The 69,022-nt window shown below is 40.1% G+C and overlaps 9 protein-coding genes across 10 annotated transcripts in view; 3 read left to right on the forward strand and 6 right to left on the reverse strand.

Moving 5' to 3' along the window:
• The first annotated feature begins 208 nt into the window (after positions 1–208).
• Positions 209–1,910, forward strand: LOC103454697 (phosphoserine aminotransferase 1, chloroplastic-like). Its single transcript, XM_008394296.4, has one exon. It carries the CDS (start codon positions 393–395, stop codon positions 1,686–1,688), a length of 1,296 nt encoding a protein of 431 aa, XP_008392518.2. The 5' UTR covers positions 209–392; the 3' UTR covers positions 1,689–1,910.
• An 846-nt stretch (positions 1,911–2,756) lies between these two features.
• On the reverse strand, positions 2,757–9,587 carry LOC114820067 (protein GRIP-like). Its single transcript, XM_070814928.1, has 22 exons — positions 9,340–9,587; positions 8,813–9,239; positions 8,576–8,691; positions 8,299–8,468; positions 8,084–8,177; positions 7,798–7,884; positions 7,602–7,682; positions 7,055–7,180; positions 6,717–6,825; positions 6,548–6,627; positions 5,988–6,116; positions 5,751–5,851; positions 5,223–5,356; positions 4,984–5,081; positions 4,782–4,901; positions 4,671–4,698; positions 4,467–4,525; positions 4,099–4,170; positions 3,978–4,025; positions 3,660–3,765; positions 3,455–3,513; positions 2,757–3,329 (listed from the first exon to the last, which is right to left on the reverse strand). Exons 2-22 carry the CDS (start codon positions 9,216–9,218, stop codon positions 3,219–3,221), a joined length of 2,334 nt encoding a protein of 777 aa, XP_070671029.1. The 5' UTR covers positions 9,219–9,239; positions 9,340–9,587; the 3' UTR covers positions 2,757–3,218.
• Positions 9,588–10,947: 1,360 nt separating this feature from the next.
• On the reverse strand, positions 10,948–12,762 carry LOC114823756 (uncharacterized). The gene is made up of 2 exons (XM_029099196.2): positions 12,378–12,762; positions 10,948–12,240 (listed from the first exon to the last, which is right to left on the reverse strand). Exon 2 carries the CDS (start codon positions 12,226–12,228, stop codon positions 11,269–11,271), a length of 960 nt encoding a protein of 319 aa, XP_028955029.1. The 5' UTR covers positions 12,229–12,240; positions 12,378–12,762; the 3' UTR covers positions 10,948–11,268.
• A 12,578-nt stretch (positions 12,763–25,340) lies between these two features.
• Positions 25,341–27,323, reverse strand: LOC139190952 (uncharacterized). Its single transcript, XM_070811446.1, has 2 exons — positions 26,911–27,323; positions 25,341–26,199 (listed from the first exon to the last, which is right to left on the reverse strand). Exons 1-2 carry the CDS (start codon positions 27,321–27,323, stop codon positions 25,341–25,343), a joined length of 1,272 nt encoding a protein of 423 aa, XP_070667547.1.
• Positions 27,324–42,524: 15,201 nt separating this feature from the next.
• On the forward strand, positions 42,525–44,280 carry LOC103455671 (uncharacterized). The gene is made up of 2 exons (XM_008395256.4): positions 42,525–42,782; positions 42,871–44,280. Exon 2 carries the CDS (start codon positions 42,924–42,926, stop codon positions 43,851–43,853), a length of 930 nt encoding a protein of 309 aa, XP_008393478.2. The 5' UTR covers positions 42,525–42,782; positions 42,871–42,923; the 3' UTR covers positions 43,854–44,280.
• Positions 44,281–45,167: 887 nt separating this feature from the next.
• Positions 45,168–46,274, reverse strand: LOC139190956 (serine acetyltransferase 4-like). Its single transcript, XM_070811449.1, has 5 exons — positions 46,216–46,274; positions 46,142–46,166; positions 45,604–45,770; positions 45,418–45,491; positions 45,168–45,268 (listed from the first exon to the last, which is right to left on the reverse strand). The coding sequence occupies exons 1-5, from the start codon at positions 46,272–46,274 to the stop codon at positions 45,168–45,170; spliced, it is 426 nt and encodes a 141-aa protein (XP_070667550.1).
• Positions 46,275–48,548: 2,274 nt separating this feature from the next.
• On the reverse strand, positions 48,549–51,991 carry LOC103455681 (serine acetyltransferase 2). The gene is made up of 10 exons (XM_008395263.4): positions 51,406–51,991; positions 50,626–50,823; positions 50,465–50,524; positions 50,257–50,352; positions 50,133–50,157; positions 49,851–49,945; positions 49,593–49,759; positions 49,405–49,478; positions 49,178–49,237; positions 48,549–49,083 (listed from the first exon to the last, which is right to left on the reverse strand). The coding sequence occupies exons 1-10, from the start codon at positions 51,985–51,987 to the stop codon at positions 49,046–49,048; spliced, it is 1,395 nt and encodes a 464-aa protein (XP_008393485.3). The 5' UTR covers positions 51,988–51,991; the 3' UTR covers positions 48,549–49,045.
• A 7,674-nt stretch (positions 51,992–59,665) lies between these two features.
• LOC103455697 (isocitrate dehydrogenase [NAD] regulatory subunit 1, mitochondrial) lies at positions 59,666–62,925 on the forward strand. Of its 2 annotated transcripts, none has more exons than XM_008395284.4 (4): positions 59,666–60,359; positions 61,442–61,681; positions 62,194–62,272; positions 62,419–62,925. In XM_008395284.4, the coding sequence occupies exons 1-4, from the start codon at positions 59,835–59,837 to the stop codon at positions 62,691–62,693; spliced, it is 1,119 nt and encodes a 372-aa protein (XP_008393506.2). In that variant the 5' UTR covers positions 59,666–59,834; the 3' UTR covers positions 62,694–62,925. The 2 variants fall into 2 exon arrangements, with proteins under 2 accessions (XP_008393506.2, XP_070671044.1); XM_070814943.1 differs by having other exon boundaries at positions 59,699–60,359; positions 61,454–61,681.
• A 1,150-nt stretch (positions 62,926–64,075) lies between these two features.
• LOC103455710 (protein STRICTOSIDINE SYNTHASE-LIKE 5-like) overlaps positions 64,076–69,022 on the reverse strand; it is a 5,155-nt gene continuing 208 nt past the window's right edge. Inside the window, exons 1-4 of the mRNA XM_008395303.4 lie at positions 68,555–69,022; positions 65,110–65,417; positions 64,775–64,907; positions 64,076–64,604 (exon numbers count right to left, since the gene is read on the reverse strand). The exon at positions 68,555–69,022 is cut by the window's right edge and continues 208 nt beyond it. Of these exons, the coding sequence (XP_008393525.1) occupies positions 64,323–64,604; positions 64,775–64,907; positions 65,110–65,417; positions 68,555–69,007 (1,176 nt within the window). The 5' untranslated portion in view covers positions 69,008–69,022 and the 3' untranslated portion in view covers positions 64,076–64,322. The remainder of the gene's footprint in view (positions 64,605–64,774; positions 64,908–65,109; positions 65,418–68,554) is intronic.

A 69,022-nucleotide genomic window follows, 5' to 3' on the forward strand; every position in this document is an offset into this window, starting at 1 on the left:
CTGATTTGGCAGTATCACCTCTCTGTTTCGAATATTCAATTTTACAAACTTCCCCTCATAGTTAAATTATATAAATGCTTAGTTGGAGTACTGGTCTTTTGAACTGTAGTTTTATTTAACTTTAATCCTTTAACTCTCGTATTAATTTCTTTAATTTTTAAATTTAAAAACTTGTACTATTGATCATTTTCATTACTTCCGTCTGTTTTTTCAATTTAACGAAAAAACAAACGAAGTTTGAGTGAAAAAGACCAACGGCACAACGCATTGTTAAATTTGAAAGGACCTAGAACTAAGCCTTGTATAAATACCCCCAGCAAGATTAAGATCTTTGCCACCACCACCACCCCCCTCTCTCTCTTAGCTTGGTCTGAAGCAGCAACACCGACACCATGGCAATGGCAACCACACCTCACTCGCTCCTCCTCCAAAACCCAAACACCAATTTCCTCAGAAGCTCCAAAACGACCTTCGCCACCATCCCCATGACCTCCACCCGCCTCACCACCACCACCCCCCTAAACCCCGCCAAACCCATCTCCGTCAAATGCTCAGCCACGGCCACCCACATCAAAGATCGCTCGCCGGTCCAGTCCGAATCTCAAGATCGGGTCTTCAACTTCGCCGCTGGACCCGCCATTCTCCCCGAACACGTTCTCCGCAAGGCTCAATCGGAGCTCTACATCTGGCGCGGATCTGGGATGAGCGTCATGGAAATGAGCCACCGAGGCAAAGAGTTCCTCTCCATAATCCAGAAGGCCGAGTCTGACCTCCGGACCCTCCTCAACATCCCGGACGAGTACTCCGTCCTCTTCCTCCAAGGTGGCGCCACCACCCAGTTCGCCGCCATCCCTCTCAACCTCTGCAAACCCGACGACCAAGTCGATTACTTGGTAACCGGGTCGTGGGGCGACAAGGCATTCAAGGAGGCGCAGAAGTATTCGAAGCCGAAAGTGATCTGGTCTGGGAAATCCGAAAAGTACACAAAGATTCCAGCTTTTGAGGAATTGGAGCAGAGCGAGAACGCCAAGTATTTGCATATATGCGCCAACGAAACAATCCACGGCGTCGAGTTCAAAACGTACCCGAATCCGAAAAACGGCCTCCTGATCGCCGACATGTCCTCCAATTTCTGCTCCAAGCCGGTGGACGTTTCCAAATTCGGGATCATCTACGCCGGGGCACAGAAGAATGTGGGCCCATCTGGGGTCACCATTGTGATCATCAGGAAGGATCTGATCGGAAATGCTCAGCCGGTGACGCCGGTGATGCTGGACTACAAGATTCACGACGAGAACAAGTCGTTGTACAACACGCCGCCGTGCTACGGCATTTACATGTGCGGATTGGTGTTCGAGGATTTGTTGGAGCAGGGCGGGTTGGTGGAGATTGAGAAGAAGAACAAGAGGAAGGCTGACACTCTGTACAATGCCATCGATGAGAGCAAGGGGTTTTACCGGTGCCCGGTGGAGAAGTCGGTGAGGTCGCTGATGAACGTGCCGTTTACGCTGGAGAAGGCGGAGTTGGAGGCGGAGTTCGTGAAGGAGGCGGCCAAGGAGAAGATGGTGCAGCTGAAGGGGCATAGGTCGGTGGGAGGGATGAGAGCTTCGATTTACAATGCAATGCCATTGGCTGGGGTGGAGAAGTTGGTTGCTTTCATGAAGGAGTTCCAGGCAAAGCATGCTTAAAACATTGATTTTGTTTTGAAACATAAATTTCTACTACATTTTTGTTTTTGTTTTTGTTTTTGTTTTTTCCCAAGTGTTTGTTGTTTGATGTTTATGAAATTGTTGTCGTCTGGGACCAAGTCAATGTGCTGCAAGTTTTGGGGATTTAGACCAATTTCTCATGTTTAATTTTTGTTGTCATAAGCTGAGAGTAATGAATAATACAATTCTTCAGTGAGTAAAGTTTGTCAATTGTTTTTACTTTTGGAGCGGCGTTTTAAATTAATCTAATACTAGTTACAAAGAGATGAGTTCGAATGGGGACATCTTTTTTGTATCTCACCGTCTAGAGCCTAAGAGCTAGATAATTCGGACCATTCAAATTGATTGGAATGCCTCTATTAATTTATTCTGCTGGCCTACCTCACACAAACAAAAAGCTTCGATCTATCTTTCACACAGAACAAGGGCCTAGATTTCCTGGTTTTTAGGCTCTGAACAATAAAAGTTGGAGACTATCCAAATTCCGAATTTAGAAGTAGACACATTACCCTAGCTAACTTATATGTTTATGGAGTCGGACCTACTTTTCAAGAGTGGTTGGTAGTCTTTCCCTTTGTAACCATTCTTTGGTTTTTTCTTGTTCTCACGTAGCTTTTAATCCTAGTTACATTGTTGACTTTTTATTTTTGCTATTTGAAGGAAAAAAAAATAAAAATCTAACACTGGAAAACTGGAAAATTGCAAAAATCTTTGGGCAAGTTACTCCGAAAGGCATAGATGTTAATGTCCTATCGGATATCGGATATTCTTCCAGAGGGAAAAATGATGCATGAACCACCCGTCGAGCACGGACGAAAGTCGGCCAGAGTGATCTGATGCTGATCTTAATGTCCTGGATGCTCTTCTAGCTCAATTATCAATTGTTTAAGAGCGTTTACTTTTGTACAGTGTCACGGATAGAGACTGCATATTTATTGACAAGTCCCATCCTCGCCTACCTGCCCCGAACCACCAGATGGTGAAATGGATGGTCACAACTCACAAATTGATTCGCAACCATGGAAACAAAAACAAAGAAATTATCACTTGGCTGCTTAAAAATCAATGACATGCAATTGCTGTGTACAAGAGTGCGAACAGAGGAAAAAGAAACAACGAGCTGAGCTGACTAATGACACTACTATCTCACTAGCAAAGATCACTCGTAATATCAGATGTCGCGAAAAACCGCACGTCTAAATTTCCGATATAATCTCCAAAATCATGCCTTTGCTTCTGTTACAATCTACAATAAATCAATGGGGAAGGGGGGCTTCCTTCCGGATGGAATAACCCGGCACGGCCAGAAACTGTTCACTCTCTCTCTCGCTATCTTTTCACAGTGTATATGGTTCTGTCGTACTTTACATTTTACGTTTGCTGTTATAAAAGAATACAAGATATACTACGGCCGCACCTGCACCGCCTCTGAATCTGGAGGCAAGCAGTTGTTTAGCTGTCGCAGCTAGTTTCCGTGCAAAGAATTCTCTACAATCTTCATGTCTACGGTTATGAAAATGAGAATCTTGAGAAAAGAGAGACACCGGATCCTGAAGTATCACTAGCAGGGCTAGGAGGAACGTCTGCCGATGTGCGGTATGCTTGCTGACACTTCTGCAACTGCATTAGTATATAAAATGGATAAAATTACAATGCAGTTGATAATCTAGTAAAATGACACAGGAACCCTAACAATGCCATAAACAAGTAACTATACGGCATCAAGTAGGAGATCAGAATTTTACCTCATCCGGACTAAATTGAAGAAGCATGGCAACTACAGGTAATAGAGCCTCCACCTCACCTATTTGAATAATAAAAACATTCAGACTATCCAACGCCACTCGTACGTTCACGTCTCATTAAATGATCGTTTGAATGTAGCAAAAACAAAATTACATAACAAAAAATATGGACTTCGGTTGTTATAGAAGCCTTTCATAAAAATACCTGTTTCAAGAAGCTTTAAGATTACATTTTTCAGGTAGGTCATATCTACTCCTTCCCTCTTCTGCGATCTTTCCATGTTCCGAAGCTCAGCCTTCAACATGGATTCCTACATATATGCATGGCATTCATCAGATCAATATATATTAAGAAAAGCAAACAAATATGTTCGGTGACACCAGCATTTTCCTTTTGGATATGCTAAATTCATGATAAATTTACTGACTGCCCGCATTCTATAAATTTACCAAAATTACAAAAACAATTCCCAAACAACTTGAAATCAACCAAGCCAAAAGAGTAGGGCCAAAAATCTGCAACCTGTTGGCTGTGCAGACGATTCTCACGCTCCAGCTCCTCAATTTCCTCCTGAGTTGAAACAATAAACATATATCAGAACTACACTATAGTGAAGTGGCAATCAAGACGGGGGATTACACACTTGAAGCGCTAAAATGTGCCGTTGGGACTGTGCTAACTCTTCCTCTCTTTGGGCTTGTTGCCTTGCCAAAATCTGAAATTCATATTATGCCAGCACATGATTATTTGGATGCACAGCATGAAAAAGGAGAAAAACAGTTTACAAGTCTTCAATAGTAATAACTCATATACCATCAAGTTCATCACAACAAAAAATGAATCACATGGACACTCTAATTTGATCGAACCCACTTGTCTTAGTTTGGAGAACAAATACAAATCGCTCGCATGGCAAGCCATGCTAACAAGGTTCAATGAAAAACCCAAGTTCTCCCTAAGAATGTCCCAATATTTTTTCGTGGTAAAAGAAATCAGAAACCATATAATTACCAGAATCTGCTGTTCTGCAGCAGCAGTGCTTATACTAGCTGCGTCCTGTTTATTCATGCCTGTGTACACCAATGTCAAAAAAGAAATTGTTACGTTAGAACTCCACTAACCCCAGAAGGTCAAAACTGCCATAATTCCAGTAATACAGAAACTCTTTATCTAATTGGAACAAATAATAAGAAATTGTACTCAGGATCCATCTACCTGTGTTATAGTTATCATTGCGATCAGCCTGAGGTCATATTGGAAAAATCACCATCAGAACAGTAAAGTGTAAAGATAAAGTTTGGATGATAGTCGAGAAAAAGAACCTACCCGTGGTCTTGACTCCAATGATTGATGAAGATTCTTATTATCATCCACAAGTCTAGAAATTTCATTGTCCTTCTCCTCAATCATTCTATCAGCAAGATCACGAAACGAACTGTGCTCCTCCTACAAATGGTGAACACAATTAAGAGAAAAAAAATACTCACAATGTATCAGGACAAAAATATGAAAGATTATCCCAACTTACCTTCAGCTTTTTATACCGTAATTTGAGCTCTTCCAATTCTTTTTTTATATCATCTCCAGAATATGATTCATTTTGAGCTCTCAGCGTGTCACATCTTACTGAAAAAATGATTATTCCATGAATAACTGCTCTCAAACTTTGGACAATAAGTATTTCCTAGACCAAGGAATAGGATAAGCATAGAAAGGGAAATAAAAGAGAAAAAAATATATGTAAGTAGATTAGCATAGAGATATTACCCCGCCAAGTTTCTTCCAAACTATTAAGGTTCGCTTCCCATGCTTCTTTCGCTGATCGGTAATGGGCATTAGTAGATTCAAGCTTTGATTCTAAGCTCTTGATCTGCTGCATGGCATTGTAAAGAGCAGCATCTCTGTAACAAGTAAGGAACTGAAAGATCAAGATCACTGCTTAAAACTTCACAGAAGTTTATTACCTAACTCTCTGCAGAATCAAACGATGCTCCATGAAAAGTGGAAGGCTTTAAAGCAACAAACAAGGTTCAGGGTTCAAACTACATTGAGGAGGAACAGCCACCATGATTAAAAGAATTCTGGTCATGAAAATGGTGAAAAATTGAGTACAAGTTAAAAACACCGCAATGTCGAAATTGATCTCGTCAGAGCAGTAGTATGTACTCCTGGTTAAGCACACGGTGCTTTATTTACTTACCTTATAATTATATTGCCTTTTGCATTGGTCTTATTAGGAAATTTTGAAAACAATCCCAAATTTGGCAAGCTCACTGTAGCAGATTATAACTTTACCTTTCTGCTATTTCTTTATCATGATTCTTTAAAGCCTCCTTAAGATCTTGAAGGGCCTTATTCCTTTCAGCACTCACAAATGATACTTCTTTTTCAGCATCCTACAGAACACAAAATATATATTAATATGTGTGTGTGTGTGTGTGTGCGCGTAATTAATAATAATTCTCAGTTGAGTGTGTCAGATCACAATTTTTCTTCATGCTACAAAAATAAAGATTAATTGCAGGCACACACTTTCAGTGCTTCTTCAAGAGCTTTGACTTGTTCTGAGTCTTTAGCTCCAGCTAACTCTGCATCCTTCTTTTGGAGAAGTGCATGAGCACGGCTTTTGTAAGAAGAAAACTCACGTTCAAGGCGGTTGATCTGAAGGAAATAATAGGTCAAACATATGAGGACAGAAGACAGATCAAGAGATATTTATATGTAAGCAACTTCATTTTCAACAACAGATTACAGCAAAATTTGCAGTAAAGTTACGCAACAACATAGCCCCTGAACCAGGGTTGCAAACTATATCCATGTCGGAACGGAAGATTCCAAGAATGCATGAGCATTTAAGTAACTGCTGTTAGCTCTAAACTAAATGTGCCCCAAACAAACAATGGTTATCCTGCTTCTGTAAATAAGTGTTATGTACTAAAACTGTTATTATTACCATCAAAATATTCACTAAGTTTAACCCCATTGAAAATAAAGGGAGATGGGAAAGGATAAAAACATATACTCTCTGCACACTTCGACAGTCATCAAATGTTAATGGAAGAGAGGCGGATTCCCAAAGTGTAAATTCAAACCTCTTCCTTGAGGGCTGCAAGTTCAGCATCCCTCGCATCAAGCTTTTGTGTTTGTGCAGACACCTCTGCCTCCAGCTGGCCTGCCCAATAAGAAAAGTATGTGACACTGATATACATACACAGATATCTTAACTAAACAGATGAAATTCAGCAAGGAATAGAGATATACTTCTCATTTTGGCTACTTCAATATCAGCACATATCCGGTTGCTCTCAGAAATTTCTAGCTTTGTTTTCAGAGCTCGGGTGGCAGCTTCCCAGCTCTCCTTTTCTTTCTCCTGAAATAATAATAAAAAATTTAGGATATAAAAATTAGAAGCAGCATATCCCAAAAGCCAGAAGCTATAAACTAACCGAAGGCAAGGCTGATAGTAAATAAGGAATACATCATGGTCTGCCAATACAATATTACTTTTCACAAAAAAAGAAACAAAATTCTTATCCTGGCAGCCATAATGCAATAATCCATTTGCATAAGTTTTTACTTATCCTAAGTCAGAGTTGTACATGTTCATGTTTCAGGTGAGCAAGCTCTCCTTTAACGGTTTCCAACGTGGCTCTAAGCCTTGCTGCCTCACCCGTCGATGCTGCTTCCATTTCTGCAATCTTAGATTCTTTCTCAGCAACTAGCATCTGGAGAATTACATTCTCTAATTAGTCTGATCCCTTTACAATTACAGAAACATTCAGTCAAACTATATAATGGTGTCAAACTATTATCCCATATTGATGCAAAGATAAAGGATAAAGAAGCCAGTAATCCACTTCTACTTTATTGTTTCTGAAGCCAACTTTCCAGCTCCTTGTATATCAAGTGGGGTTTTATAACATTCGATTATAAAGATAATAATAATAAACTGCAATTGAAAGGAGTGTTTGAGCTTGATTTAACATGTTTGTGGTTTTTTTCTAGACACAATCTAAGTTTCAGCATGCTACACTGTTCCTAGAAGACTTATGAACGAGAAATAGTTTTCAAAAAGAAATTTCAGCCCTATCTATATTCTACATAAGTTGTCAAAGATGGAGTGAACATTATGATTAAAGCTCTCACCTGCAGTGAAGAAATGGTTTCAGTTGCTTTATTTCTATCAGACGAAGCTTCAGCAAGCTGGGCTTCGTAACTCTCCAAATTCTGAAAGACACAGAGACAAAGGGTATTAAAACACAATTTATGGGTGAATGTAATGGCAGGGACTACAATTATAAACAAAGAGGACTGCTAATTAGGCATACAAATGCAAATACACCTTTTGATGTTTAGCAGAGAGTTCAGCTAATGAAGCTTGCCTTTTTTCTTCAGCAGCCTGCAGCATCCCTCTCATGTCTTCCAACATCTGAGACAAATGCAAGATAGCAATAATGTATATATTCTTTTCGGTTTCACATGGACGTTACCCTAAGGCCCAAGCACATACGCAAACATCCACGGACGGAAAACAAAAACAAGAGGATAATGGACTTCTTGATCCATCAACCGACTAGTTTTGCAGTCAGAAACTGAACATCCCAAAGGATAAGCACAAACAATCATACCTGCTCCTTATCTGAAACTGTTTGTTGCAATGTCTCAATAGCAATTTCCTTTGGTTGCAACTGGTTCCGCAATTCCTCAAGGTTGTCTCGTAGTCTGAATATCGGCAGCATAATCACAGTTAAGGTGAAAAAAAAAAAATTTAAAAAAGGAACAGTTACGATTTTCTTTAGATATACACAAATTGGTCACGGTTGGAAGTTAACCGGAGATTTACTTGTTGTTTGCACTTCTCAGTTGTTGCCTCTCTGCATCAATTGCTTTCAGCGCGTCATTCGCTTGTTGCCTGGTTCTGTCCAGCTCTTGCTGCAATGCCGTCTGCTGAGACAATGCACGCTCAGCCGCTTCATTTACTTCACGAAATCGAGCCTCGAGATCATCTTTTTCCTGAGGAAAAAAAGAAGAAGAAGACAATATCGAACCAACATAGCTTAATTCAAACGGCAGTTAAAACAACAAGAAAAAGTTCGATAGAAATAATCGAGATAATTTACCTTTTGAACATCTTGAATCCGCTGCTTAGCTCGTTTGTGAAGCCGGGTGAATTTTGAGTCGAGATCGGAGTACTTCTCTTCCCGCTCTTTTATTTCTTGATCCAACTTCTTTTGCGCTGCACAAAAACAACAGCAAACAGTTCTAACACATTCAGACTCCGAAGGATTGTGAATTTCGCAATTAGCTAAATTTTCCAACGAAACTAGAAATGTATGAATGAAGAAGCACAAACCGACCTTCAGCGAGCTTTACAGAGAGCTCTTGAGCTCTGGAATCTGCTTCAAAGTGCGATTCCTGAAGATGCTTCAGAGCCACTTCCGCCGCAGCTCGCGTTTGCTTCTCTTCCAAAAGCTCCACATTCAGCGATTCAATCGTTTGCCGCAGCTGCTTCACCTCCTCCGATTCGCCGCCTTCCGGCTCCGGCGGTTGAAGATTTCGAAACCCTTCGAACTGAGACTTGAGGAATTCGTTCTGCAATTTGAGCTCCATGACCGTCTGGACGAGCTGATCGTGTGTGTCGCCGGAGTCCGGGCCGCCATTCTCCTGCGCGAGATCTCCATTGCTGTTGCTTCCGCGCTTCAGCGGTTTCGAATCCGCATTCGAATTCTCTTCCATTTGGCCGTCGATCTCCGTCGTCGACATTGCTAAACGCTCCGTTGCAACCTGAGAGAGACAAACGCTTTAGATCCTAACCGAAACAAAGATCGAAGCCAATTCAGCGAAATCGGCCGTGCTTATATCCGAAGCGGTTACTACACGGTACCGTTTTGGTGGTCGGAGAATCGGAGATCTCCAGGCGCAGGGAGGAGAGCGGAAATGGAGATCGCCGGTGTTGCTCGGCTGGGGGTCTGACGCTAGCCAAGCCAGGCACACAAAGTAGCTAACAGACACAGCGCGGGACCGATAAACGGTGCCGTTTTTCGACGGACTTGCATCTGCTATAGCCTGTATATTTCACGGTGAACCGGGAGGACGTGACCGATGTCATCATTGCGTGAGACGTAATAATTTAAGCTGGTAAGGGTGTTTTAGTAACTAAAAAGATAGCCCAAATTATTTTGCACCCAAAATTTGGGTGGGAATCTTAACTGAATTCCAATTGGATTTTCACTATCAAGCCCAAAGCTCTCAAATTCACAGGCCCAAAGCCCAAATTTTTTGTTTGTTTGTTTATATTATAAGCATAGCCGTCGTATTCGTTCTAAATACGCGAATAATATGATTAACGATCTCCTCACAATTGGATTTTCTCCTTATCTGAAACTGTTTTTTACTATCTAATTTATGTACTTTAAAAAAAAACGATATTATCTATTCTAAATGATATATGCTAGGTTTCACCTCACAATATGTTAGCAATAATATGGTTCAAATTCGTATTTTGCGAGAATCGAACCTAAGACGTATCACTTACAAATGAAGAGAAATACTGCTAGACCGTACTACTAAGTGGCACCTAATTTATGTACTTTTATATGAACTAATAATCTACGATTTTTTCTTCTTCTTTTCTTGTTGAACACCAATTGATAGCTATGGTTTCTAAAGAAAAACACAATTTCAGTCACCAATTGGTATTAGCGGTATCGCTACTAGTGGAACTTAACTTCTTTCATTGAGTGAAAAAGACAATACAAGGCATTACTCGACATCTAAGTTAGTCTATTTATCTACACTCACCACACACCTTTAACACATATTCCTATGAACACCAATTATGTTGCACCAGAAGACATTACAAGGACGTGAAGAATGTCTCACGTCAGAAGGTTAGGGGTGTATTTAATTGAGAGTTAGAGAGATTTTAATGAATTTATAAATTAATAGATTTTTATGGAGTTTAATTGATTTGTAGAGATTTCATGTAAAATTTTGATTCAATTCCCTCGAAATCTCATGGGGAGATGAGAGATTTGTGGATACTTAAAATACACTACAAAATCTCTCTAATTCCCTCTAATTCCTCAATTTTTTTAAATTCTTTAAAATCAAATTCTAAATGAATACACCTGAAATATTATAAACTTCTTTAAAATCCTAATTGAATACACCCAGATTTCTAAGAATTTTAATAAACTATCTTAAAATCCTGATTGAATACATATTTAGAACAACTCCTCTTATGACTAATTGGGTACAACTTTACTTTCTTTATTGTATCAAAATTGCTACATGTGATCGATGCTCCCCGGTACTCAATATCTCTACTCTCTAATACAAGAAAGCTGAAACCCTATTTTGGGGTCTAAGGGCTTCATAAAAAAAATAAAAAGAATTGGACCAAAAAACCCTTAAAACAAAAAATAAAAAATAAAAATGAACCCATGCAATAAATTATGAAGAAATTTGATAAAGGATAGTACAGTCGAAATAAAACACAAAATGAAAATATGATAAATAGAAAATAAAAAATAAACACAGACGATTACAAACGGAAGAGTTCCATCCCACTACATCTCTCCAGTCTTCTCCGACGATAGATTCAAATGCATAAACGTCGATCGGTGGGATGAAATTGTAAAGCAATGGGTAACTTTTGCGATAAGGAACTCAAACTGTAGAGCATACTCAATCACATTCCTAACTAAACAAGGATCGCAACACTTGTGTCATTTTGGTGCTATGACCTGGTGGTACATGATCTCTTTACTGGGAATTTCTTTCTTAATTTAGAGGACAATTGCTCATTAATTTACTCGAAAAATTTACATAAGAAAACAATCCAGCAGATGATGAACAAGAAAATAGAATTGCAGCCAATCTGGAAAAGCAATCTGCAGACCTCTGAGCGGGAGAAACCTCGTTTATACTGATCACGAATTACCATAGTGAAGCTGATGAAGTATGACGCAGTGAGGAAGAAGAAGCATGACGCAGTGAGAAAATACGCATGCAGTAGCTTCGCATATGTCCAGACCAAAGATATACATAACCCCGCGCACTCCACAAGGGCCACAACCGATTTGCAGACTTTACAGCGGGGAAATATTATCCCGTCCAGTACTGCTGTTGCATTCCGCTTACTCTCTCCAAGCAGAATAAATGTGTGCAGCACTACCCAGAAAACAATAATTACGATCAGGCCTGATATACAATACCCTAGAAAATGATAGATCAGATTCATTATTTCCTTTACTGTATCGAATGTCTCGCTCCCATCCTTCGCCAATTCTACTAGTTGATCGCCGTGTTTCCTCGCCATTTCCAACCCCTTTCTCCCATCCCTCGCCAATTTAACAAGATCGTCGTGGTTTTTCCTCGTCAAAAGCAAGGCCTCTTTTGTATCGCTCGCTGCATGCGCTGTTAGCATATCTAACTCCCGTTCGAGAGCCTCGTCCAAAGCGGTGAGTTTGTCTGTATATTTAGCCTTCTTGTACCACTTGGGATTGTTGGAGCATTCGCCAACCAGCTCTACGCCATCGGTCAAGGCCTTCTTTAACCTTTCTGTCTCCTTGTTTGAGATTTTCAGTTTCTCATTTCGATCTTCTATCTGTGGGATCAGTGACTCCAAACCGCCAACCGTTAATTTGATCGCTTCGAGGAGGGGACTGAACTCGTTAGTCGTTTTTATCAGAGTAACAACAAGATTATACAGCTCCGAACACAATGTGCCTACAATCCCTCCTCCTATAAGGTTTCCTACTGCAGCCATTTCCTGTAAATTCTGGCAGAATATCGTAAATGGAAACTCTTTAGCAACGAGTACTTGAAATGCAAAAAGAAAAAGAGAATCTGTCTCAAATTAAATTGCACCGAAACTATAGATTGTTAGATACCGCGTAGAATTTATATTAAGATTACCTGCTGATTCTCTTATGGTCGGCGGTGCCGGTGCCGGTGCGACTTTAGTTGGTGTGCCAAATGTTGACGGTTAAAGCTTTTTGAGGAGAAATTATACCGTTCGTCCCGAGCTTAAGCAGACATGAGGCGGAACAGAAGAGGGGAAGGAAGACGAAAGCTTGGGAGAGGGACAGAAGCAATGATTGCGGATATGGTTTGTGATTTGGGAAGAAGAAAGATTTACTGAGAGGGAGAGAGAGATTAGGACCATAAGGTTGCGGCTTGGTTTCTAAAACTGGGTTTGGTTATGTAGAATGGCTGAATCAATGAAGGAGGAGGATTATTGGTGTTTGACCAAAAGAAGACTAGGTGGGTTTATTGGTGTTCCACCGCAGTCAAAATTTTCCCCAAATTCATGGTCGTTTTTCGTCGATAAGCCTTGCTATTTTATGAGGTTGGTTTTTGGGTACAAGACTTTACCAATCGAACGGTTAGATTTTGTCACTAAAGTTTATGAACTGTGATGTCGGATTTTGAAGTTAAATTCTTCACGAAAGTTGTAGAGCTTGTCACTACCCGCGTTTGTATTTTTTTTACAGTTTTACATTACTTATGAAAGTTGTATAACTTATGTTTTTACACTTTTACATTACTTATTATGCATTTTTAATTAAAATTGAAATCACTATTCATGAGAATTGGAATGGTTTAAATGACAATGTAATTACCGTTAAAAGATGCGACGATTGCATATATATATATATATGGGATAAGATCAAGGAACAAACATTTTGACAAATATTTTTCCATTCTTTTTAAGCCTTTAGATCACATGAAATCCAAATATTCTGATTTATTCATTAAATAACATGAATGCTTATGTGGATTTTAACTAACATTAAAGAAAAAAAATAAAATGAAGAGGCATAAAATCTAAAAGGAATTAAAAATAAAAGTAAATGGGAAGAAACCCTATGAGGGTGCAAACAAGAAAGGGGTAGAACTCCATTGATTCGTAGTCTCCATCTCCCTCTTTGCCAATGGGTCTGCAACCTCTAGCATCTTAGCGCCCTTAACGTCGTCCCCTCTGCCAGCAGAGGCGTAAGCCGCCAAGACTTTGCCTTCGTCTCTTGGTTTTTTTTCCTGATCTTTGGTAAAAATAAATAAATAAAAACCCTTCTTGATCTTTTTTTTTTCTCCTCATCCCTTTTTCCTGATATTTGGTATAAAAAAAAAACCCTTCCTGACCCTATCTTGATTAGTAAAAAAAACCCACATAACCATCAATGTCATTTAATGAATAAAAAAGGTCTCTTAGATGTTATGTGATCTAAAGGCTTAAAAAGAATGTAAAAATATTTGTCAAAATACTTGTCCCTTGATCCTATCCCTATAATATATATGTATATATATATATATGTGTGTATGTGTTTTATTTTCACTTGTTAATTAATTATTACTTAACTTTATATATATATATATGTGTGTGTGTTTTATTTTCACTTGTTAATTAATTATTACTTGACTGTACCTATTAATTAATAAATAATAATTTGAAAATAAAATGTTAAACTAATATTAGACCATCTCCAACTCTGGGCTAAAAGCTAAATTACCCCCCAAATTATCCCCCCAAACACTCTCCAACCCATGCTAAAATTTTAGGCTAAATGTCAAATGCTATTTCTGGGCCAAATACCCCGCTTTCCCCCCGGGCTAAATGCGAAATGTTTATCGGAATTTAAATTTTTTTAGGTTAAAATGTTCATAAAATTAATTTACAATAATCTACATATTTATTTTTAAAAAAAAAATTGATTTAAGAAAAAAATTTAGGCTAATTCCATTCTTTAATAATTCCGGGCTAAAATTTTAGGGTAGAAGGGTTAGAGCAGAAAAGATGTTTCTGGGCTAAAAGCTAAATTTTCCGGGCTAAAAAATTTGACTTTTAGCCCAAGGATTGAGATGGTCTTACAAGTTTATAATTTTGAGGGACAGATTCCACAGACCTCGAACTCATCTCTCTCTACCTAGTTTCTAATGCACCAACACATCAACTGTACTTTGTAATATTTTAAACCTGAATGAACTCATGAACTCTACTTTCTACCCCCACTTGCCGCAATTGCCCTACCATTACACATTATTTATATCCCCACCCACGTTTAAGTCCGATGATCACGGATCTAGTTTTGGAGAAATTTTTTGTTGGATTTAAAATATAAGGAGTACATTACGTCTTTTTATATAAGTGGTGAAAATTTTTATTTTAGATAAATTATATTTTATTCTCTCAAATTTGGGATCAATTACAACCTCATACAATATCTTTAAGAAATTTCAATTTCATACATTTACTTATTATTTTATTTCAATTTCATATATTTACTTATTATTTTATTTCAATTTCATACATCCATTAGAAAATCCATTAATTAATGATGTAACAGATGTAAAATATATTTGTGCTGACATGACTGACAAAAATGTGTCACGTGGCATAACCATATGCATATTACCTACATATAGTTACTGTGAATGCTTTGACGTACTAAGTTGAACTACGAATGGCTTGATCCCATTTGAGGGTACGTAGACAGTCTAACAAGACAGTTAGATGCAGCCATAAAACAATTTGAATTTAATACGGTACTTAATTTCTTTAAGGAAAGAAGTTATGATGGTTAACAGCGTAGATATTAACCATGATCTTATTCTGGCCTATCATTAGGTATAGTTCCGATTAAGAATGTTGGGATGTTAAAGTGGTTATGTCAAATGACGCTGCGGATGCCAAGTAAGCTTCAGGTGAGTACATGTTGATGATAGTGCTAGCATTGATTGATGAGATATGGATGAGTCGTATAGGTTACTATAGGTGACTCCGACTTATGTGCTAGCATTGATTGATGAGATATGAATAAGTCGTACATGTCACTATAGGTGACTCCAACTTATGTGTTAACATTAATTGATGAGATATAAATAAATTATACTGTTCGTCCCGAGCTTAAGCAGACATGAGGCGGAACAGAAGACGGGAGGAAGACGAAAGCTTGATAGAGGGACAGAAGCGAAGATTGCGGATATGGTTTGTGATTTGGGAAGAAGAAAGATTTACTGAGAGGGAGAGAGAGATTAGGACCATAAGGTTGCGGCTTGGTTTCTAAAACTGGGTTGGTTATATAGAATGGCTGAATCAATGAAGGGGGAGGATTATTGGTGTTTGGCCAAAAGAAAAGGGTAGGTGGGTTTATTGGTGTTCCACCGCAGTCAAAATTTTCCCCAAATTCATGGTCGTTTTTCGTCCATAAGCCTTGCTATTCGATGAGGTTGGTTTTTGGGTACAAGATTTTACCAATCGAACGGTTAGATTTTGTCACTAAAGTTTATGAACTCTGATGTCGGATTTTGAAGTTAAATCTTTCAAGAAAGTTATAGAGTTTGTCACTATCTGCGTTCGTATTGTTTTTACACTTTTACATTACTTATGAAAGTTGTATAACTTATGTTTTTACACTTTTAAATTACTTATTATGCATTTTTAATTAAAATTGAAATCACTATTCATGAGAATTGGTATGGTCTTAAAATTTAAATGACAATGTAATTACCCTTAAAAGATGCGACGATTGCACATATATATATATATATGATAAGATTAAGGGACAAACATTTTGACAAATATTTTTACATTTTTTTTAAGCCACATGACATCCAAAGACTCTGATTTATTCATTAAATAACATGAATGCTTACGTGGATTTTAACTAACATTAAAGAAAAATAAATAAAATGAAGAGGCATAAAATCTAAAAGGAATTAAAAATAAAAATAAATGGGAAGAAACCCTATGAGCGTGCAAACAAGAAAGGGGTAGAACTCCATTGATTCGTAGTCTCCATCTCCTTCTTTGCCGATGGGTCTGCAACCTCTAGCATCTTAGCGCCCTTAACGTCATCCCCTCTGCCAGCAGAGGCGTAAGCCGCCAAGCCTTTGCCTTCGTCTCTTGTTTTTTTTTCTTGATCTTTGGTAAAAATAAATAAATAAAAACCCTTCTTGATCTTTTTTTTTTCTCCTGAACCCTTTTTCCTGATATTTGGGAAAAAAAAACCCTTCCTAACCCCATCTTGATTAGTAAAAAAACCCACATAACCATCAATGTCATTTAATGAATAAAAAAGGTCCCTTAGATGTTATGTGATTTAAAGGCTTTAAAAAAGTGTAAAAATATTTGTCAAAATACTTGTTCTTTGATCCTATCCCTATAATATATATATATATATATGTATGTGTTTTATTTTCACTTGTTAATTAATTATTACTTAACTTTACCTATTAATTAATAAATAAAAATTTGAAAATAAAATGTTAAACTAATATTACAAGTTTATAATTTTGAGGGACAGATTCCACAGACCTCGAACTCATCTCTCTCTACCTAGTTTCTGATGCACCAACACATCAACTGTACTTTGTAATATTTTAAACCTGAATGAACTCTACTTTCTACTCCCACTTGCCGCAATTGACCTACCATTACACATTATTTATATCCCCACCCACGTTTAAGTCCGATGGTCACGGATCTAGTTTTGGAGAAATATTTTGTTGGATTTAAAATATAAGGAGTACATCACGTCTTTTTATATAAGTGTTGAAAAAATTTATTTTAGGTAAATTACATTTTATCTCCTCAGATTTGGGATCAATTGTAACCTTATACAATATTTTTAAGACATTTCAATTTTATACATTTACTTATTATTTTATTTCAATTTCATACATTTACTTATTATTTTATTTCAATTTCATACATTCATTAGAAAATCCGTTAATTGGTGATGTGACAAATATAAAATCCATATTTGTGCTGACGTGACTGACAAAAATGTGCAACGTGGCATAAAAATTAATAAAAAATTAAAATCTAATTTGAATATTAACATATTAAAATAATTAATTAAAAAATAAAAAAATTTACAATTTCTTCATCATCCCCACTTCTTCTCCCACCACCACCCCCTTGCCCACCCGAGCCACCCATTTTCCCGCCACTAACCCCGTCCCCAAATTCCCCCCCCCCCAGAGAAAAGCCCATAACCTCATCCTCTCCTCCCGCTGCAACATCTACTCCATCGGTAGAACCCCAAACCCCAAAAAAATCCAATCCTAGGCTTCTTCTTTCCTCGTTGCCTGCAACACTGGCATAAGAGTCGCCATGTTTAACAAAAGTTCCTCGATGAATTTGCCATCACTTATCTCACCCCCTCCGACACCTAGAACTCTCACGCCATTAACAACTCCAACGTGAATTTAGTGGTTAGGAAAAAATTGGGGGTTGGATTTTGTGAATTTAGGGGGTTGTATTCGTCCAAATCCGAATTCCCCCAAACCGAGGTCCAGGTTGCAGGGCCACACCCAAAATCCATCCGCCTCCCTCCTCGTGCTACTACAGCAACCTCAACGATGTTTCCCCCGCCTACAGCCTGCAACTTCTAGATCTTGAGGTAAATTTGGGGGTGGGATTCAGTGAATTTAGGAGTGGGATTTGTTCAAATCCTAAATTCCCCAGACCGAGGTCTCCAGGCCCAGCGCCTCCACAAATCCATTTGGATTGCTATTTGGTTTTTGCTCGATTAAGTACTGCAATTTGGGGTGGATATGAAGGTTATGCATAATTTTTTTCGTCGGAGCAAGTAGCTGGAGAAGATGTGGATGAAAGACTCAAAAGACTTTTAAAAGAAGATGCGGGGCCCTTGTGTGACAACTCGTCCCTAATTTTACGTTTTTATAAATTTTAAAAGCGTGAATTGACGAAAATACCCTAGAGGCAAGAACTTTGACTTCCGTTGACCATTGGTTAGAGAGACATAAGACTTATTCTTTTAGTGTATCCTCATAATACTCGTTGATACGAACACATAGGCAAAAACCGTTTGCGAGTCTGGATTATAACGGTATAGTTATGGACGTTTGAAGTTGGTTATTTAAAGGTAGTTAAATTATTAGAACTCCCACCTTGTAGGATTGAGAACCAATCTACAAATGGGTTAAGGGGACCAATTAGATAAAGGAGTGAGGGACCAATCCAGAATTGGAAAAGAAAAGCCTTCAGCTAATGAGAAAAGCCTTCCAGCCTTCCCGTGGCCTTTCACATGCACCCACACCCATTGCGACCACTCATCTTTCAAGGCTGATTCCGGCCAACTCCGACAGAGTTTTTCGACGCCACCACCACCATCTTGAAGCTCCCATTCCCCTCTACAAAACTCAACCAATACCACTTTTATAAACCATCACATATGGCGGGACAAAGCCACCAAATCCAATGCATCAAAACAGTACTCCGGTCAGCCTTTTCAAATTTTCAGCGAATCGGCAAAGCGATGGCCAATGCCACTGTAGCCTATCATCCTAGGAGAAAATCCCAACCAACCTTGACCCCACTGGACCACCGTAGACGACGAATCGATACTGGGAAGCTCTAGGCACCCGCCGGCTTTGTGGGCAAAATTGACCATCTTCTGTCCACTTTTGGACTTTGTGGCAGGTATGAAAGTTGTTCCTCACTTTGAGATCTTCATTCCTGTAAATTTTGGTAATTTTTAGAAATAGTTGAATTTTCCGGCAAGTAGGCGCGGCGCATGGGCCAAGGTACCCCTTTGACATTCTGTTGACCCTAGAAACTACCAAGCCTACGTGGCGCGCATGCCGAGTAATCTATAAGCTAACTACGTCATTCGGTGAATGCGGGGCGTGCCAACTCGTCGGCCGAGCTCAGCCGAGGAGTAAATTTTACTGATGTCGCGTTGGGTGCGCGGCTGACTTTTGTGTCTTGCAATTGCGGCCGAGAAAGGAACGCGTCTCGGCCTTTTGGGCTCTCGAACCTGAAAACAAGGTTACTATTCTTACGAAGTTCAATATTAAATTCGGCTCTCAATGTGCCGAATGCAATAACTGTAACACCTCACTTTGCCGAAAAGGCTGATGAGATGACCTCGACCAATAAGGATTCATAAATCCTTCTCGATCGAGACTTGGATAGGTAATCAACCGTCCTTGCCGCAGTGCTGTTGATGCCAACGGAAGATGCTACGAGACCAGCTGATTCTACGGTGACAGAGCTATCTATGCCGACTTAAGATATCACCGGTTGCTTCCACAGTGCTGTTGATGCCAACGGAAGATGTGTCAGCGGAAAAGAAAGAAAAAATCTCAAGTTGTTGAGTTTGCGCAGGGCAGTTTTGTATTGATTTTGCAAGGGTCTTGAATGATGCGCAACCTCTTCTATTTATAGCAACGGCTCCCCCCAAAGTCGAGTTAAAAACCTACTCGGACTAGGTCTTCTTCTCCTGATCAACGCCAACTCGACCAGTCCTTCTTTCACTAGGATTGTGAACCTAGTCCCTAACCGAGCCGGATTCGCTTCCGGGTTCTGCCGAGACTCCTCATTGCATTAGGATCGACTTTTTACGTTATGACTTAGCCGACCTAAGTTTGGAGGCCCACGTACTAAACGATCAATGGTATTCTTGTCGTAAGGCCTTCCGGGCCGAGAATGATTCTATACTCGGTCCAAACTATTATTTTGGGCCCAAACATTACCCCCTCGCTTCTGAGGTCCTCGGCCTGAATTCGTTGGCCGAGGTTCGGCCTTGAAGAAGCGAATGTAATCCTCAGAACCCTAGTGCTCTATTTCCAAGGCACATTTATTGAGCACGATTGCACGATCTTGATCCTGCAAACCAACTCGCCACGTGGCGTCTTCTAACACGACCAATCCCAATAATGACGTCTAAGGCGTGCGGCCACCTGAACTGTCGTGCCATCATGACCTTATGGCTGAACCTAGCCACTCTTCCTCAATCTGCGAGCCGCTTGTCATCGTGCAGACGTCGAAACGTCTTTCACCATTAATCTCGCCATCACACGCAATCGTATGCCCCCAAAACCTGAGACCTTCAGTCTTCTTAACTGCATTTCCTAAATTTTCATCATGATTAGCGATTCCTTCGGTCGATTTTGCCCTTTGTTTTGAAATTCGAACGATTGCCCTTCCTTCCAAAATCCTATAAATACTAAGAATCCCTCATTCATACTTTACGCTTTCAAAATCTCTCTGAAATTTCTTGCCCTTGTTCTCCAGCGTAGTTCTTCTTCCAGGTCTTCGTCTCCAAATCCCCCAACTCAGAAAAAAAACCTTTTCCACCGTACCTTTTAAACTTCCTACAATGGCCTCCTTCATCTCTAAGCTTTCACGGGAATGTGATCAGTGTCAGAAGATTCTTGATCGAAGCTCCATCAAAACCATACGGTTTGAAAGTGACATGAGCACTTCTCACCAAATCTTGGGTCCTCTTTTCAAAGCGGCAGTACCGTCAGCCATTACTAGACTTCTCCAGGAGCACTGCCTATCACCCTTGCTCCAAGGGTTTGAATGGTCGAGATGGGATGCAGCGAAACCTCAAGGCTCCTGGCCTTCGACCACTACAACCTGGGCAGCTTGGGTTGTTCGAATGGAAAAGCTCTTCGACGAGCAATGGAAGGCCCTTGGCATCTACGACGCCATCCTCCTCTCATCTATGGATGTCGTTCTCGACAAGGAGCTTGTCCTAGCCGCCCTGTGCTTCTGGTGTTCGGCCACCAACACCATGGTTCTCCCCCTCGGTCCCATCGGCCCCACCATTCTTGATGTCACCGCCATCTTGGGCACCTCGGCAACTGGACTCTCCATCGATTCGGCCCTCTCCGGGTACCCGTCGAATCTCGACTTGAAGACATTTTTTGATCGACGGGCTTTTGAGACGTTGAGTCGTGAGGGTCAAATCCCGTCGAAAGAAGACGTTCAGAAACTCCACAAGAACTTCTTCAATTACAACACCCTCTATCTCCATTTCACCGGTCGAGGAGAAGAGGCCCTGCGAGAAGGGGAACATGAAGCTTTCCTTTTCTATTGGTACAACAAGTACATTTGTTGTACCAAGTCGAACAAGTGCTTGGTCGAGAATATGCCGGTAGCCGAGGCCCTGGCTAGTGGTCACGTCCTGTCACTTAGCTCCAACATTCTTGCCCATCTCCTCCGCTGCCTGGCCGAGACGACCCTTCACAAGATCGACCCACACCAGAATGGTCCCCTCTGGGTCTTCCAACTCTGGTTGCAAGTTTACTTCGCCTCCCTTCGGCCGGCCATCATCGATTTCTCGCCAACGGAAGCGCTCGGACCTCAGCTGGCCTCCCGACCGACACCCCCTCACCAAGCCGAAGAGGTATTTAAGTACCTTTTCGCCCTTGATGACCTTTCCAACGACGAATTCCTGATATGTCGTCGTCGAGACTATCCTTCCTCCATCAGGCTACCCACATCCATGTGGGGCGCGGACGAAGATGCCGACCTTCGTCAGTCCTGGGGGTCGTTCGTGCTCACTCATGACCTTCCTCTCGGCTGCGATAAGAAACGAGCGGGTTGGGAAGTGTACCATCCTAACTTCCTTGCTCGACAACTTAGCTACCTCCAAGGCTGCCAGGTCCCCCTTCTCTCCTCCCGATCTGTCCTAAGTCGTGGACGTGAATCTGGTTCATCGGAGAAGGAATGCAATATCGCCACGAGGGAGTTCCAAGAGCAATGCCAAAATTTTCGCCTTCGACCGGCCACCCCAGAAACCCTTTGCACTGACACCTTTGGTGATTGGTGGGAAGAGTACACCCAGGAGTTCTTTGGTGCTCCGGTCGAAGGTGTGTTGAACAAATGCTTTGGTGATCGACCTAAGAAAACCTCAGCCCCCCAAGCTCAAGGTAACTGTTCATTTCTCCCCTTTTCTTTCAACTTTGCACATTGATTTGCCTTGCTGATTTGCTTTTGCTCTCTCAGGTAGTCGGCCGTTGAGGAAGGTGGAGGTAGTCGCTGCGGCTGCAGCCGAGAAAAAATCGGTCATTGCTAAGAAGGCTAAGACTGCTGGTCGAGTCGTACTGAACAAACGGCATCGCCAAGAGGCCGAGCCGGCTATCGAGCCTATGCCGCCTACCAAGCGGGTCAAAAAGCTGGCAAAGAAAGGAGCACGGGAGATCCACTTCATCTCCAGTCAAGCCACGGGGGCGACGACTCCCAGTGTTTCCCCTTCTCCTGCCGTCAACCAACCCTTGGTCAAGAAAAAGCCAACTCCGCCCGCAGAAACAGTCCAAGCCCGACCTGTTTCTGGGGTCGGGGTACCCGTTGTGGCTCTATCGGTCGAGACTGCCCCTGTCCTAGAAAAGGCAGTCCCTGCGACCGAGGGGGCTTCTCCCGTACATCCAAAACCTTCGATTTTCGTCCTGGAGGAGAGCGAGGGGAGTGATGAAATTCCATTGGCAAGTCGCCATCGTGGACCTCTACCTGCGTCCAAGGCGGCTGTTCCAGTTGGTCCTTCCACGGCCGATCGTGGCAAACGACCGGTCGGAGAGCCAACAACGGCGGCGAAAACGCCTGCTCCTCTGCAGGACCAAGACCTCAATCCCGCACTCGAAGCGGCTCTCTCGGTCGGCCCTTCCACGGTCGACCGTGGCAAGCGACCTGCCGATGAGCCAGAGGCGACGGCGGAGACGCCTGTTCATCCTCAGGACCAGGACCTCAATATTCCTTCCCAGGAAGCCACTTCGGCCTTTGTAAGTACCTTCCACCGTTTTTCCTTGGTAACTTTTCTGCTTTAGAATTCTAAACGAGGAAAATACTAAATGTCAGGTGCCTATACACTCTTTTCATCAAAAATTCTACGCGCCGAAGGGCGTTATCTATATTTCTTTACCGCATCAGTGGCCATCGAACGTAGATAACCTCCATCGGCCGCATGAACTGAGAAGCAGTTTAAGACACTGGGCTCGGCCATTGAGTTTTTTAGGTTCGAGCAACGATCCTAGAGACATGGCCGAGGTCTCATCTCGGCAGGTTAAAAAAAACGAAACCTTCTTGCTATCCTTTTCATGACTTCTTTTGAGCTTAACCTGATTTGTGTGTGCAGGCTTCGTGGGAGGTCGAATTCAAAGCCCTCCTCTCCAGCACAACTGCAGGGTCTGGTCCTTCGGCCGCCGTGACTGAAACTGCCGATTCAACCGCTCTAACTCAGTTGCGAGAAGTCTTGTCGCTTTCGGCGCCGTAAGTACTCGAGCGCAACGGTCTTGACTTGCTTGGCGCATGTCTGAACGACCTCGAAGCTGACGGTCGTCTGAGTGGCGATTCTATCGTTCAGGCATTGTTTGCATTGGAGCGGGTTCGAAAGACATTTAGTATCTTCTAGACCGCTATAAAGGCCGAGCAAGACCTGCAAGCTGCCACGGCCGTCCAAGATGCTCTCCGTCCAAAAATTGACGCTTTAAAAGCAAAAGGTGAAGCATTGGCCGAGCTCGACCGTCAAATGGCTGAACTAGCGAAACGTAGATTGGCCATTGCCTCCGAGCTTGCTAAGGACTTCGAGTCGGGCGAAAAAGATTACCTAACCGAGTACGCGGTGAACGCGAAACGGGTTGAGCGGTTGAAGCTGGATAAGAGGAACCGGCAAGCCGAGGTTATTATGGGCGAGGTGCGGTGGTTGGAGTTGAAGGCCCTGCTCGGCACTTTTCTACCATCTTCACCTTGAATGTACATGAATGTAAACCGATTGACTTACTCATTTTGTACATGCTTATCACTTTTAATGAATTGGTTTTCTATTCCCGCATTTCCCATGTGACCGGATAGTATTTCTTTAAAAACTTCCCATTGATTGGTAATCTGTGCACTACACCGGTCCGGTCTTTAAGATGATACGCCCCTTTTTCGTATCCTTTATGTACAACAAACGGCCCCTCCAAATTTGGCGACCACTTGCCAAACCTAGGGTCTTTTAGTCCTACGGGTAACACCGTTTGCCAAACCAATTCACCCTCGCCGAATGTTTTCTGACGCACCTTTTGATTATAGGCTCGCTGGGCAATCCGTTTTTGTGCCACCAGTAAGTTATAAGCATTAAGTCGTGCTTCTTCCAAATCTTCTAATTCCTGTCTCATGGATTGATTATATTCGGCGCTAAACAAACTACTTTGTTCAGTTAAGCGCAACGAATTTATGCTTAACTCGACTGGTAACATTGCATCGTGTCCGTAGGTTAATGCATACGGGGTTGTCGCAGTCGTCGATCGGGGCGATGTTCGATATGCCCATAATGCCTCGTTCAACTTCAAGTGCCACATGCCGGGTCTTTCTTTTATTATTTTTTCGAGGATGCCGATCAGCACTTTATTACTTGCCTCGGCCTGCCCGTTCGCTTGTGGATAATACGGTGTAGACTGTTCGAGCCAAATTTTTAAATTTGCCATATACTCTTTAAACCTTTCGGCTGTGAAGATTGTTCCATTGTCAGTTATGATCGTTTCTGGTACGCCAAATCTGGTCACAATGTGTTCCTCCACGAAGTCGCAAACTTCTTTAGACGTTAGCTCGGCATATGATTTTGCTTCAACCCACTTAGTAAAGTAATCGGTTGCGACTATTATCCATGCGTGCTTGGCAGCTCCGGAGGATGGCATGATTTTGCCGATTACGTCCATAGCCCTTCCTCTAAACGACCATGGTTTAATGACTGAATGCAACGATTCGGCTGGGACCCTTTGTATAGGCCTGTGGATTTGGCACTGTACGCATCCTCGTGCAAACTCGATACAATCCTTTAGTATTCTTGGCCAAAAATAACCGTGTCGTCGAAGTAGCCATCGCATTTTTCGTCCGGATTGATGAGCTCCACAAACCCCTTCATGGATTTCCGTGATCGCCCGAGCACCCTCTTGGGGGCCGAGGCATAGCAGTAGCAATCCATCCTCCCATTTTCGGTATAACTCGTTTTGGTACATGACATAGTTCGTGGCGTGGACTCGTGTCTTGCGACTATGTTTTCCATTGGGATTGTCAAGGTACTGCATAATGGGCTTTCTCCAATCATCTGGTGTTGCCTCGACGGTGTAAACCTCTATAGTATCTTATCGGTCTAGCAACGAAGGTAAAGACATGACTCGAGTGCGTATTACATCGTCGCGCCGGAGGATTTGCTGGTTGACCAAGGCCGGGTATAATTGTCGTAACACCGGTATTTCTCGGCCTAGCTTGCCCCCCAGGAGTTGTGCACCAGAGGCAATTTGAGCCAACTCATCTGCGTCGGTATTATAGATCCGGGAAACTTGTTCGAACGTAATACCGTCGAATGACTCGGCCAAATAGCTGGCAACCATGTGGTAGGGTGCCAGGGTACAACTTATGCAGCAAAAAGACCCATTAAGTTGGTTAATCACAAACTCAGAGTCGCCGAAGACGAGGGCACGGGTGGCCCGCAAGTCATGAAGGAGGCCAAGGCCGATGATTAGGGCTTCATATTCGGCCTGATTATTGATGCAGTCAAAATCCAACTTAAGCGAAAAATACCAACGATCATGATTAAGAGATTGAATGACAACTCCAACGCCGGCCGAGGATGAAGTACTGGACCCGTCAAAATACATCGTCCAATAGTTGTCGCGTGTTTCAACCATGCCGATTTCGACATCAGTGTCCCCAAAACCATAGGGGGAAGGGTGGTGAACAAGGAAATCGGCCAATGCTTGGCCTTTGACAGCTTTCTGAGGCACGTATTGTAGGCTAAACTCGGACAACGCCATCGTCCACTTCCCAATTCTCCCTTTTACGATTGGCCGGGTAAGCATGTACGGGATAACGTCGATCTGGGCAATGATTTGTGTGACCGACGGAAGCATGTAATGCCGGAGTTTGGAGGCGGCGAAGAACACGGCAAGACAGAGGTTCTCCACGGCGGAATAATTGATCTCCGGTGGATTAAGATTTCGACTGAGGTAAAAAATAGCCTACTCTCGCCCGGCATCATTGTCTTGGGCAAGGAGGCAGCCGATGGACTCTTCAGCCGCCGAGATATATAGTTTGAGGGGTTTACCGCGCCGAGGTGGAACAAGGACAGGTGGTGTTGTGAGGGAGACTTTGATTTGTGTAAACACCGCCTGATGCTCGTTCGTCCACGCAAATGTATCTGAGTCCTTAAGTTTCAAAAGTGTTGAAAACGCTTTCATTTTTCCTGCCGAGTTAGCTATAAATCGACGGAGAAAATTTATCTTGCCGAGTAAGGACTGCAGCTGTTTCTTCGTAGTCGGTGGTGGAGCACTGATGATTGCACGTGCTTTATTTTCGTCCACTTCAATCCCACGGTGATGTACCAGGAAACCGAGAAAATTACCGGCCGACACACCGAATGCACATTTGGTAGGATTCATTTTGAGATTGTGTTGGCGCATACGAAGGAAAGCCTGTCGGAGATCATCCACATGAGTTCGCCGTTGTTTGGATTTAATTACAACATCGTCAATATAGACTTCGACGATGGTTCCAATTAAGTCATGAAATATGGTGTTCATCGCCCGTTGGTATGTGGCGCCGGCATTTTTTAGGCCGAATGGCATAACAACCCATTTGTAAGTGCCGAGTGCCCCTGGGCAGCGGAAAGCAGTTTTGTGCACATCGGCTTCAGCAATGAAAATTTGGTTGTACCCGGCGTGTCCATCCATAAAGGATAAGATCGCATGATTCGCCGCAGCATCGATTAATAGATCTGAAATCGGCATTGTATACTCATCTTTGGGAGTTGCCAGATTCAGATTTCTGAAATCGATGCAGATGTGCAGTGCACCATTCTTCTTTAAGACAGGAACGATATTCGCCAACCATTCCACATATCGAGCTGTCCGAATAAACCCGGCTTTCAAAAGTCGAACTAGTTCATCCTTGATGCCGAGTTGCACTTCGGTCGAGAATCGACGAGGTGGTTGCCGGAAAGGTTTGCATCCGGGCTTAATACGTATTTCATGTTCGACAAGAGTGCGATCTAAGCCGGGCATTTCATGGTAGCTCCAAGCAAAACAATCTTTGAACTCTGTACGCAAGGCACGAAGTTCGTCCTTCATTTGTTGGGGAAGTAATGCACTAATAAACAAAGGCCGTGGGTCGTCGGCCGTCCCAACATTAATCTCTTCCAGGGGGTCCTTAACTTGGGGCTGATGATCTTCGAGCTCGGCCGGGGCGGCTCGAACTTTATCAAGGGATAAGACAAGACCATTATTTCCTTCGGCAAGGAACTCGACGAGGTTAACGCCCGAATTTGGTTGTTAAGATATAGTATACCAATGGGCCAGCAGTCGTTCCATAGTAGATGAAACCGCGGCCCTTCGTTCCTCCCGATCGGCGTCAAACATCGACTTCGGGAAGAAAGTTGGCTAATCCGAGTCTCGCCGAATCCTGGTGGACAGTCTCGGCGTCAACCTCGATAACTTTCTGAACAGAAATCTGAGTTGGCCGTCCTTCATCATCGAAGCCTTGCAAAGTAATATAGCCGACGTGGTCATTATAGTACCGTGCTTGGATCATGTTGGTTTCGAAGGGTTGGCTATCGGCCGGGTGAACAGTGACCGATTTGCCGTCCCAAAAAACGGGCACTTGATACAATGAGGAAGGAATACATCTGGTTTGGTGAATCCAATCTCGACCGAGTAGTGCATTATACTCGGTTTTATAATCGACCACGAAAAAGGCGGTCATGTAAATGCGACCGGCAATATTCACTGTCAGCGGAAAGGCACCTTTGGTTTGGGATTTGTCGCCGACGATACTACTCATTGTGATCCCTGACGGAATAAGTTCGTCATTAGAGCGACGTAAGGCCTTCATGATGTTCATTAGCATGATATTGACGGTAGCTCCACAATCGACAAAAACTTTAGAAACTGGATATCCCTCGATATGGGCCGTCACATACAATGGCTTTAAATGATGGAGGTTGGCCGATGGTGAACGAGGAAATAATTCGGCCAAAGCTACTTTGATATTGTCATATTTTGTTATAGAGTCAGCTTCAGCAACGAATACGAAATCAACATGGCCGGCTTCCTCGGCGACTACATCACCATTGAGGAAATTTGGCTGAGCTGTGCTGGATTGAAAAGCAGCAGGTAACACATGGACCATACTGATTTCCATGTTATCCAAGACGGATGGGCCCATCGGGTTAGGATCCTCCTCGTTAACATCATCTTTCGTCTGGTCGGCAACTACAGCTTCCGTTGTTGTCAAAGTTGGACAAAGAGACTCTTCTGCTCCTTCTTCAAGGGTTTGATCCTGTGTTGTTGCTTCGGCAGCTTGTTGGTTATGCGTGATTGCCTCAAGTGAGGTTGAAGTCGACAGTGTGCTTGGGGTCAAGATCCGAGCCTGCTCTTGGTAGTGTATCCGGGCATCCCTGGTGTCGAGGTAAGCATCCAATCGCGCAACACGTGCTATTTCATCGGTCGTAAGGCCGAAAAGAGAAACAGCCGAAAATACTTCGAAGTGATATCGTAAATACTGAAGGTCCTCCATTGAGAAAGGAAGGTCGACTGCATCGATATCAGTGTATGGGTCGACTTCAAATCCAATGACACGAGCTTCTCGTATGTGCTGGAATCTTGCTTTCAATCCTGGGTCTGAGGTCTTCTGAATGATTCGCTCGGCATCAGGACAAATCAGGACTAAATCAATTGTATCCTGACATGCCTTCGGCAAGCCATACAGATCATTGGCCGAATGTTTCTTATGGAATTCTCGCATGTACTCCAAAGCCTCCCTGAGGAACGGTGGGTGCAAATTCCGTCGAATTTTAATCAAAGGTTCTTGTATAGCCGACGGGGCTAATTTGCTTTCGGCCTCTTGCCTGAAATGCTCGAGGCGTGCCTTCATCTCTCCCGGCCGAAGAAGAAGTTTGATCTGTTTATCAGCCTCTTCGAACGTGGTTTCGATATCTCGGTTGACCAGCCATTTTCCTTGAACCAACTCTGTCATAATAGCTGGAGGTGGTCGTTCATCATCAGTAACAATTGTGTCCTTCGACCGCCATTGAGGAGCCGAAGTTTCTTAGGCCGCTTGTCGGCGGGCCATGCAATCTATCCTTTGGTGCCGGCGTTTCTGGGATTTGGACAGTGCGGTGTAAATGCCTTTCGAGGAATGATATGTATACCAACGTTGATCGCTAGGTTTGGGAGGTTTGAAAGTTTTTTGGCTCCGCGATGACTCCGAACTGCTAGAATTACGTTTATAGTAGCCCTCGTCGTAAAATGAATCATTAAAATCAAGACGCCGCCTGACTGAAGGTGCCTCTTCCATCCTCACTTTGGGACCGAGCCTATCAAAAACCCCTTGATGTTGGCCTACGTCGGCAACCTTCTGCTGGGTTACGGCCGTAGGTCGTTTCGTTATAAGTGAATAGGGTTTCTCCTCTGGCTCACTACCGACCTTTGCTCTACATTTACTGCACAAAACCGATGTCCCACTGTCTTCATCGGTGGTATAATCTATCATAGGTTTGACAATAGCGGGTCCCGTTAAAGCTGTGGGCGGTTTGTTTGAACGAAAATTAGCCATGAAACGTGGCTGAGAATTCTGATTCCGAAAGCGTTGCGTCGCAACATCTTCGGCCTTCCCTTTCCCTTTGTCTTTAGGTAGGCACGCATCAACCATATTTATTGTTGCTGTGGGGAACGGGTCAGTATCAACACTCATCTTCTTCTCTGGAAATTTCAATTTGCCATTATCAATCCAGCTTTGGACGTTGTCTCGAAACACGACACAATTGTTTGTCGTCTGTTTGCTTGAATTGTGGTATTTGCAATATATCTTCCCTTTAAGCTCTTCGACCTTGGGAATGTTGTGCCCAAGTCGAAGTTTGATGATCCTTGCTGATAATAGTTGATCAAAAATTACATCGGCTTTTGTAATATCAAAAGTATAAACTTTCGACGGTTTCAGTGCTCTTTCAGTAGCCGAGCGGGTTTTGACTTCCTTAGAATCAACTTGAGTCAGTGCCTTGCAAACGTATGGCTTATCTATCACTATCTCAGCTGCATCCACACTAACGCATTCATCCTCGGTTGATCCATAACTGATAGTAGGATTCTTGTAAATCGTCCCCCGAGATGGAGCTTTCGAAATCTTTTCCTCGCGGAGCAAATAATCATACTGCTCGACATGCTGGGCCAATTCGTACATATCCCGAAAGTTTGCCCCCAAGAATTTCTTTTTGTATTCGACGTCAAGACCGTTCAGAGCAAGTCTGACGAATTCAACTTCGGGGAGAGGAACTCGGCACCAGTTCCTAGCTGATTTGAATCTAGTAAGATAATCCATTGGTGACTCATCGGACGCCTGAGCCATCTTTGCCAGTGAGGATACTGACATTTCCATTCCCGGTCGATAAAACTACTCATGAAATTTCTCGACCAACTCCTCCCAACTCTGGACGGAGTTCGGTGGGAGGTTAATATACCAGGCGAACGCTGAGCCGGTCAACGAAAAATTGAAAAGTCGCAACTTGTGAAAGTCACTATTAACGTCTTCGCACTGTGCGGTGAAACGAGCTACATGTTCCAACGAGGATAAGGATGATTCTCCGGTAAAAAGGCTAAAATCTGGGATCTTGAAACCTCTAGGGTATTCGACCTATTCCACGTAAGCTGGATACGGGTGTATAAACTTAGGGAACTTCGGCCCTTTCTTCATGGCCGAATCGATCATCCGTTGAACTTCGGTCATATCGACGGGCGTTACTTCCGCTCTCTGGTCGGATCCGTCTGACCTACTATTCGACCCTCCTCCTCTTTCCAATTGAAGCGGCCTGAACCGAGCAGGAATTGGCTCGGCCGGTGCACTTGATAACAGATTATTCCTCGGCGGTAAATGTTGGGCAAGATCGAAAATTCTACCATCGCTGACCTTACTAACCAGTATCTCGAGTAATCTGGTTTGTGCTTCACTGGAATTGCGTATCACGTCATGAAGTTTATCGATTCCTCGACTCAATGTCTGTTCAACTGTCCGAGATTGTTCGTCAAGCCGTTTTCGAAGAAACGACCTTGTGGGTGGATCGAATCCTTCGCCACCATCTTCGTCACAATCTTCTATTACTCCTTCATTGAGAACGCAAGTGTTCCTGTGGGGAATTTCAAGACTGCGAACCTGACCGCCGAGATTAACTTACCTTTCTCGGCGAGTTGCGCTCGTGGACTCAGGTGTCACGGCGTTGATGGGATTCTGCGCTTGTGGCACATGGTGTCCTGCGTTCTGATTTGGTAGATCGGCTGTCGACTTTCCCATAGCTGTTTTCTTTTTTACCGATCGTGTTTCAATTGGCATGAACTTCGTAGTCTAACACTGGGTCCCACTGGGCATGCCAAAATGTTGACCCTAGAAACTACCAAGCCTACGTGGCGCGCAGGCCGAGTAATCTATAAGCTAACTACGTCTTTCGATGAATGCGGGGCGTGCTAACTCGTCGGCCGAGCTCGGCCAAGGAGTAAATTTTGCTGATGTCGTGTTGGGTACGCGGCTGACTTCTGCGTCTTGCGATTGCAGTCGAGAAAGGAACGCGTCTCGACCTTTTGGGCTCTCGAACCTGAAGACAAGGTTACTATTCTTACGAAGTTCAATATTAAATTCGGCTCTCAATGTGCCGAATGCAATAACTGTAACACCTCACTTTGCCGAGGAGGCTGATGAGATGACCTCGACCAATAAGGATTCAGAAATCCTTCTCGACCGAGACTTGGATAAGTAATCAACCGTCATCGCCGCAGTGCTGTTGATGCCAACGGAAGATGCTGCGAGACCGGCTGATTCTACGGTGATAGAGTTATCTATACCGACTTAAGATATCACCGGTTGCTTCCACAGTGCTGTTGATGCCAACGGAAGATGTGTCAGCCGAAAAGAAAGAAAAAATCTCAAGTTGTTGAGTTTGCGCAGGGCAGTTTTGTATTGATTTTGCAGGGGTCTTGAATGATGCGCAGCCTCTTCTATTTATAGCAACGGCTCCCCCCAAGGTCGAGTTAAAAACCTACTCGGACTAGGTCTTCTTCTCCTGATCAGCGCCAACTCGACCAGTCCTTCTTTCACTAGGATTGTGAACCTAGTCCCTAACCGAGCCGAATTCGCTTCCAGGTCCTGCCGAGACTCCTCATTGCATTAGGACTCGACTTTTTGCGTTATGACCTAGGCGACCTAGGTTTGGAGGCCTACGTACTAAACGATCCATGGTATTCTTGTTGCAAGGCCTTCCGGGCCGAGAATGATTCTATACTCGGTCCAAACTATTATTTTGGGCCCAAACACATTCATAGGCTAAATTTGATACTCCAATTCGATATGTGAAGTCTGATTGACGAAATTCAGTTATTTGAACCTAGTTCCATTAAAGACCTCTACTTGAACATTATGTGAATTGACAATCCGACCGTTGGATTGTCACCAAACTTTAATACATTATAGTATGTAATATTTGAGGATATTAGAAACTTATGGATTGAGAATCTGACGTACGAATCTTCCCGAATTGGATTTGTAAGTTCGTAAAATAAAATGTTGACCGCCACTTCAATTGGTAATTGGTGGAGATCCAACCGTTGGATCGTAATGAAACTTTAGTACGATATTTTAGAAGCAAAATGTGGAGCTTTGAAAGTTACAGATTGGAAATCGAAGATGCAGATCTTCCAGATCGAGTCATGTAGGGTTGTGGACCCTACCGTCGACCTTTGACTGACGGTTGACTTTTGGTTAATGGGTTTCAAATCATTCTAGAATGTCCTTGGGGATGTGTTTATGTAAGTTTCATGTTCTATGGGTAAGAATTCTGAGAAGTGATATGATATTTATTCTAGGCGACGATTGTTCATGACTCCCTGATATTCGTGCTAAAGAGTTGTAGCGCAGATTCCATGTGAGTGGATCTTTTTATTTTATCGTGTGCGTATATATATATATATATATATATATATATATATATATATATAATTATGTGATTGATAATTCCATAAATTCTTTTAAATTGATTTATGCATTTATGCCCTGCCATATATATTTATATTCTAAAATACTATGTTATGGCAAAATTTTAGATTACATTATGGCATATCCATATGCATATTACCTACATATAGTTACTGTGAATGCTTTGACGTACTAAGTTGAACTACGAATGGCTTGATCCCATTTGAAGGTATGTAGGCAGTATAACAAGACAGTTAGATGTAGCCATAAAATAATCCGAATTTAACAATGTACTTAATTTCTTTAAAGAAAGAAGTTATGATGGTTAACAGCGTAGAGATTAACCATGATCTTATTCTGGCCTATCATTGGGTATAGTTCCGATTAAGAATGTTGAGACGTTAAAGTGGTTATGTCAAACGACGCTGCGGACGCCAGGTAAGCTTCAGGTGAGTACATGTTGATGATAGTGCTAACATTGATTGATAAGATATGGATGAGTCGTACAAGTCACTATAGGTGACTCTGACTTATGTGCTAGCATTGATTGATAAGATATGGATAAGTCGTACATGTCACTATAGGTGACTCCGACTTATGTGCTAGCATTGATTGATGATATATGGATGAGCCGTACAGGTCACTATAAATGACTCCGACTTATGTGCTAGCATTGATTGATGAGATATGGATGAGTTGTACATGTCACTATAGGTGACTCCAACTTATGTGCTAGCATTGATTGATGAGATATGGCTAAGTTGTACATGTCATTATAGGTGACTCCGACTTATGTGCTAGCATTGATTGATGAGATATGGATGAGTCGTACATGTCACTATAGGTAACTCCGACTTATTTGCTAGCATTGATTGAAGAGATATGGCTGAGTCGTACAGGTCATTATAGGTGACTCCGACATATGTGCTAGCATTGATTGATGAGATATGGGTGCAGTCGTATAGGTCATATTAAGTGACTCCGACTTGCATGCTAGTATGGATTAGTAAGCACCTGATTATTTATATTGCTGATGAGATGCTGTGTCGTGGTATACTTCTCGATTTACTGTTAATATACAATTGATTTCATACTTATACGTAGCATGATTTTTTGGAAGCTAAACAAGTGTTACAGCAATGGGTTATAACATTGAGAAGGTTTTTATTAAAATTTTATTTTCAGGGCCACTCACCTTTGTTTTATTTTCACCCCAGGTTTTATTAGCGGAGCATTCTTTTCAACAAGGATTCATGGCAAATCTTAGTATTGGGGATTACCTTCGAGGGTATGATTCTCAATCCACTCTACTGTACTTTACTTATGCTCTGACATCACGTATGAAATGGGTTCATTCCCGTTCACAGTGCACTCTCGTATTTAGTTACTTTTAGGTTTAAATTTATTCATATTTTCCACATCACTATACTTTATGGCTTCGCCGAGTGTCGGCCAACACAACTCGATTTGGAGTCCTAGTGGACATTCCGGGTCGGGGTGTGTCAATTTGGTATCAGAGCATAAGTTTAGGCAGTATTGCATCCATCACAAGCGTGATGTAAGCATTCTTGGTTTTTGAACCTAATTGTCGAATCTTGCCACCTCGTTAAGCACAAAAAATGTGTTAACTTTTACTCAAGTTTTGGGTACTTTAGACGACTTATTGTCATTTTAGAAAATCGTGTTGCAAATTGTCCCTATACTTTAAACGACGAACCTCCATACGAAGGAAAGTTACGTTTTAGGAATTGAGTTGTTAGCCCGTAGCCGAGCTAATGTATCGAGTGTCGAGTATCACCCGAAGTTTTCTACTCGAACAGGCTCTAACCCATAATCAGCCTACGATGGTGCTACTAATTGAAAATGATGTATGATATCCATAGACCATCAACTAGTATTCTGTGGTATGATTTCTGATACCAGATGCAGACACTTGTATCTGGGAGTGATATCTTTATGCTAGAATGCCAATTCACAGTTTCAGAGTAACAAACAATATTAAAATATCCTAAGCACGTTAATTAACGACGCGACTGATAAACTAATCAACAGTGGCTATTTGAGCCGAATAAACTAGGATTGTGGAAGTTTAGGATCAAGCTTTGTAGTAGAACAGTAAACTCATGGTTGTTTTTACCTTATCACCTACCTAGGTAAACGAAACTTCTTGGACTAGCCACATCTCGATCACTTCCATAGGTAGACAATAGAATCGAAATGCGGATGATATCTCACCATTAGATTGATTTGAGTGTCGAGGAAACTGTGAAGACATTTTAATTCGTATCGTAGAGTTGGCTTGTAGTATTGTACATTTCGATGACGTATACTTTTGGCGTCATATCCCAAAATCTTACCTAGGATACCACCAAATTGTTAAGTGAGGTACATCATCGACCCACTTTCTAGTATTACACCAATTTTCTTTGCTTCATATCAAACGTTTCTAACGTCATTGAGAAACTTAGTTACAAAGTTTACCAATTAGGAATTTACCCAACCAGGGACTAAACACTTTATCTTAGAAACCTAAAACCTATCCACAAAGCGAAATGTCAAACCCTAGAATCGTAGTTAGACTTCAACAACTCAGTTGGTTCATGACTAAAACTGTTAGTCCTACTTTGAGTTGTTCTCTTTGGTTAACTTTTGGAAACCGAGAGTTCTTTCATAGCCTGATGAAATTCGGAGTAGTTATACCAACAAGTTGTCCCTCAAATTCAGCCTTATACCTCTTTCTCGAGTAATCATTGTTATGTTGGTATTTTCTTGGAAGATATGACCTCAGTAAATGATATTATTTTTTTTAGGGGTTAGCGGAAGAAGGTTGAAATTCTTGCAAAGTATTGTGAAACTGAGATATCTTTGATATTGTCGATTTATCGACAAATTGATGGCGAACCTTTCGGCTACAGTGTTTTCCTTACTTACGACCGAGGAAAGTTAAATTAGTTTGGGTTGTTGGAAAAGATTAAAGTTTCTGACAACTGAAGTGTTGTCTCATCTTACCCCTATTTTACACCTTTTGTTGACTCTGATCATTTCGAAATCCAGTGTAACGTGTTCTTTGGATGTTACGACTAGGCTGAGGCAACATGATGGAGTATTGCTTTTATTTTCCAACGGTTAGAACTGTTCGAAATGAACCATCTTATTCATGACCTAAAGTCAACAGTCATCATCTTATTTCGAAAGCTGGATGACACTTCTCTGGGGAGATTTTGGTGATGTATGGTGATTGTCGATTGATGTGACAAGTCAATTCGCTTTCCGTTGGTTAAAAAGGACAACATTTTCACCTGTTGGTGCTGAAAGGTCTTATAGTTAACCTTATGTACGTGTCTACCCTACTGCACTTTGTATTGCCTTAAAGCGGAAGCACTGACTAGAAGAACCATTGACATTGAAAGTGCAATTATGACCATTAATTACTCCATCACCCAGGAAATGCTCGGTTGAACGAATCTTACCGTGGTGATCAAATATCTTGAAAGTTAATGTTGTAGTTTGATGTTATGCATCCAATCTAGTTATCTCGTATTTCAGATTTGATAGATTTGCTTGGACCCTTAAATTTTCGAATATTCTTTTAGCCTTCTCAATGTAGTTCATTTCTCACTACGTTCGAGAGAACTTCACTATGAATTTGCTTACTAAAGCGTTGTGGACTATGTTATCTCGACTACATGACAGGTATGTCACTATCGTATCTTATCGGGATGCATGTTTTATTTCCAAGTGTTTGGGAAGCCTTCTTGAAGGCCACGTGTAGTAAGTTGTTATTGACTATATATCTCCCTCAGACTAACAACCAATCTGAACGGATTATCCAGACTTTCTTAGTGTGTTACGTTTAGTTGCTTTATAATTGTAGCATGATCGTATTTGATACCTATTTTCACTAGAAATGCTTGTAAATAGGTTACAAAATTGTTGGTCTTTGTTGTGACACTATGGAGATTTGGAATGAAGATTCTTTGCTTAGCACTTGCTTGACTGAGAAGTTTTACGAACAAGTGTTCAATTGTGAGAGTTCACAAGATGGAATTGTTTTGTTGTTGTTGATACCCAAAGGGGCGTTAGTGTGTGAGCACGGTAGAGACTTGATTAGATGTTGTTTGTGTAATTCCCAATGGGGGGCATGATGGTTATATTGCACCTTCGAGAATTTGTTACTTAGCATGACAACAGTGAGTTGTCGATATCGTAGTCTGCTAAGTTGTCGATATCGCAGTCTGCAGACTGTAATATCAAGGACTTATTCGCTAGACTAGTTAAGCAAGTAAACATGTAGATCTTTTTACGATAGTACATATTTATGTGTTTGTTGTATTTTACCTATTTATTACTTGGGCTCAACCCAAGGATATTATGTACTTAATTTTGGAGTTCGCAACTTTCAATTACGTAGTTGAAAATATTATTTTCAGTTTTCAATATCGGTACAACTACTCTAAACTTTATGTTGTTATATATATATATATATATATATATATATATATATATATATATATATATATTTTTTTTTTTTTTTTTCAACGGGACAATAGTGCATATATTTATGCTTCCTTAACTTTGAGTTTTGTGTCACAAATCATTTTAAATTTCGGAGATGAAATTTTCTTAAAGGGGTAGATTGTGACAACCCGTCCCTAATTTTACGTTTTTATAAATTTTAAAAGCGTGAATTGACGAAAATGCCCTAGAGGCAAGGACTTTGACTTCTGTTGACCATTCGTTAGAGAGACGTATAACTTATTCTTTTAGCGTATCCTCGTAGTACTTGTTGATATGAACTCATAGGCGAAAGCCGTTGCGAGTCCGAATTATAACGGTATAGTTATGGATATTTGAAGTTGGTTATTTAAAGGTAGTTAAATTATTTGAACTCCCACCTTGTAGGATTGATAACCAATCTACAAATGGGTTAAGGGGACCAATTAGATAAAGGAGTGAGGGACCAATCCGGAATTGGAAAAGAAAATCATTCAGCCAATGAGGAAAAAAAAAAAAGGAAAGTTCACAGCCTTCCCGTGGCCTTTCACATGCACCTACACCCATTGCGACCACCCATCTTCCAAGGCCAATTTCGCCCAACTCCGACAGAGTTTTTCGACGCCACCACCACCATCTTGAAGCTTTCATTCTCCTCTACAACACTCAACCAAGAACCACCTTTATAAACCATCATATATGGCGGGACGAAGCCACGAAATTCGATGCATCAAAACAGTGCTCCGATCACCCTCTTCAATTTTCCGGCGAATCGGCAAGGCGATAGCCAATGCCACCATTTGGGCTTTGTAGCCCATCATCCCAGGAGAAAATCTCAACCAATCTTGACCCCGTTGGACCACCGTAGACGACGAATCGACGTCGGGAAGCTTTAGGCACCCGCCAACTTTGTGGGCAAAATTGACCATCTTCCATCCACTTTTGGACTTTGTGGAAGGTATGAAAGTTGTTCCTCTCTTTGAGATCTTCATTCCTGTAAATTTTGGTAATTTTTAGAAATAGTTGAATTTTTCGGCAAGTCAGAGCGACGCATGTGGCGGCGCGTGGGCCAAGGTACCCCTTTGACCTTCCTAGGCTAAATTTGATACTCCAATTCCATATGTGAAGTCCGATTGATGAAATTCAGTCATTTGAACCTAGTTCCATTAAAGACCGCTACTTGAACATTATGTGAATTGACGATCCGACCGTTGGATCGTCACCAAATTTTAATACATTATAGTATGTAATATTTGAGGATATTCGAAATTACGGATTGAGAAGCTGAAGTACAGATCTTCCTGAATTGGATTTGTAAGTTCATAAAATAAAATGTTGACCACCACTTGAATTAGTAATTGGCGGAGATCCAACCGTTGGATAATAATGAAACTTTAGTATGATGTTTTAGAAGCAAAATGTGGAGTTTTGGAAGTTACGGATCAGAAATCCGAGATGCGGATCTTCCAGATCAAGTCATGTAGGGTTGTGGACCCTATCGTCGACCTTTAACCAATGATTGACTTTTGATCAATGGGTTTCAAACCATTCTAGAATGTCCTTGGAGATGTGTTTATGTAAGTTTCATGTTCTATCGGTAAGAATTTTGAGACATGATATGATATTTATTCTAGGCGACAATTGTTAGTGACTCCCTGATATTCGTCCTAAGGAGTTGTAGCGCGGACTCCAAGTGAGTGGATCTTTTTCTTTTATCATATATATATATATATATATAATTATGTGTTGATAATTCCATAAATTCTTTTAAATTGATTTATGCATTTATGCCCTGTCATATATATATTTATATTCTGAAATACTATGTGATGGCAAAATTTTAGATTACATTATGGCATATACATATGCATATTACCTACATATAGTTACTGTGAATGCTTTGACGTACTAAATTGAACTACGAATGGCTTGATCCCGTTTGAGGGTACGTAGACAGTCTAACAAGACAGTTAGATGCAGTAATAAAACAATCCGAATATAACATGGTACTTGATTTCTTTAAGGAAAGAAGTTATGATGGTTAACAGCGTAGAGATTAACCATGATCTTATTCTGTCCTATCACTGGGTATATTTCCAATTAAGAATGTTGGGACGTTAAAGTGGTTATGCCAAATGACGCTGCGGACGCCAGGTAAGCTTCATGTGAGTACATGTTGATGATAGTGCTAACATTGATTGAAAAGATATGGATGAGTCGTACAGGTCACTATAGGTGACTCCGACTTATGTGATAGCATTGATTGATGAGATATGGGTGCAGTCGTACAAGTCACATTAGGTGACTCCGACTTGCGTGCTAGTATGGATTATTAAGCACCTGATTATTTATATTGCTGATGAGATGTTGTGTCGTGGTATACTTCTCGATTTACTATTAGTATACAATTGATTTCATACTTTTACGTATTATGATTTTCCGAAAGCTAAACAGGTATTACAGCAATGGGTTATAACGTTGAGAAGGTTTTAATTAAAATTTTATTTTCAGGGCCACTCACCTTTGTTTTGTTTTCATCCCCAGGTTTTATTAGCGAAGCTTTCTTTTTAACAAAGATTCGTGGCAAATCTTAGTATTGGGGATTACTTTCGAGGGTATGATTCTCAATCCACTCTACTATACTTTACTTTTGCTCTGACATCACGTGTGAAATAGGTTCATTCCCGCTCACAACGCACTCTCGTATTTAGGCACTTTTAGTTTAAATTTATTCATATTTTCCACATAACTATACTTTATGGCTTCGTTACTTTCCGGGTATAGGCCAACACAGCTCGATTCTTGTTGGGTCGGGGTGTGTCACCTTGTGTTTATTTAGTTTTGTTTTATATTAGCTTTATATCTAAATTGGTATTTAATAAATGAAAATTTTTAGGACCAAGATTGTCTGCCCTACCATTTTCCATCCTCTTCCACCACCTCCTATTTTTCTAGCCATTGATTTCATGTAAGGTTAATTTTATACTCCAGATTTTGCCACCTTAATTTAATACTCCAGATTTTGCCACCTCACACAATTTCACTCTCCTTTCTTCCTTTTCACTTCTGATGCCTCATTCACAGGCCAAGAAACATTTTCAGCTGCACAACAACATCCTTTACCAAGAATGCGATTGAATTACAATTGAGCGTTTATCTTTGTTCTGTGCATGAATGCACCATACACATGGTTCAGAACATAATGGAGCATTCCCAGATTCACAGTCATCATTTTTCAGAGAAACCCAGAAATTCAAACACCAAATTTTTTTACAAAATATGGCTTTTTTGATCAATTAAAAAAACAGATGAGATTATATGCAAATTTTCAGAAACAGAGAATAACTTAGAATCCAGAGTGTTGAAAAAAAAATGAATTTATGAATTTAATCATCTAAAAGTCACGATTTGGGGATAAACAGATTAGAGAGAACTAAACAAATTTGAAATAAACACTCGAAAACTGTGGCGATTGTGAATCGAGAGGCGTAGGTGGTGAAGAAATCAATGGGAAACTAAGAATAAGAAATCCATGAGACCGAAGCAGATGAGAGGAGAAGGGGTAGTGAGAGAGCCGAGGAGATCCATAGTGGGAAGGCGAAAGGGGAAAGGGGAAAGGGGGAAGAGAGATAACAAATCAAACCAAAACAAAACAAAAACTGTGGGCTGAGAGTAAAAATGTTTCTTGGTCTGTGAATGCAGCAGCGGAAGCGAAGAGGAAGAAAGGAGAGTAAAAATGTGTAAGGTGGCAAAATATGAAGTATAAAATTAACTCAACATGAAATCAATGACTAGAAAAATAAGAGAGGATGGAAAATGGGAGGGCATAGAATCTTGATCCAAATTTTTATTTGTTTTTTTTGTACACATGGCGAATACGTGGCATCAACGTCATTAAAAATGTAAATATTATATTTGTCATGTTGTTATTTAACAGTCAATCTAACGAATTGATTAACGGTTGTATTAAACTGAAATGAAAATCATAATAAATGTATCAGAGTGAAATATTTTAAAAATGTTGTAAGATATTGCAATTGCACATAAACCTAAAAGGTAAAATGTAATTTACCAATTTATTTTTTAAATTATTTATTTTTTAACATTACCTATTAATTAATAAATAAAAATTTGAAAAGAAAATATTAAACTAATATTACAAGTTTAGAATTTTGAGGGACAGATTCCACTGACCTCGAACTCGTCTCTCTCTACCTAGTTTCTGATGCACCTACACATCAACTGTACTTTGTAATATTTTAACTTGACTGAACTCTGCTTTCTACCCCACTTGCTGCAATTTCCCTGCCATTGCACATTGTTTATATCCTCACCCACGTTTAAGTCCGATGCTCACGAGAGATTTTTTGAGTATAATTGGTACACGGAATGGTGCATTACGTATCATTATACAAATAATGGAATATATGTGTTAAAAAGTTAATTGTCTAAATAGGCACTACATCACACTTGACGCCCAGTTATTGTCCACATGGGCGCCACGTCATACTTAACTGGAAACTTAACAATTTGACTAACGGATATATGAGACTATCCCAAAATTTACATTTTCGGTATGACTCTGAGACGAAAAAAACTTTATATACTAAATATTGAAAACCACGAATCATGAAAATAGTAAATAATTCTAAATGTTGAAAACCACGAAACATAAAAGTAGTAAATAATTTTTTGTCCTAACTTAAAAGGTAAAAGTTTTCACTACTCCTATTAAAACACATGATATATCAGTAGTGTTTCCGTCACAATTAAAATTTTCTCGATGCTCACGGGTCTAGTCTTCTCTTCTTTTGGTCAAACACCAATGGTCCTTTCCCTTCATTCATTCGGCCATTCTCGGTCCTAATCTATCCTTCTCTGTATATCTTTCTTCTTCCCAAATCACAAACCACATCCGCAATCTTGCTTCTGCCCCTCTCCCAAGCTTTCGTCTTCCTCCCGTTTTCTCTTCCGCCTCATTTCTGCTTAAGATCAGCACGAACGGTAATAATTTCAAAAAGCTTTAACCGTAAAAGCATCCGGCACACCAACTCCGGCACCGGCGACCAGTAGAGAATCATCCGGTAATCTTCGTATAAACTCTACGCGGTATCTATAGTTCCGGTACAATTTAATTTGAGACAGAGTCTCTTTTTCTTTTTCCATTTCAAGATTTCGTTGCCCAAGAGTTTCCATTTACGATATTCTGCCAGAATTTACGGGAAATGGCTGGAGTAGACCTTATAGTAGGAGGGATTGTCGGCACATTGTGTTCAGAGCTGTATAATCTCGTTGTTACTCTGATAAAAAAGACTAACGAGTTCAGTCCCCTCCTCGAAGCGATCAAATCAACGGTTGGTGGTTTGGAGTCACTGATCCCACGGATAGAAGATCTAAACGAGAAACTGAAAATCTCAAACAAGGAGATAGACATGTTAAAGAAGACCTTGTCCGAAGGCGTAAAGCTGGTTGGCAAATGCTCCAACAAGCCCAAGTGGTACGAGAAGGCTAAATATACAGACAAACTCACAGCTTTGGACGAGGCTCTCAAACGGGAGTTAAATATGCTAAAAGCGCACGCAGCGAGGGATGCGAAAGAGAACTTGCTTTTGGCGAGGAAAAACCAAGGCCAACTTGTTGAACTAGCGAGGGATTGGAGCAAGTGGTTGGGAATGGCGAGGAAACACGGCGATCAACTTGGAGAATCGGTGAAGGACGGGAGGGAGACGTTCGGTGCAGTTGAGGAAATAAAGAAGCTGATCGTTAAATTACTAGAGTTTTGGGTATCATGCCTGATCATAATTATTGTTGTCTGGGTAATTCTGCTCATATTTCGTCATCTTGGAAAGAGTATGCGGATTGCAACAGCAGTACCGGACTGGAAAATATTGTCCCGCTCAAGCTGTAAAGGCTGCAAATCGGTTGTGTGGTGGGCGAGGGTCGGTGTATTTTTCGTCGGGTCATTTGGTAACCTATTTGGATATGTTAGCGTTGTGTTAGGCATCTTCTTCTCGATTGCGGCTGATATCACTTTAGAAATTCGTGCTCAGCATCAACAAGGTTTCTCCGGCTCACGGGTCCGCAGATTGCTTTCCTCCATTGGCTCCAGTGCTTTCGTTCTTTTTGTGTTAATATTTGGGTTTTTTTGGGTTTAAGAGAAAGGAAGCCCAAAAGCGTTAAAGCAGGTTGCATTTGCCCCAAGCTCACCTTGAAGCCTGATGCAGATTAAAAGCCTTCTCAGCTAAGACTATAACTGAAGTGACAAGTGTTGGAGACCAACCTACTATCAGCCAAAAAACACTACTTTTCAGTGGCATTATGAGTAAAAAACTATCTTTTGTTTAGTGTAAAAACTCTGCTACCTTCACTAGTGTTGTAGTATCGATTCTCTCGTGTAAAACCTATTTACCATCCATCCCTTTTAGCATACAATCCCTATAAACTCAAAGAGAAGTGGCTATAAGAGGTTCAACCTTGCCAGACAAGGTAAAATCTTGCCCGAATCTCTTCGTTTGTCCTTTAAATTAGTAGATCTGTCATCTAAATGTACTTTTCAGCATGTATTCAAGTTATTTCTAGTTATTCCCTACCTTAGAATTTCATGTGCATCCGGATTTTGTTAACGCAATAAACCTGTTTTCATTAAGAACAACCTGGAATCAAGCAAATGATTTAAAGGGCTCTAGACTCCCTCTTTTCGAACATACAAGATTATGAACTAAAAGTCTTTGTTTACAAGGCAAGAAAAAGAACTTAATACAGACTTAACCCATATGTGACAATCTTTTGATAAACAAGAAGTCTGACTTAAAACACACTTATTCTACATCTATCATACTGAGATAGCAGTGGCACGCCTAAACATTTAGTTAGTTTTGATTGCGAGTCTTAAGGCCTACACCTAAGGCACATTTCAAAACTAACTTCAAGCTTTTATTGCAACACACCAACAAGCAAGAGCCCGACTACCAAACGTCAAAGTGCCAATCCTTTGGGGAGCTGTCTTGAGGTCCACAGACCTTCTCTAGAGAAATCTTTGCCCGAATATAATTTTGGCACGTCTGGTGGGATCCATTTTCTTGCCAAGAAGAAAAAGAAGGAATGAGCGAACCTTCAGGTGGAACACAGAGTACGGGTCACCTCAGTGTTTACCAAGATCAGACATGACAGATCATTTATAAGATTTCCCCTCCCTACGAGGACAAGCTATTCTAGAAAGTCCGACTTCATCTGAGAAGTCAGGAAGAAATGTGACCAATGAAGACTTGCAAGCCACCATGGTGCAAGTGTTGAAAAGTATGGAAAAGATTTCTCTGGAGACCAAAGGAGAAGTGAGCAAACTCTATTCTTTAACATGAAGTTTGCAGAGAATACTAGATTTGGAGTATTCTACCCCAAAAGATGGTTATACTAGAGAAATAATGAGGGAGGCAAGCCCCGAGAAGGAACCAGCTATTCCCCTATTTACTTTACTTGAGAAAGGGAAGGACAGAGGAATCTTTACACCAACCAGCAGGTCTTGTATCTTTACGCCGCACAACTACATGTTCGAAAAACTCTTTGGTAACATCTGTAGATTCATAACAAGAAATTTTACATGTGAGGCATGATAATCATGAATATCTCAGTATCCTAATTCTAAATAAAACATATACAACAAACGCAAGACCTAAGCTCAATGTGAACAATTATTAATTGCATCCCAACCATATTACATACCGTGCTTCATTGTTAATGAATGATCTATTTCGTCTACATATCCGATCACCTCTACTGGTATTCCCGCCACCATGCTTGAGCACCACAGAAAGAAATGTCATTTTCATATGCTTGTAACTAGAGTAAATACATATTTATGAAACATTAGTTACGTTACTGCACTAAAATACAAAAATTACTTTCTACCTGTGTGGAGGGACATCTTTCAGCACAAGGGAACCAGCAGCTACCATTGCTCCTCGACCTATCTTGATATTCCCAAGTATAGTTACACTGGCTCCAATTAGTGCACCGTCACCTATTTTTGGATGACGATCACCAGTTTCCTTCCCAGTTCCTCCCAGAGTCGCACCCTGTTGGTAAAAGCAGAATACATAGTTCTTTATTATTAACAAGTACTTTTCAGCACGACGCGAACGAACCCATAAATTGAAACGGAAACAAATTATGAAATTGACTAATGTGCATCAGTGAAACTCTGTTTCCAAACCACGCATGTACCATGATCCAACAATATTCCCTCTCCAATTTTTGCAGCTATAGAAAAACCATCAAGGAGAAATTATTGTAAAAGTTAGTTTTATTGTCTCATATAGATGCAAATTCTACAGACGACGACCATTTTCGAAAAACAAATCAAGTTTTGTACTCAAGTTTCAATTACTACATCATGTCAAACTTGACATCGTGATGCCTACGAGTTGCAGAGCAGAAATGAGCATACCTGGGTAAATATCCACTCCAACGACCTGGAATAAAATGGTTTATAGATTAGAAGGAGAACAGAAAACCACAAACCTATAGTGTTCGGGCAGGAATATTGTTGGTGGAGTTCCTGGCTCGAGCACATAGCTCATCGAGGAGTTAGCACTTTGATCGATTGTCGATCTCCTACTTGTTACAATGCTACAATAGGAGAACAAAGTTAGCTTCGAAAATGTGCCTTTGCATAGCCTTAGGTGTAGGCTTGGAGGCTCACAATCAAAACTAACTTCCAGTGCTTAGGCGTGCCATTGCCATCTCTGTATGGCAGACGTAAAACAAGTGTATTTAAGCCGATTACTTGCGCCCCAAGTTACTTCTAACTTCTTGTTTATCAAAGGATTGTCGTAGATGGGTTAAGTCTACATTAAGTTCTTTTCTATGCCTTGAGGTCAAAGACTTTTGTTCATCTTGTATGCTTTAAAGAACGGATGTCCAAATCTGGCCGAATGGTTTTAGTTCAATGATAATGCCCTAATGAACGTTGAATGAACTAAATATGAAGATTGAGAGATCTTTGAACTATTAAAAGACTGGAAATCACTTGAATATATGTAGAAAGATACATGACAATACCATATCTATTAAGCAAAGAACAAAACAAAAGGGTTCGGGATAGATTTAACCGTGTCGGGCAAGGTTGAATCTTGTAAAGCGTCACTTCTTTTTTGATACAAAGGTTTGGGGAGAAAATGGAGTGAGTAGTAAACAGGGATAACATAAGGGAATCGATACTACTGTGGTTAAGAGAGTAGTAGAGCTATTAAACTGGATAAAATATGGCTTTTGTGAGGGTTGATCCTGAAAATGACTGAGATTGGAGGCTGACTACAGCTTCGTATGTTGGGGGCTGACTACTACAACTCCATATGCAAATCTGGCTTAAGCAGAGTTTGTGTATTTGTTTGTTTGATGGAGTGTCCTTGTTTCTAGGCCCTCTTCCTTCTTTTATAGTTGAATCGGCTCGACTGCTTGCAACTTGGTTCCTGCCCGAAAGTAATTGAGGGGTAGTGACTCATCAACAATTTACGTCCTCTGCAATTAGAAAGTTCTTTTGGGCTGAGAGTAGGTCGATTTCCATCAGGTGTCACTTCTATGTAGTCCACTTGCCTTTGCATTTATGTAGAACCACTATTTTGCTTTGGGCCGGGCGAATGGGTTTGGTGCTGGGCTTTCGGGCAGAGTCGTGTTTTCTTGGCTTCTTTTTTGGGCCTTCCTTCCTTTATCCCAAAGTTCAAATATTAACCCAAACATATAGAACAACAGTTTGGAAGGGATAATATTGTCCCGCTGTAAAATCTGCAAATGGGGCGTATCTTTGGTCCAGTCATTTGTGAATCTACTTGCATTGGCTGCCCTTGCGTTACACATCTTCATTGGTGTGATGGTTATTGCCGTCAATGGACAAATTAGTGAGAAGTGTAAACGAGGTCTCTCCTTGTCGGATGCCCCCAAAGTCGTTTACTGGATATTGTTCATTACAGTTTTTTCGTCTGTGTCTGAAGATTATGTGCGGTTCGTCTGGGGACTGCTTTCCAAAGTTAATTTTTACAGTAAATTAATGAGCAGTTGTCCTCGAAATAAAGACAGTAAAGATATTATATACCACTGGATCATAGCAGCAAAAATGACATAATTGTTGCAATCCTAATTTAGCTATGAGTGTAAATCCTATTAGGATTCTATAAAATCTTTTAGTTAGTATCTATTTCAGTTGTAATACCACTAGAAAATAAATGCACAATGAGATATAAATAACACCACTAGACTCGCCCAATTCTCTCCTCTCTCTCTTTGCTCGTCGTCCCTCACCTCTCTATAATTCTTTAAAATAAACATACAACAATAAACGGTGCCATAGCCTGTATCTCCCACGGTGGACCGGGAGGACGTGGCCGATGTCATCGTCGCCAGAGCCCAAACTATCCTTGCACCCAAAATTTGGGTGGAAATCTTAGCCGAATTTCAATTGGATGATTTCACTTTCAATTATCAAGCCCAAAGCTCTCAAATTCTCAGGCCCAAAGACCAATTTTTTTGTATTCTTAGTAGGAGAGTTAAATTAATAGGAGGTATATGTACTATGTAGGCACAATGTGTTGTGTTTCTCTGATGAACAAGATAAGAACTCGCTTGGAAGTGCTTTTAGAATGACTGAAAGCGTTTCTGGCGAAATTAATTTTGGCAGCTTGGAGAATCTGACTCCACATATAGAAGAACTAAGGGACAAACTACTTGTTGAATCGACGAGGGATGGGAGGAAGACGTTGGATGCAGTAAGGGAAATAAACAAGCTGATCAACCAATTACGAGGCTCGTGGATATTTTCGTGTTTGTGTTGTATGTTTGTTCGGAGTTCTTCAGGAAGATTGCTTTCTCAAGTTAATTTTTACGGTAAATGAATGAGCCATTGTCACATATGGAAAGATTACATTGTTCACCCGCTAACAGGGAAAAATATGACTTGACTCAGAACTCCTATCAGTTTCTATTCTTCTGATGCATTCAATACATTAATGCAGTTCAATTTGACTACGATAAGATAAATAATCGATCCTCAACTACCTTCGACTTCTCCTGATCCGATCAGAGGATTCATTCTTTCATCGGTAAGAAACTTGCTGCTGGTTCTCGCTGTTTGTTTTGGTAGAAAAAAAGAAAGATAATCAGGTGCTTAGATTAAAATCCCGGTACTTTAAACTGCTCGTACGAGAAGCTCAGCATCAGCATAGGTAGCAGAAGGGTGGACATGCTTAATGAAATTGTATACTTCAAGCTGATAAAATAAGTCATCTTCTCCTCTGAAGACCACAAACTGCCTTCACGCTAGCAATTTAGGAACGAAGATCTACGCTAACTACATACTTCAAATGCTCCCATCAATTCTTCCTGAGCTCTGACCTCCTGAAAACAATTAGCAGATCTTGAGCGGCAAAGAATTAATAAAGGGAGCAGTTTCTTGAGGGCCTATAAAATGAAAATTATCAGCCACACGAACCAGCAGGTCTTGTATCTCTACGCTGCACAGCTACATGTTCAAAAAATTCTTTGGTAGCATCTGCATATTCATAACAAGAAAATTTGCACGTGAGACATGATAATCATGAATATGTGATTACCTTCTAACTTTCTCGCCTAATCTCAGTATCCTAATTCTAAATAAAACGTATACAACAAACACTGAATGTGAACAATTATTCATAGCATCCCAACCATGTGACATACCGTGCTTCATTGTTAACGAAGGATCTATTTCGTCTACATATCCAATCACCTTTGCTGGTATTCCCGCCACCATGCTTCAGTACCAGAGAAAGAAACATCACTTTAATGATTGTAAATAGAGTAAATATTACATATTCAGGAACATTAATTACGTTACTGTACTGAAAAAAACCGAAATTACATTCTACCTGTGTGGAGGGACATCTTTCAGCACAAGCGAACCAGCAGCTACCATTGCTCCTCGACCTATTTTGATATTCCCAAGTATAGTTGCACTGGCTCCAATCAGTGCGCCGTCACCTACTTTTGGATGACGATCACCAATTTCCTTCCCAGTTCCCCCCAAAGTCACACCCTGTTGATAAAAGCAGAATACATAGTTCTTTTCAGCACAACGCAAACCAACCCATAAACTGAAACAGAAACAAATTATGAAATTGACTTACGTGCATCAGTGAAACTCTGTTTCCTACAACAGCAGTTTCGCCAATAACCACACCAGTACCATGATCCAACAGTATTCCCTCTCCAATTTTTGCAGCTATAGAAAACCCACCAAAGAGAAATTATTATAAAGGTTAGTTTTACTGTCTCCTTTAGATGCAAATTCTACAGATAACAACCACTTTCGGAAAACAAATCAAGTTTTGTGCTTAAGTTTCAATTACTATATCGTGACAAACTTAATATCATGATGCCCACAGGTTGCAGAGAAGAAATGAGCATACCTGGGTGAATGTCCACTCCAAAGACCTAGGATAAAATGGTTTATAGATTAGAAGGAGAACAGAAAACCACAAACCTATAGAACAGTTATTAATGCTCAACAATGATACCAAAAAAGGAAACTACCTCACTAATTCGGCTTTGTAATGCCAAGGCCAATACTTTACGTCCTTGACTCCACAACGAATGAGCTACTCGATGTACTTGCAATGAATGGTAGCCCTGCAAAAGTAGAAGGCGAAAAAGTTGATCAGAAAATAGAGTGATGGATGCTTGATTATATTATTCATTTCATTTTCTTCAACGACATAACTAAAGTGCAAGAGCAGAATACCTTGAGATACAATAGGGCCGAACAATATGACAAGCAGGCTGGATCACGGTCTTTAAATGCCTGATGAAAAAAAATTGTAAAACAATACAACAGAGTTTCCATTAGTTATCCAAACAGAAACATAGTTAACCATAACATTTTTGAAACAAATTTGAAGTTACCTGCACATCTAAGCGAATGGATCGCTGAATATCTTCATCACGCAGCATCACATCATAGAATATATCCATCAGTTGAGTTGCCAAAAGCGTCGGGTTCTGCAGTCTGTTGGCGAGAACAAACCCCAACGCCTGCTCTAAACAATCATGTGCCAAGATGCTGGCATACAAGAAGCTACTCAAAATTGGCTCCTTTTCTGCCTGAAATGTTTAAAATCCAAAAAAAATCACTAAAAACCCACCAAACAAAACTAAATTCGAAAACAAAATAGTTAATGGGATTCCATTAATATCTTAAAACCTTCAACCTGTCCTGTTTGGGACTGCTTTCAAAAGCTAAAAGGGTTTTTGAGTGCGTTTGAAGAAAAAGTTAGAAGTGCTTCAGTCATAGAAACGCTTTTTGAAGAAGCACATGACAAATGCTCATTTAGAAAACACTTCTAATTCCTTTTTCGGGAAGCACTTGAACTTCAACATGTTTTCAACGAATGCACTTATGAGCAGAAGCATAAGCGCTAACGAGCAGATGTTTTCCTGTTTAGCAGAGAAGTGCCTGGGCATTTGAGATGCTTTCTGAAAAAGCACTTGACATATGCTTATCCAGAAAATACTTCTAATTTGCTTCTTTTTTTTCCCGGAAATTACTTGAATTTCGACGTATTTTCAGTAAAGCACTTCTGAGCAAAAAGTGCTTCCAGAAACAAACTAATTCTCGAGTTTAACTTAAACAAAAACTGAAAACCAAATACAAAAACCAAGAAATTGCATGCTCAATTTTATTACCTCCAACTTGGCCTCTTCCCTTATTGCATCCCAAATCGGGTCGCCGGAAACGGAAGCGGGTCCAACAACGGAGTCGGACTCGGGCTTCGAAATCCCCAATGCATAAACCGGAAAAACCTTCTCCAACCGGTACGCTGTGGACTCGGACCCGAAAAACCCGGACTGATCATCGTCGGCGTCGCGGCGGTCGTCTTCCCGGAGATAGAGGCGGTCGGAGAGCAGTTTGGGGAGAGGGACCCAGCTCTCATCGCTCACGCAAGCCATGAGATAGATTGAAAGAAAGGAGGGCGCTTTCAGGAAGGGATCGAATCCCTCATGGAAAAACAGAGTGGGGGTAGAGAGAGAAAGTGAGGAGAGAGAGAGAGAGTAAAGGCGGTGTTTTGTGCGTGTGTGGCGGAAAGTTGTGGCGTGGTCCTCGTGGTGTGATGAAACTGCTACGTTTCGAGGGTGTTTTTTGTTATATTTTTGGATATTTTTGGCGTGAAATTGTCGTGGATGGAAGGGAAGGGAGGTGGATGGAGAAGAAGGTAAAGACGCGGAGGGTGCGAGCGTTTCTGAAATTTTGGTGAGTGGATGGTTCATATCATGTGTGGGTGTGGTTTTAAATAAGAAAATCAATTAAAAGGGTTTGTAACTTTGAGTTTTAATAAAAAAGATAAAAATGTGTTATAAGTGAATAGTATTAGAAGTGATTTTTTTAGAGTAAAAATGTTATTTTGTTAAAAGTGAATAGTACCGAAAATGTTTCATTAAAACTCTTTTTTAAATAATGTATAAACTTGTTTTTGAAAAAATAAGTAAATTTATGAATTTTACTTTCTTTTTCTTTTGAGTTAAGAAATAATGTTATTAGGTACGAAGTTATTTGGAAGGAAAATGAGAGTCGGTGGAGATCGAATTAGCACCAAGATGCATTGGCCTGAATGTTTTTTTTTAAGTGTGGTAAAAGCGTTATCTGCATATGAATTATTAATTCATAAACGAGAAACAAATATGAGTACAATATTTATAAAAATAAAAATAAAGGAATATATTGATAAATTAGTAAGCTATTATCGATTATTTAATATTTCAGAAAATTAATAGACTTCTTTGATCCCAATATTGTTAATTTATAGAGGTTTAACTGTATATAAGTATGGTGTAGGGCTAATGGGTTGAGTAATGACTTTCTGTAATTTTGTCTATGAAAAGTCATTTATCGTCGTATATTCAAACAAAACCATGTGTATTAACCTTAAAAGAAGGTTTATGTATGATAATTAATTAAGTCAATGTATCTTTCATTGCGTCTGAAATGATTCATGCATAGGAGGATTAGGGTTTCCAAATAAACTAGTTACTATAATTGTTGAGGAATTAAACCATTCACACGTCCTATACACATTATGCCTTTACCTATATTGCTCGCATTATTTAATGTGGTTTGATAAATACAGCCCCTTTAAGGAAAGAGAATTTCATTTAAAAAAAAATAGGGATTAGTTGTTAGACATACTTTACATCGAACTTTAATGATCCGAATTGTCTCAATTCATAGGTCATCTTTACAAAACTTCAATTCAATATGAAACTATTTGCCTATTTAACTATCATAATGAAATTTTATTGTTTCTTATAGAACAAATTAGTAAATTTCTTAGAACTCAAATATTTCCAAATTGGCTAATATTTTATAAAGATGATCTAAGAGGTGCAACTTGGAAAATAGATTGTTCGGATCGTTGAAGTTCGAGGTAGTGTGAACCCACAACTAATCCCAATTTTTAAGAAAAAAATAGAAATCCCTTTCCTTAAACGCCTCTTTAAATATATGCATACTTTATAGATTTCATCATTTAGTCATTTAATGAACTAAGGTTTTGATTAAACACTCAATTCTCTCGTCATGATTAATTAAATGACAAACAATTTTAAGGGACAAGGAATGTAGCTTCGCTTCTCGGGACACTTTAACATAGTTCAGTTACAATAATTTAAAAAGAGTGGAGTTTCAAATACGAAGACGCAAAAGTATAAAACGAACACTCTATCCACTAGAATATTTGATCACATACCGAGCTGGATTTGAAGGCATATTGCCAACAAATTACAATTGCCCATTAACCACTCGAGCATCGACCTAAGAAGAATCAATTCCAGACTTATTAATAATCCACCGTCAACTTCCCTTCGCCCTATCCCCAGGGGAAGTCAAATTCCCGCTGCCTCTATTTAGCATTTATTGAGAATATTCATACTAATGTATGCAACTTATATTTGGTGGAAATTTAGTCAATTTGCTTCTAGCATAAAAGATTTGCCAACTTCAAGTATCGAAGATTTGAATTCCACATCTTGACAATGATCTTTCAATATTTTTTTCAACCCAAATTCATGGCGCATTTTGTTCAAGAAGTTGCGTTTACAAGTCCAAATCTCAATAATTTGGATCTTAGGGAATGAGGGGCAATGATGGTCCACATCTAATGTATTTAATTTATCATTAATTCTTGTTGAAATTGATTAATTCAAACAACTCATACAAAATAGTGATCATTGTGTTGGAGAATAGAGTCTCATTTTTTAAAAATTAAGGAGTAAATTATGTCACCGACGTAAATGAATAAAACAAGGGTAAATTACATAGTAGCTCCTCAGGTTTGAGGTCTATTACAACCCCATACAACATCTTTAAAACATTTTACTTTCATACCACACGTACTATTTTATTTCAAAATAATACATCCGTTACATTTTCTATCTATTGATTTGTTAAGTGCTGACGTGGCTGCCACATTTGTGCCACGTAGTAAAATTTTTTTTTTTTATAAAAGAAGCCTGAAAACCAACCGCAGAGCTCTCTCTCCGATCCCTCTGCTCCTCACGAAGGTCCTCCATCACCACCCGATCTCACCGTCCACTGGGCCGATTTCTCATTGCCACCCTGCTGCTCCTGCTCGTTGTCGTCTTCGACGACGAAGATGATGTGGGGGAGGATGATGTCCTTGGGGTTCAAATTCACATTGGGGTGGGGTGGGGGGTTGCAGGGGAGGTGGGGATACAGTGGGCTGGGCTGGGCTGGGATGGGATGAGGGTTGCGGGGGAGGGATGGGTTTCAGTCCTTTTTTTTTTTTAATTATTATTATTATTATTTGGAGGGGTGGGGAGTTGCACGGAGGTGGGTCGGGAAGGTGAAGAGGGAGGAGTGGTTTGGGGGCTGCGATGGTGATGGGGAAGGGCTGCGGTGGTGATGGGAGGAGATGGAGGTGGGTCGAGGGGGGAAGGTTTTTGGGTTTATTTGTAGGGGTGGGGGTTGAGCGGAGGTGGGTTTCAATTTGGGTTTTTTTTTTTTTGCCACGTGGCACCCATTTGGCAGTCACGTCAGCATTTAACAGATCAATGGATGGAAAATATAACAGATGTATTATTTTGAAATAAAATAGTACGTGAGGTATGAAAGTGAAATATTTTAAAGATATTGTATGGGGTTGTAATAGACTTCAAACTTGAGGGGTTACAATGTAATTTACCCATAAAACAAACTTGGTTGCAAGTATGCAAACTAATGCATTTTGGTGTCTTGGTGACGTGTTATGGTGACGAGAGGTTCTATCATATCACCAATTTACTGTGCAATTAATATACTGTTTGAGCATGTGACAAGTATTTATTAGACGTAATATATCTTGATTGCATTGGAAATTCTATGCATAGTGAAACTAGATTTGATAAATTATCGAAAGAGCGACAACGCTTTCTTGTTGCAAAACACAAGTCGACAAGTAAAGTGAGTAGGACGAGCGAAGTCTCTACAACTGAGTTACTAAATAGGAGTAGGATTCTCTTCCCTTCTATTGTCATATCCTTCATTCCCCTCCTCTCACACTTTTCCTTTTTGTCTTTTTCTCTATATGAAAAAAATTCAAAACAAGATGTTAACGCGGATTAATCCAACTCCTACTGAATAAACACAAGGCGACAAGTTAAGTGAGTAGGACGAGCGAAGTCTCTGCAACTGCGTTACTAAATAGGAGTAGGATTCTCTCCCATGCTATTATCCTTCCCTTTCTTATTCTCCTCTCACACTTTTCTCTTTTGTTTTTTTTATATGTAAAAAATTCAAAACAAGATGTTAACGTGACTTAATTCTACTCTACCTACTCAATAAGCACTGTAGAAGAGGCACGTGAATTAAAGCCGAAAAGCAAAGGCACTAAGGGAATCAATTGGGACACGGACATTCCCCAATTGTATATGGCCATGTACACGGCCAGGGACATTCCCCTCTCTCTATATGTTCATTGTTCAACTGATCATTTGATGGTATTTGAATTGAATTCCTCATACTATGATAAAAATACACATTAGCTGATGCATTTCCTACTCACCCACAGAAACTTGTCAGCACCTGTAGGCCCAAATAGTTGAGAGGATTAGATTTTTATACTGAACTTTAACTGAAAGTTATTGGTACTGTTCACTTTTAAAAAAAATCATATTTTTACATTAAAAAAATCAATTATGGTACTATTCACTTTACCTTTATTTTATCCTTATCGTTAAAACTTAAAATTTTCAAATCATTTTCATTAGTTTTACTTTTTTATTTTATGTGTTAAATTCAACTCTTCTTCTAATACCACTTGTATAAATAAACTTAAAAAACTATATGAGATTAAGAGTAGAATTGAATTCGTATTATCTTATCAAATCAAATTTATTAATTATTTCTTCTATGAGAGAGGAGCTCCTAGCTTTAATTATTATAAATAAAATTATAGATTTTTTAATTCTATTGATTCTTTATTGTTATGGCTTCATAGATTAGACAGTATGATTGGAGTTAAAATTTTATGGGCGTTTCTAAAATAATTTTGAAGTCTTTTTAGTTAAAATTTGACTTAAAAATGGAGAACCTACAACCATATAATTCCTAAATATAGAGACAAAAGGCTTCTAAAATCATCTCCAATTGTGACCTAAAACCTAAAAATATTTAGCCCATAAAATTTAGGTTTTAGCCCAAAAACAGCTTTTCTGTTCCAACCTTTCTGGCCTAAAATTTTAGTCCGAAATTATCAAAAAATGAATTAATTTAAAAAAAAAAATTTATGTAGACTATCCTAAATTAATTATATGAACATTTTAACCAAAAAATATTTAAATTCCAATAAATTTTGAAAAATCATTAAATCAATACATGAAAATCATGATAAACCACATAAACTTAATACAAACGACATTTAATAAACCACATATACTTAATAAAAACGACAATTAATAAAATACAAACGACAATTAATAAACCACATAAACTTAATATAAATGACAATTAATAAACACATAAACTTAAAAAAAAAAAGACAATTAATAAACCACATAAACTTAATACAATCGAAAACTCATAAACTTAATAATGATATCCACCATCTTGACTTGGTGATGGACTTGGGTGATAGTCTTGAGATGAATCGTCATCTTGAAATATACTCCTTATGGCATTCCTTCGTAAAATGTCATTTTGCTTACCACGTAAAGTATTTCTTCCTCTCTGGAGTGTATTTGTCGAGGTCCTCCATCATCAAATTAATTTTGAACCTTTCTTGCTCCATATCTCCTTGTTCCTTTATGGCCAAACGCATTTAGGCCGATTCTTCTTGCCGAGAGATATGGTTTTCATTCATTCTTACCATTTCGCTAGCAAATTGTGCATGTATCGGATCTTGGGACTTCCCTTTTCTCTTTGTTTCCTTTTGGTTATCTCTACCTGGGGGCCTTGCAAAAGAAGAAGTTGGGGTTATTTGTTTGACACCTTCATTGTCGGTAAAACTCACACCTTCATTGACATCATTTGGAGGTGGGGCTTCACTATGAAATGATCTTCCCCATTGTTGGTCCGCATCGGTTCCCCACCTCAGACAATCCTTGAGGATGTTCCAAGCATGATGCAACTTAAAAACTTGATTTTTTGGTGTAGTTCTTGTCTTGTAAATTGCCATTACTTTGTCATCCTATGCAACAAATACATAAAAACAATTAGTTGCAAAATACTATTATGTACATGACAAATAAAATATCAACAAAGAAACTCACAATTTCTGAGGTGCCCCTTCCACTAGGCATGTCAACCATGACTCTCTCCAAGCTTCCCTTCCACAAAGTGCACGCTTTGTTGATAATCTTCCACCGATCATAAACACCACCAGCTTCCCTTCGACCGGCGTTGGAGTTTTCATGGAACTTATCAACGATTTTACCCCACAAAACCTTTCTATTTTGATTCGTGCTGATGGCACCATCTTCGCTAATAGAAATTCATGCCAAACATAAAGCAATATCTTCGTCAAAGGTCCAATTACAATCTCTAACATACTATTTTGCCATCTTGAAAAATTTGGAAATGAGAAGAAAGGGTAGAAAGAAAAATTGGAAGAATTGCAGGAGAAAAGTGAGTTTTGTGTGAATGTTTGAACAAATACATAGGTATTTATAGAGTGTGTGGTTGAATTTTGAGTTAAATATATTTTTTTAAATTATTTTAGCCGTTGGATTTTAATTTGGACCGTTAGATCTTTTTTGTACAGTTATATTTGATTATATTTGATTTAAGCTGTTGGATTCAAAATATATAAATATAAAATGTTCATATAATTTTTTGAACTAAAAAAATATTTGAATGTGGACCGTTGGATTAACCAACGGTCCAATTACCACCACCACCCGATGAAGAAAAGTAGCCGTTGGCTACAGACAAAACTTGACAAACCGGGGGACACACCCACGTGGGTGGGGTCCACCTCGGTTGAATGCAGGTTGAAGGCCTTGCGTGCTGCGCGTGGAGCAAGTGACAGAGGGCAATTGGGCTTCACAGCCCAGGTTTCAGTCACAGAAGCTGGGGTCCACTCCAATTTATGGCCTAAACTTGGGCTGATATTTGACCTCCATTTGGGTTTTAGGTTAATTTTAGGTCATAGGTTGGAGTGGATTTTTTTTTGGGGGGGGGGGGAGGGAATTATAGGTTTTAGCCCATTGTTGGAGTTGGTTTAATGGGCTGAAATTGAAGTCCTCAAAATATCTCAACATATAGGGACTCGTCAGATACCTCAAATGCGAGAACTATATATAAGAACTCAAAAAGTGGACCCCTTGTTGATTTTGAGTGGGAAAGGAATGCTTCATAGCAACTGCTCTTTTTGGTTTTTGAACCCAATTATGTTTGATTTTCATTTTGGATTTTTTCCTGTGACTTCCATTTTTTTGTCTGAATCGTTGGAAAACCAACGGTAGAGATATCTTTTTTTCTCTAATCAAAATGACTACAATGCTCTGACGAAATGATTTTTTTTTTAATAATTTAGTTCTTATATTTAGAGATTATACTATAAGGTCGTCCTATTGCAGACAATACTTTTTAGGGACTATTCCTTTAAAGTTCCCAAATGGGTCATCAAAGATGGCGGTGGTAGTTTCTAAATAGAAACTTCCATAGAAGATGCTCTTACTACGTACTTATGGTGCAAACAAATTATGCATTGTATTGTCATATTTAATTATAAGTTAACACTATTAGACTCGACCTCAACATCTAAAGTGTAACTCTAAAATGAAATTAGACTTTTTTTTATTGCAATGTCTTTATGTTTATAGCACTAATGAATAAGGGGCACCCCAAATGATGAACATCCCGAATAAAAGATTAGTCAATACGAATCTCCACAAAAGTGGCGCCTTTTCCCTCGCCAATTCTCTGCCCCTGCTTTCCCTCCTCGTCGGCCTCTGCTTTCGGTCCAGCCGTCCCCCTCTCCCAGTCCCACCATCATGAACGGTCCTCCCCAATTGTGGCCCACCATCCTATATCACTTGGTGTGCTATCCACATACCCTATTTTACTTCTCACACGCCTTTTAATAATTTATGTTCGTTGATCTTCTTCAATTCATCCGATCCGACGACCGAAAATTAAAAAGGCATGTGAGAAGTAAAATGAGATGTGTGGATATCACACCCCTATCACTTTTCCCATTTTCTCCATTGAAACAGATCCTTTTTGTGAGGATCAGAGAATCTTTTAATTGTGTCTGTTTATCATAAATCGTGCGATCAATTTTCGTCAAGTATTATTTGTATTTAATTTTAAATAAAAAATTTAAAATAATTTCTGACTGCATGATTTACGATAAACGAACACAATTAAAGAATTTCAATAACCCTTACCAAAAAAATAAATTCGAGAAAAATTCTCATAGTTCCTCATTAATTAATTAATTAAAAGGTAATTATTCTCCAGAATCTCATAATTCTGTCTCTCTCTCTATCCTCTTTCTGATTCGGCGTCGTTTCCCCACAAATGGCTACTCAAATCGCATAAAGACATCACCACCATCAAATCACGACTCCTGAAAACGAACCCCACACCCTCTCCCACCTGGACCCCCCAAGTCGCCGCCATGGCCCGCAGATCCGTGCAACTCCTCCGCCACCTCCTCCCGAAAGCAACCGCCCCGACCCTCTCCCCCACCTCCAACCCAACCCGATCCGTAACCTACATGCCCCGCCCCGGAGACGGCGCCCCTCGCGCCGTAACACTAATCCCCGGCGACGGCATCGGTCCTCTCGTTACCAACGCCGTCGAGCAGGTCATGGACGCGATGCATGCGCCAATCTACTTCGAGACCTTCGAGGTCCACGGCGACATGCCGAAGGTTCCGGATGAGGTGATGGAGTCGATCAAGAAGAACAAGGTGTGCTTGAAGGGCGGGCTGGCGACGCCCATGGGCGGCGGCGTGAGCTCTCTCAATTTGCAGCTGAGGAGGGAGCTTGATCTCTACGCCTCCCTCGTCAACTGCTTCAATCTGCCGGGGCTGGTGACGAAGCACGAGAATGTCGATATTGTCGTGATCAGGGAGAATACCGAGGGCGAGTACTCTGGGCTCGAACACGAGGTCATTCCTGGCGTCGTTGAAAGCCTTAAGGTATCGTCAAATCACTGGGATTTTTGGATTTTTGGATTTTTAATTCAATTATATTTTTGGGTTTTGTTGTTATTTGATTTATTGTTTGATTAATGAGAATTTTAACGAAAAACTTTCGGAATTGTTTATTTTAACAAAAAAATATATTTTTACGCTAAAAAGTCAATTATGATGTTATTCACTTTACCTTTTATTTTGTTTTTATCGTTAAAACTTAAAGTTTTCAAATCATTTTTATTAATTTTCATTTGATTATTTGATTGAATTTTGTCGTTTTCTAGTTTAATCACCTATGTTTAACACTAATTGGGAATGTAATCATAATTAATATATAATGTGAGTGTAATCATGATTAATATATAATGTGAGGCGTTTCTAATTGGGAATGTAATCATAATTAATATAATGTGAGTGTAATCATGATTAATATATAATGTGAGGCATGAAACGCGACACATGTTTGGCAAATAGTAGTGAGTAAAATTATAATGGAAATAGATCATCTCCGGATCTTTAGGTGTGGATTTTGGGAATCCTCATATCTTAACCGTTCATCGTATACCGTGTGATCAGTTTTCGACAGGTACTATTTGTGTTTAATTTTAAATAATAAAAGTTAAATGATTTTTTATCGCACGATACACGATAAACAGTTGAGATGTGAGGATCCTTAGGATCCCCACATAATGGATTTGGAGACGATCCATTTCCAATTATACTCTTCTGTGACTGATTGTTAGTATTGCACCACCAACCTGTGTGGGCCCCTCCCACATTGTGGAACCATTGGAAAGACTGTTGCTTGACACTATCCTAGCTTAGGGATTGTTATACATCTCCGAGATATATCTTCAGGTCAGTGTCTCACTCATTACGTGACTCTCAATGTTGTCTCGCGTTGTAGTGCTGTTATGGGACCTCCTCTAACAATGTGTGTGGAACCAACATGCGTTCTTGATGGGTTTATTACTATTTGTAAATGCCCTTTAAATTTCTAGCAATTTTGAAGGGATTTTCTTGTTATCCCCTCCATACTGCATAGTCTGGGATATATTCGTCACTTATACTTACTCTTGTGCTAGGTGATCACAAAGTTCTGCTCGGAGCGTATTGCTAGATATGCGTTTGAGTATGCTTACCTAAACAACAGAAAGAAGGTGACTGCTGTGCACAAAGCAAACATTATGAAGCTTGCAGATGGTCTCTTCTTGGAGTCTTGTCGTGAGGTCGCCACAAACTATCCTAGCATTGCGTATAATGAAATCATTGTCGACAACTGCTGCATGCAACTTGTTTCGAAGCCCGAGCAATTTGATGTCATGGTATGCCAATTACATTCATTCAATTGTTAATCTGTTTTATTTTATGCTGCATATCTATGCTATTATTCACTGGAAAGCAGGGCCTTCAGTTACCGGAGCACTTTTCAGACTCCGTGGTGCCTCAGAAATGAGGCATCTGTTGTGAGGTTTAGAAGTTCCGTTATTATATCATAGACAAAAGCTACGATTTTGCATTTTACTGCATTCTTTCTGTTAAGTACTTGAATGAAATAAAACATTGTGCCGTGTGGATTCTTGTGGGAAAATGATGCCTGTTTTGAATTACAGAAAGTACGGAGTGGGTTTCGCTTTAGAAATGAAGGTGGGAAAATTTAGAGCGAACCACTTGGGGAGGAGTAAAATTAATATTCATGTGTGAATTTTCTTTCTAATTTTGACAGATTCTTGTTTTTTAACAGATCTTCTAGATTGAAATATCTCGGTTTTGTCTATGAAATCAAAGAGGCGAGACTGTTTTTCGTGGCTAAAGCGTGCTGATTTTGATTTTGCAGGTGACACCGAATCTTTATGGCAATCTTGTTGCCAATACAGCAGCCGGTCTTGCTGGTGGCACTGGAGTTATGCCAGGAGGTGAGGTCTTCTTTTAAATTGCCTGCCCTAATGTCCTCTCAAATGACAGAATTATAGGGAATATAAACCCATCCATATGTTCTACAATGTTTTGCTTCGTGAGTATTAGGCTATTATCGATGATGGTTGTGGTCTTTTGGTTGCAGGCAATGTTGGGGCTGATCATGCTATTTTCGAGCAAGGCGCTTCAGCAGGAAATGTTGGAAATCAGAGAATATTGGACCTGAAGAAAGCAAACCCAGTGGCCCTCCTTCTCTCCTCCGCCATGATGTTGAGACATCTGCAATTTCCGTCCTTTTCTGATCGACTAGAAACTGCAGTGAAACGAGTAATATTGGAGGGTAAATGCAGGACAAAGGACCTTGGAGGACAGAGCACAACCCAAGAGGTTGTTGACGCGGTCATTGCTGCCTTAGATTGACAGAGAATAGAAGATAAGGTATCCATTCTTCAGCTACGGTTCATCCCCATATGATTTTTTCAATTTGGCACGGAAAGTGTTTACCTGCCATAAATTTTGAAACCTTTTAACATAATTCTCTGATTTCCTCGTCTAAATATTTCACAAGTTTTGTTTCATAATAATTTTGAAAGATAAACACCGATTCTGGTGTTTTTAATACAAAGTTCTGATCTATCGTGTTTATGCTCAATCAACCGTGTCCATGCTTGTACTTCCATCTTTGCAAATGCAATTGCAGTTCTCAGATAACCAACTATATGCGAACTTCCGCCATACAAACACAGCTCCAAGGTATGAAAACTGAAAGGGCAACAATAGATACATATTAGTGTTGTGTTGAGACAGGTACTCGCTACGCTGATGGCAGAAGCTCCGGCGAATACCTTCCACTAAGACTGTTATCATCGTTGGATACGTGCCAACAGTGGTACTGCTTGGACTCGCCTCGGTCTTGTTCAAACCTCCACCATATCCACATTCATCAGCCTGACAACGATGCAGATACCACCTTTATCGGCATCTCTTCTTGCGATTTGAATTCGTCTCTCGTCTCGCCAGTTCTAGTTATCTCTTCATCATTATCTTCTTCTTTAGTGATTCTTTGCTGAGCATTGCTGGGTGAATGGTGAGCGAGTGCTTAACATTGAATTAGGCAGTGAACTGAGCTCCAGAGGGCAAAAAAGTAAATAAATAAACAACAAAAAAAGAAGGGGGAAGAATGGGCTCTTCTAGTCATCTTGTTGGGTTCACTGAGAATGGGTACCCAAAAAATTTTAATTGGGCCAAAATTTGGACCATTATAAAGTAACATGAATTTTCTCAGGAAAAAAATAATTTTACCATATAAAATTTGGTATGATTTAAAATTACAAAGGTGTGGGAGAAGTAATTTGAAGTGTGTAAATATAATCTCTCGGATGAAAATTACTAAACCCCCTAACCATTACCCAAATCCGGACAAGAAGTGAAAAGGTTGAAATGAAATGTGGCAAAGGTGCCTAGCATTCTCCACCAAAAATACAAAAAAGTGTTATTTTTTAACACGCGACTAGTATTTTAGACGGTTGTGCACTGAAATTATGCATTGGTTGCAAAAGAATCACTCCTTGTAAAGGCAGTACATTTTAGACAATGGCGTTGCTAAAATATGCACTGGTTGCAAGAGAGAATCTCTTCTTGTAAAAGCACGACAATAAGAATTAGGACTTACACTTAAGTTATAACCATAGGGGACAGACAGTTTGTGCATTTGTACAAGAAATAATTAAGTTCTTCCGTGATCGTTTGCCTCCTTACATGGCTCCCCGGACAGTCATTTTCGATGACATACCAAAAACCGCAACCGGAAAGATTCAAAGTTTTATTCTGAGAGAAAATGCACAGGCATTGGGCAGCCTCTCTTGAACAAAGTTGTAACAAGTGTCACTGAAAGGTATCTTTTCGTCACCTTATCGCATATAAGCAAGACAGATTTACATAAAACCGAACGCTACCATTGCATCTATCGTCTATGCTTTAGTTTCTCCACTGAAGCTACAATACCATTCCGTACGTGTTGAAGATTATATCAAGGGACTGGGAATTAGCTCATGTGGTGGCATGTGCAGGATGTCGATCCAGATCGAGGCGGATAATGTAGGGATAGACGACGGAACCGCAGTAGAGGAACTTTCCAATCTTGATCCCACTTGTAATAAGAAACAACTCAGGATCAGAGTAATGAGCAATCGGCTCCCCATCCAAATTCACAGCAAATACGCCAGCATTCTTCTCCAAATATGGCCGGCCTCCTGCATACCGCTTCACGATCGCTAGGACTTTCCGAATAAAAGGATATCGAAGTGCTAGATCCCAGTATGGTTTAACATCCTGCCAATTTGTCATAGAAAAATGTCAGGAATAAGATGCATCCAAGAATTTGTGGTCGAAATTTACAGACCGGGATTTATCTAGCAATAAAACATTTACTCGAACGATAATCTATTCATTACTAACAGATTGATGTGAATCTTCAAAAAATAAAGAAGAAGAACTCTTACCGTGGCCAGTGCAATCCAGTAGCGGCCTTCTCCATCATATCTGATATTATCAGGCATGCCCGGTAACTGGTCGATAAAGTTTTCTACACTCCCTTTTTTAGTGCCTTGCAGGTAATATTTCCTACACCTTCTCCTGCAATATTAACCACGTAGCAGAGTCTAAAACATTGTCACATATACTTAAACAGGAAACAACGTGATTTTCGCACTCCCCTTTTCTTGCCCTGCACTTTTCATTCTTTCTTTTAGCTATAGATTGAATATACATAAAGGCATAAAACGTTTGAGAATGTGAGAATCACTACTCGATAAAAAGCATAAGTTTCAAAACATACATGACAGTTTCGCAGAAGATGACATAGTTTTGATCGGGAGAGACCACAAGTCCATTAGCAAAGTACAGGTTGCGAACGAGCACTTTGGTCTCTTTGGTCGTCGGATTGTAGCTCAGAAATCTACCGTAGGGTCTACCTTCTAAAATGTCCCACATGAACTCATGCAAGCTGTATTTGTATGAAGCATCTGTGAAATATATCATACCATCTTCTGCAACATCTACAAAATCTGTTAGCTTGAATTTTACACCCTCGGCCTCATCTGTCAGCAGTTCGATTGTTCCCTCCTCACTTATCTTCAGTAGCCCCTGATACAAACCCGAAAATTGAAGCAAAAGTATGTTGAAGGAAAATGATTTTCGAATTCTTTTTGTCCTCTCAGTACTTTTCCTTTGTAACCCTTCGATTGAATCAATAAAAATAGAAGAAAAAAAAAAAACTAAGGAACGAAAATAAGATGAGGGGTTCAAGTGAAAACGAGCGTGAAAATCACTACATTTGGTAAAGCGACACAATTGTCCCACTAACCTATAACATGTACTCAAGAAATACAAACTTATCATCAAAGTTTCACAAATTCAATTACATTTCTTAACTGAGTGTGTTATTTAACTTATTTTGTGATTCAACAACGGCTTATACTAAGTGCGAGCATTATCTCTTTACGTACACGCTCTAAATTTCTATGTAGGACTTCCACACTTCGATATCATGTTGGTAATTTGTTGATGAGAATAATAACACGTTATCTATGGTGTATCAATAGCCTGCTTCTTTAATAAAGAACAAATGTCCGCTTTATAGCTCGCCTAACTATACTCTCTAGTTCATGAAATTTCAACTATTCATCCAATTATGACTTATGTTTTCTTTAAAAATATTTTTGTCGGAATTCAAATGTTAGCACCGGTTAGGTTTCTCATACTATTGGATAGTTCATTGATGTATAATGATGCACTTATACATACACATTTGTGACTTGGTATTTACAACAGAATCCTAAGTTAGAAGAACATACAACGAGCCTAGCCTAATACATAGGAGAAACCTAACCGGCGCATCAATGAACTATCCAATTATAGCTTTTCTACATCAAACTTTTTCTAATATTAGGTAAGAGGTACTTATCAACTCGGGTTATATCTAGTAAGTCATACCGTGTATTTACAAACAAAGTTTTCCGTCTATCCACTGTTCTAAATACAGACTGTGTGAGTCTGTGAGAGCCGTATATTAAACCAATATTTAGGTTACCAGTTCATGTCACCATCTATTATGATGTTGTACATCAAATATCATAATACAAAGTGAATATACAATAAAAAATATACTCTTCATTATATTATGATACATGACATACCGATATTAAGGCAAAGATGGCCATGTCAAATCTAGGTTAGGCAATCTCCAACCAAGCCGGCCAAAAGGCTATAGGTCAAAACATAGCCCGTTTATACACAAAACCCATCTCTAAGACCATCTCCAACCCTTGGGCTAAAAGCCAAATTTTTTAGCCCGGAAAATTTGGCTTTTAGCCCAGAAACATCTTTTCTGCTCCAACCCTTCTGCCCTAAAATTTTAGCCCGAAATTATTAAAGAATGAACTTAGGCTAATTTTTTTCTTAAATCAATTTAAAAAAAAAATAAGTAAATATTTAGATTATTGTAAATTAATTTTATGAACATTTTAATCTAAAAAAATTTAAATTTCGATAAACATTTGGGATTTAGCCCGGGAGGAAAGCTGAGGGGTATTTGGCCCAGAAATAACATTTGGAATTTAGCCTAAAATTTTAACATGGGTTGGAGAGTGTTTGGGGGGTAATTTGGCTTTTAGCCCAGGTTTGGAGATGGTCTAATGGAGGGCAAGGCAAAAAAAAGAATTGGAACCCACCAGGCCAAAATATAGCCAAATGGTCAGAGGGCTGAGCAAACATAGCCAACTAGCTAGCCCTAAAAGTTAGGGCCAACTGTGTTGCTAGATGACGTCATGTAGCATTTTTTTTTAAAGACGAAATTTAAAATTCTAATTTTTTCCTATAGATACCTAAGTCATTTTTATACTATTTCTCACATCATTTCCACAATTCCATACTATCTTAACTCATTTTAATGTTTAAGTTGTTTACATGCAAGTAAAAATAAATATTTAATAACATAAAACTTAAACAACATGAAACTTAAAACAAAATTTAGCGACAAGTAACCCTCTAAATATGTCCAGAGACTTTATTTTAGAGTTAATCTCAGTTTACTATCCTAAAGTTTTTTGGTTTTTAATATTTGGTACATGAAGTTTTTTTTGTCATAGTCTGGTACCTAAAGTCATAATTCTGGGACACTTTCATACATTCATTAAGTTTTCCATTAGAACATCTGTTAACTGATGACGTGACGCCCACATGGACAATGACTAGATGACACGTGTCAATATGGGCTCACGTGAAAATTAAAAAAAAAATTTCAACCCACCCGTCTCCTACCTCACTCTCCCTACCAGAAAGGATCTCGTTCCCTCCCCACCCCCTCCCTCTCATCTCTCCTCTGCAACCCACAACCACCTTCCCTTCTCTCCTCTGCAACCTGCACCCACCCTCCCTTCTTTCCTCTACAATCGCACCCACCCTTCCCGCACAGCCAACCCAACAAAATGCTGAGGATAGAGAAGAACCAAAGCACCAAAGCAAGGGAGCCACCAGGTGCCACTACTGCTGCCGGAGTCCAATGTCGTGGCGGCGAGGGCTAGGAATGCTTAAGAATTGGTTAGGAATTGCGAATTTATCCAAATTAACGATTTGGGTCTACTGGATTTTTAATGTATTTAAGAAATTGGAAGGGTTTCCTTGTAGATTTGAATTGAGGGAGGGGGGGGGGGGGAGTGAGGTAGGAAATGGGTGGGTAGAAATTTTTTTTTTTTTCAATTTTTAATTTTTAAAATTTTTTTCATGTGAACTCATATTGACACGGGGTACTTAGTAATTGTCGTTGTGAGCGTCGTGTCATCAATTAACAGAGGTTCTGACGGAAAATTATGACTTTAGGTATCAGATTGGAACGAAAAAAACTTCAAGTACCAAATGTTGAAAATTAAGAAACTTCAAGATAGTAAACTGAAATTAATCTTTTATTTTAATATAATAGTTTAATTCAATTGACTAATACAATTAAAGAACAAATTTCAAATAATAAATTATTAAGGGGACTAAAAATAGCACTCAGATTGAATATAAATATGGTTTGATGGTGTTTATTAAAAAATAATTTCTTACGAAATTATAATTTAGACATGGGCTAAACGTAGTTCGTTTGATTGGAAATGACCTCACGTTTTCAGTTCACATATCCATGTGTACTTGAAAATTGACAACATAAACATTAGAACAAAATCAGAGTACTTTATCGCCATCCACAAAAAACATGTGCTGTGAATTAGGATCAGGCTGACCTTTTCCGTGTCAGCCACGTAAACCTCCTTGTCAGCGCCGTGAGCAAGTCCGAGTGGCCTCCCGCCGGTGAAAACCCAGTTCTCCACCACCGAGTCAGCAGCCGACTCGTTCAGCGTGACTCGTTTAACCCACCCATCAGCACATCCGGTATAAATAAATCCCGACTTCGGATCGTAAGCCACGTCTTCCGGTGCCATTAAAGCCCCGGCACCCACAAACTCCGACCCTTTGAGCATATGAGCATTACGCTTCGGAGCAGCTGCGACTGGTTGAGTCAACTCGTGAAGCGGCAGAGGAGCTGGGTTGAGCGTGTCGAGTTGGTAAATGAGTAGGGCTATTGCTACTGGAGCTAGTACTGAGAAGATGAGAAGAGTTGAGTGCCATGAAGGAGTTTTTCTTGTGGGAGTGGGATGAGCGCCGTCGGAGGCTTGGGCTGGGGAAGGGGAGTGCATTGCTTAGTGACTCAG

Source organism: Malus domestica, chromosome 02 (genome assembly GCF_042453785.1).
Source record: "Malus domestica chromosome 02, GDT2T_hap1".
Classification (NCBI taxonomy): Eukaryota; Viridiplantae; Streptophyta; class Magnoliopsida; order Rosales; family Rosaceae; genus Malus; species Malus domestica.

What these genes read in the sequence shown, in the direction of transcription:
- LOC103455671 (XM_008395256.4), top strand. Translation starts at nt 42,924, where the DNA reads ATGGCTGGAGTAGACCTTATAGTAGGAGGGATTGTCGGCACATTGTGT.
- LOC103455697 (XM_008395284.4), top strand. Translation starts at nt 59,835, where the DNA reads ATGGCCCGCAGATCCGTGCAACTCCTCCGCCACCTCCTCCCGAAAGCA. An exon ending in CCGAGCAATTTGATGTCATG is followed by an intron (nt 61,682 to 62,193) that starts GTATGCCAATTA and finishes TTGATTTTGCAG; the next exon opens with GTGACACCGAATCTTTATGG. An exon ending in CACTGGAGTTATGCCAGGAG is followed by an intron (nt 62,273 to 62,418) that starts GTGAGGTCTTCT and finishes TTTTGGTTGCAG; the next exon opens with GCAATGTTGGGGCTGATCAT.
- LOC103455681 (XM_008395263.4), bottom strand. Translation starts at nt 51,987, where the DNA reads ATGAACCATCCACTCACCAAAATTTCAGAAACGCTCGCACCCTCCGCG. An exon ending in CGGCCCTATTGTATCTCAAG is followed by an intron (nt 50,353 to 50,464) that starts GTATTCTGCTCT and finishes CTACTTTTGCAG; the next exon opens with GGCTACCATTCATTGCAAGT. An exon ending in TGGAGTGGACATTCACCCAG is followed by an intron (nt 49,946 to 50,132) that starts GTATGCTCATTT and finishes GGTTTTCTATAG; the next exon opens with CTGCAAAAATTGGAGAGGGA.
- LOC139190952 (XM_070811446.1), bottom strand. Translation starts at nt 27,323, where the DNA reads ATGAAGGACGAACTTCGTGCCTTGCGTACAGAGTTCAAAGATTGTTTT. An exon ending in TTTATGGATGGACACGCCGG is followed by an intron (nt 26,200 to 26,910) that starts GTACAACCAAAT and finishes TTTTTACCTCAG; the next exon opens with TCGAAATCTTAATCCACCGG.
- LOC139190956 (XM_070811449.1), bottom strand. Translation starts at nt 46,274, where the DNA reads ATGAGCTATGTGCTCGAGCCAGGAACTCCACCAACAATATTCCTGCCC. An exon ending in TTCCTGCCCGAACACTATAG is followed by an intron (nt 46,167 to 46,215) that starts GTTTGTGGTTTT and finishes ATTTTATTCCAG; the next exon opens with GTCGTTGGAGTGGATATTTA. An exon ending in TTCATTAACAATGAAGCACG is followed by an intron (nt 45,269 to 45,417) that starts GTATGTAATATG and finishes ATGAATCTACAG; the next exon opens with ATGTTACCAAAGAGTTTTTC.
- LOC114823756 (XM_029099196.2), bottom strand. Translation starts at nt 12,228, where the DNA reads ATGGCTGCAGTAGGAAACCTTATAGGAGGAGGGATTGTAGGCACATTG.
- LOC103454697 (XM_008394296.4), top strand. Translation starts at nt 393, where the DNA reads ATGGCAATGGCAACCACACCTCACTCGCTCCTCCTCCAAAACCCAAAC.
- LOC114820067 (XM_070814928.1), bottom strand. Translation starts at nt 9,218, where the DNA reads ATGTCGACGACGGAGATCGACGGCCAAATGGAAGAGAATTCGAATGCG. An exon ending in TTGCAGCCCTCAAGGAAGAG is followed by an intron (nt 6,117 to 6,547) that starts GTTTGAATTTAC and finishes TATTTCCTTCAG; the next exon opens with ATCAACCGCCTTGAACGTGA. An exon ending in CTGCAGAACAGCAGATTCTG is followed by an intron (nt 4,171 to 4,466) that starts GTAATTATATGG and finishes TATGAATTTCAG; the next exon opens with ATTTTGGCAAGGCAACAAGC.